The following is a 72,089-nucleotide window of genomic DNA, read 5'->3' as shown; positions in this document are numbered from 1 at the left end:
TGAGACGAATCTATTAATATTAATTAGGCCATGATTAGCTTATATGGTGCTACAGTAAACATAGGTTAATCTGAACCGACGACTAGCCTCTTCCTCGTGACTGCCTAGTGCCGTCGTCGTCGCCGCCGCCCTGCCTTCCACCATCACTGGTCCCCCTCGCTTCCTCCTTCGGTATCTCGCCGGAGACTGGAGGGAGTTAGGATCCATGGTTTTTAATAAGTTTTATAGTAGATCGAGTCATTAGGATTAGGGTCTCTCTATGCTAAGTTTTTTGGTATTGAGGATTTATCTCCTCCTCTCCGGCGACGGCGAGGGGGCAAGGTGCAATCATTTTTTTCCTTGGCGGCTCCGTTGAAGATGAGGGCAGCAACTACGGCGTCAGTAACTTCATCAGCATGTCGACATGAAGACTTTTCTTTCCGGATGGTGACAATAAGACGGAGATGATGTCGCCACCGTGGAATAATTTTCTCCGGTCTCTTCCCGCAAATTTACCAATTATGAGTTGGGCGCTTTAACCATTCAGCCATCTCCGTTTTGTTGTGGTTAGATCTAGCCACGATGAAGGAGAATAAGTTTTATATCAGTCTTCCTCATTCTTCGGTGGTAGAAAAAAGAAGAAGGAAGATACAAGAAAGAAGTTTCTCAATTTCGCCTGCAGGAATGTTGGTCGTCGTTTGTTGGGCATCTGTTCTCAAGCCTTTTGCTAAGTGTTTACCTGTGCGGTCATCCATACAAAACGTCATAAAAGTTTGGTTTTCAGATTTGGAGCTATTCACAACGTAAGTGCAATTTAGATGGCAACTTAGATGAATTCAGTTTTTGGATATATGTAATGTATTCCAGAGTACTTGTAACGTGTTGATGTATCTGGCTATTATCTAGTATAATTCTTCTTTCCTTGAAAAAAATATAGGCTAATCAAGGGCTAATTATGATTAATAGATTTGCCTCGTCAATTAGTCACCGTTTATGTAATTAATTTTAAAATTAATTCACATTTAGCCTTTCTAATTAACATTCAAACATAGTGCTAATTTTTAGCAGATAGAATCCAAACATGCCCTAAATTGATTTCTACCCCGGCGAGCCCCTGCAGTAGCGGGCGAGCAGCTCTGCCGGACGGGAAGAATAGCGGTCCTTTGTGCTCGTGTCAATCAAAACTGAATTTGAGGATTTGATGGTTGCTGCCGGAGTAGTTGAAAAAAATCAGATCTTAAAAAATGAGAGGAGCTCTGAAATTGTAAGTAGGAACCTGATTTGAGGGTTTTTGTTGGAGTTTCTCTAAAACATCTTCATATATAGACAACAATGTTATAACACAACTAGACAACTATTGGGAAATGTGATCCACAATGTCAATTAAAAAGAAAGAAAAATAGAGGTGAATCCTAATCTTCATCGGTGATAAAAAAATATATATATATCTCTGAGTTCGCATTGGTGATTTTGAGACGTCACAGACACGGAAATTCGTATATCTGAGGAAGCGAGAAGGAATGTCAGAATACTATATTTATTTATAATAGGTGTCGACCAATTACTTATATCGTATGTTTTGCTCCCAAAACGACCAAGAGAATTTTAGAATCAATATTTATAACAGTGTTAGACCTAGGGCAACTTGCATTATACTACATGTGGAGCTAAAGTTCTACGTACTTAGTTGTTTACCAAAATCATGCTTTCTAGGACATGTATCAATTATTCGACCGACGCCGGCCTAAGGATTTATAGCCATTCTAGTTAATATTATTTACATGTTGTTGGCCACTATCGTTTTCAGTAACAGAAGAAAATCAATGCGAACCCGTCACATCCTACATTAATATGCCCAAGCTACATTATGACCAAAAAACTTAGATAAAGATGGACAAGATACCAATGGTGATAATGTTTCTTAATCTCTGCCGCAAAGCCTTCTCAATTCATCCGTTTTCGAAATAAAAACGAACTGGCATGATGGAATGCTTCAAGTTGATTATAACTGTCCTACATAACAAGATGTAACATATGTATGTACAGGTGGATGGTGCTCACCGAGGAAGACCAAAAGGCACTAAAAAAACCATTGCTACATATATCAATAATCTCGTAGGTCGTCTCATACAAAATCATGTAGAATGTTATGATGTAGAGAGAAGAAAGCTGAGAAAGTCGTAGTCGTTGTGTGAAACAATCGCCTCACACTCTAAAATCTAGTTTACAATTGGTTGAGCGGTTCACGGAGATGAGAAAGGCTACCCGGATTAGAGTCACATCACAAAAGATAGAAATGTCACTCAGTAAGAATGTTCGTCAAAGATTTAGGACGAGCCTATTCCTCCAAAACGAGGACAGGAGATAGACTCGTCTTTAGGTGTCCACGAGCAGAGCTTCGGCACAGGGTGACAGACAGGAAGGCAGGACTAGACCCAGAGTGGGGGAGGGCCATAGCTCTTTTGAAAAGGGCGGGGCAAAGCTCTTCCTCTCCTACAACTAGCGAAGGTGTTATAGTGTGAGGAAGCGCGACGCTTGGCCAAGTTCATCGCAGCAAAGCCCCTCACTCCAGCCACACTCCTCACCTTGCAGTACCCGGCTAGCGAGGCGGCTCGGAGCAGATCAGCCATGCTCCTCATCGTAGGGTGAGATTTTTTTTAAATTTTAACACTTTTTAAAAACTAATTTTAAATCTAACACTGTCTGTTTTTTTAAAACTAGCACTTTTGGCCATGCCTATTGCCCTGGCGCGGCCAAATGTCTGTGCCGCTGAAAGTGTATTTGCCCCCTAAGTGGGTTTTGGTGTATTGATGACATCCAAATTAGAGACTAATGTGATCTAAATGAGATATGTTGCAGCTATTAGTCCCATGAAAGAATCAAAGAGTTGATAAAGATGAAATGGTATCCCTCAATTCTTGAAGTTGTAAAGGCGGACGAACTCAAAACGATCTCCAAAGATTTTAATTTGGTTTTTGAGTTTAGGATCCACCGCACTATAAAGAGGGATGCAAGTTTAGTTGGTCTGAGGAAGATAGAGTGCTCAAGCATTTAAATAAAATCAAAAGAGAGTCACTCTAGCACTTCACGAGCACATAGAATAATTTTCTGTGACTTTCGGTGTCAGAAGTCCCGACGTAAGTCATAACTCCCGACAGTCGGAAGTCCCGACCTAAGCCAGGAGTCCCAGCACCTGTGCTTCTGACTGCTCGCTGTCTGTGCACGTCGGAAGTCCCGACGTTCGCCGGGAGTTCCGACCATCGGAAGTCCCGACGTTCACCGGGAGTTCCAACACTGACCTGACCCAAGCCGGGAGTCCCAGCATCAGCGGTGCTAGCTGTTTGTTTAACTGTGCACATCGGAAGTCCCGACGAACGTCGGGAGTTCCGACCATCGGAAGTCCCAACGTTTGCTGGGAGTTCCGACACTGACTTTCACCCGTGGACTTCTGACCCATTGGGAACAGTATTTTCTGCTAACGTCGGAAGTCCCGGGATCTGCGTCGGGACTCCCGACGTAGATCTGAACGGTTGGATTTTCACTTGGAGTATAAATACTTCTCTCTTCACTTCTAACCGTTACGGACTCATTTCACAGTTGACTCACTTCGTGCTGAACAGCTCCTAAGCAACTAAAGCACCCCTCTCCTTCCTCCTTTGCTCCAATCTTTGATTCCCTTAGTTTTTGAGTGAAAGGAGAGTGGATTAAGTGAGAGCATCACTTTGAAAAAGCTTGAGCACTTGATTTCTTCGTCAAGCCGGTTGTCTTTGCGTCTATTACTGTTGGGGCTTTGCCCCTAGCCGGCTAGGCGTTGCCCAAGAGCTTCCATCTTGTGGAAGAGCCTTGGGAAGTTTGTATCACCCTTCGATTTCTTAGTGGAAAGCTCAAGTGACCTTTGTGGTCGCTTTAAGAGAGGCAAGGAGGTGGAAAAGACTCCGACCTTAGTGGTCCCTCAACAACGAGGACGTAGGAGCTCCTTTGTGGGGTTGCTGAACCTCGGGATAAATCCTTGTGTCCCGCGTGCCTGTTATTGTTGTGATTGCTTGAGATTACTTGTATGTGTTTGTCTCTTTGTCTCCAAAATCTCCATTTTAGGGTTTGGACTCGATCTATGGTTTGGAGACATTACGACGTCAAGGGAGTGACCCAACATTTTCACCAAACCACTAGGAAGGGAGGTTGTAAGATTATTTATCCGCAAAGTTAAATTTGGCACTGCTTTTGTAGTTCACTTAGGCGTCAGGACTGCTGACGTTTGCGTCAGAACTTCTGACAACATCGGGAGTTCTGACCCAAACGTCGGGACTTCCGACAGTGGCTGACAGATTTGAACTTAGCATTTGTAGTAAATTTTTAGATACGCCTATTCACCCCCTCTAGGCATTGTTAGACCCTTTCAATTGGTATCAGAGCAAGGTCTTCTCTTTGCGTTTCACCATGTGAGAAGAAACAATGTCGGAGACCGACAAGATGCAAGCCGTTGCCGTCGAAATGGCCAAGAAAATAGCTGAAGAGTTGATGAGTACTCAAGTCAAGCTCTTTCAAGATGAAATGAAAAAGATGCAAGATGAGATGAGCAAGTTGAAGGAAGAATCGAGCAAGAAGGTTGATGATGCAATAAGTGGCAAGAATGATATTAGTGACAAGAATAAAGCAAACAAAGATGCCGCTAGTGATATTGGAGCCGGTGAGCATGCTCATGGAAAAGGAATATATTCACACATGAGTTTTGACTATGGACAAATCATGAAAGGTTCAACACTACATACTCCGTCCGTCAATATTGGCAAGCCACCTCACTTTAATGGAACAAGATACACCGATTGGTCTTACAAGATGAAGATGCATCTAATAGCCGCAAGACTTTGGGAAGTTGTGGATGTTGGTGTGATGATTCCTACCGATAAAGATAGAGAGATAACTCCAGAAGAAGTGCACAACCTCCATCAAAATGCACAAGCCGTAGCATTACTTGTGTCAAGCCTAGCTCCGGATGAGTTTAGAAAAGTGAATGGAATGGAAAGTGCAAAGCAAATTTGGGATACTTTGAAAGTATCATTTGTAGGAGATAAAAGTGTGAGAAAAGGCAACATAGAGTTACTTCATGGTGAATTGGAAAGATTTGTATTCTTGCAAAATGAAACAACACAATCCATGTTTGATAGGCTCATGGCATTGGTCAACCGCATAAGAGCTCTTGGTAGCAACAAATGGGATGACAACAAAGTTGCTAGAAAGATGTTGAGAACCTATAGAGCCAAGAACAACATGCTAGCATCCATGATCATGGAAAGGCCCGGTTATGATGAGATGACACCTTAAGAAGTTCTTTCAAAGCTCAAGCATCATGAGTGCCTAGATGAAGATGCAATCAATGCTCACAATCAAAATCCTAATGCAATGGGATTCAACAAGAGTGCCACCCTTAAAGCAACTCAACAACATGAAGGTTCGAGTCAAGTGATAGCAACTCAAGTGATGATGAGAAGAAGAAGAAGGGAGCCGCAAACATCGCCATCCACCACTCTTCTTCACCGACCATGATCTTCCCCAACTCAACTTCACCACCAAAACTCTTCTCCAACCTATCTTCACCACCGAGGCTCTTCTCTAACCTCATCGACAACGACTACTACACCCCAACTTGTCTCATGGCAAAAGGGGAGAAGGTACATACTACACCCATTTCCTCTAGTGATGAGTATGATAGTTGTGATGATAATATAGAAGAAATTAAAGCAACCATAATAAAGAAATTTGGTAAAAAGGCCTTCACTAAAATAAAAATGCTAATGAAGAAATTAGAGAAGAGGGATAGATGTTTAGAGTTGCAAGGAGATATAATTACTCAAGAGAGAGAGAGAAAAACCTTGCACTTGAAGCATCTATCGCCAAGGAAAAGATAAAGGTTGAGAAGCTAACCGTTGAATTGTCTTTAGCCAATGACTCAATTGGGAAATTGACTAAGGAACATTCCTCGGTTAGTGATCAAATAGCTAGCCTTAAGAATGAAAAGAGTATAGCTAAAGAAAGCCTCACAAGCTTGGAAGAAAAATATCAAAGTCTTGAGCTAAATTATAGTACTCTTTGGGCTAGCACTTCAACTTCTCCTAAGGCAACCGAAGTCTCTAATGTCTCCACTAGTGATGGTTGTAAAAGATGCTATAAAATTGATGTAAATGCATATGCAACTAACCTTATTGAGTTAGAGAAGAAAAACAAGGAGATTCATAGGTTGGAGATGATATTGAAGAATGGGTGCAAGTGTCAAGAGTAATCTAACAAGACTATATACAAGTCATCAAGTCACCCATCAATCAAGGAAGGCATTGGCTACAATAGGTATGATGGAAAGGCCAATGGAAGGAATATGATAAATGGTGTGCCTTGTGTGAAGTTCAACAAGGGCGTTGCTCTTGATGAGCTTATATGCAAGGCCAACAACAAGGTCTACATTTCAAAGATCCAACCTACAAATACCAAGACAATTAAGACAAAGCAATCCGATGTCCTCAAGCCACAAGCACCACTTCCACGGTGCTATGCTAGTGACTATATGTGTTATTGGGGCAAGGATGGTAAGATTGTGGTTAAGTATGTTGGTGTCCAAAAGAGAAGGGAAATTATGAGGAGTGTTTGGGTGCCCAAGTTTTATGTGACTAACCCCCTAGGACCCAAATCTTTTTGGATACCTAAAACAAAAGCTTAATTTGTTTTTGTAGGAATATTCCTCCGGTGGAACAAGTTGGGTGTTGGATAGTGGATGCACCAATCATATGACCAGAGAGAAGGACATGTTTACATCATTCCAACCAAGTCATGATCAAAGTGGAAATATTGTGTTTGGTGACAACGGAAAAGGTGAAGTACTCGGTTTGGGTAAAATTGCAATATCAAATGATAATTCCATTTCCAATGTCTTACTTGTGAATTCATTGAGATACAATTTGTTGTCCGTTTCACAACTTTATGAGATGGGTTACAATTGTCTCTTTACGGATAAGGGTGTGGAAGTCTATAGAAGGGAGGATTCCTCTATTGCATTTACGGGTCATTTAAAGGGGAAACTCTATCTAGTTGATTTTACATCAAATAGAGTAAATCCCGAGACTTGTTTAATGGCAAAATCTAGCATGGGTTGGTTATGGCATCGCCGACTTGCCCATGTTGGGATGAGGAACTTGGCCAAACTTCAAAAAGGTGAACACATCCTTGGACTAACAAATGTTTCTTTTGAGAAAGATAGGATTTGTAGTGCATGCCAAGCGGAAAAACAAGTTGGAGCTAAACATCCCGTCAAGAATGTTGTGACAACCGAAAGACCATTGGAGTTGCTTCACATGGACATATTTGGACCCATCGCTTATATAAGCATTGGTGGTAACAAATATGGTTTTATAATTGTTGATGATTATTCTCGTTTCACTTGGGTATTCTTTTTGCGTGAAAAGAGTGAAGTCCAAGGAATCTTCAAGAAGTTTGCAAAAAGAGCCCAAAATGAGTTTGATGTCAAAATCAAGAGAGTTAAAAGTGACAACGGGACGAAGTTCAAGAACACCAACATTGAAGAGTTTCTTGATGAAGAAGGAATCAAGCATGAGTTTTCGGTTCCATACACTCCACAACAAAATGGTGTTGTGGAGAGGAAGAACTGAACGCTCATAGAAGCCGCAAGAGCGATGTTGGATGAGTACAAGACTCCAACCAACTATTGGGCGGAAGTGGTCAACACGGCATGTCATGCCATCAACCGCTTATATCTTCACAAGAAAAGAGAAAAGACCACCTACGAACTTCTAACCGGTAAAAAGCCTAAGGTGCACTACTTTAGAGTTTTTGGATCCAAGTGTTTCATACTTAACAAGAAATCCAAAAGTTCTAAGTTTGCACCAAAGGTTGATGAAGGTTTCATGCTTGGTTATGGTACTAACGAACATGGATATCGTGTTTTCAATAAAACCACCGGTTTGATTGAAATCGTGATAGACATGACTTTTGATGAAACCGATGGCTCTCAAAAAGAGCAAGTCAATGTTGAGAATGTAGGTAATGAGGAAGCCCCACATGAAGCAATCAAGAAGCTTGCTATTGGTGAAGTAAAGTCCGTTGAAGACGAAGATGAAGACCATGTTGTGCATGATGATCTTGATCCAACCATTCATCATGTTTCATCAAATGAACATGATGAAGCTTCCGCAACAAGAGATAGTCAAGATGGGAGATCAAAAGAAGCACAAGGTCATTCTCATGAAGATGGTGTCAACAATGAGCGAGCTCAACCACAAGTCAACAATGAAGAAAGTAGTGAGGTCAACCCTCCACAAGCTCATGATTGTGATCTTCCAATTGATCATGACCATGATGATGATGATGATGATGGCCCTATCCAAAGATCAACTCAAGTGCCGCATCCTAGAGTGTATCAATCCATTCAACGGGATCATCCCGTTGATAACATATTGGGGAGCATTCGACGAGGGGTAACTACACATTCCCGTTTAGCAAGTTTTTGTGAATATTACTCGTTTGTTTCTCCTTTGGAACCTTGTAGGGTGGAAGAGGCACTTGATGATCCGGATTGGATGATAGCCATGCAAGAGGAGTTGAATAACTTCACTCGGAATGAAGTCTGGTCCTTGGTGGAAAGACCCAAGCAAAATGTGATTAGAACCAAGTGGGTTTTCCGCAACAAGCAAGATGAGCATGGCATGGTAACAAGGAACAAGGCAAGGTTGGTGGCTCAAGGATTCACTCAAATTGAAGGCTTGGATTTTGGGGAGACCTATGCACTAGTGGCTAGGCTAGAATCAATTCACATTCTAATTGCCTATGCCACCCATCGTGATTTCAAGTTATATCAAATGGACATGAAGAGTGCATTTCTCAATGGCCCCCTATCCGAGTTGGTGTATGTAGAGCAACCACCGGGCTTTGAAGACCCCAAGTATCCAAACCACGTCTACAAGCTCGACAAGGCGCTCTATGGGATCAAACAAGCCCCTAGAGCTTGGTATGATTGTTTAAAGGATTTCCTACTCAAACAAGGTTTTAAGATAGGAAAGGCTGATGCTACTTTATTTACTCGCAAAGTCAATAATGATATCTTTGTTTGCCAAATATATGTCGATGACATAATATTTGGTAGTACTAATGTGGCTTTTTGTGAGGAATTTAGTAAGATTATGACAAATAGGTTCGAGATGTCCATGATGGGAGAGTTGAAGTTCTTTCTTGGATTTCAAATCAAGCAACTCAAGGATGGAACGTTCATAAGTCAAACCAAGTACACCAATGACATGTTGAACAAGTTTAACTTGGACAAGGCCAAGCCCATCAAGACACCCATGCCAACCAATGGACATCTTGATCTTGATCAAGGAGGAAAGGACGTTGATCAAAAGGTATATCACTCCATGATTGGATCACTCCTTTACCTTTGTACATCTAGGCCCGATATTATGCTTAGCGTGTGCATGTGTGCAAGATTTCAATCTAATCCGAAAGAATGTCATTTGATGGCCGTTAAGAGAATTTTTTGGTATTTAGTGCACACTCCTAATCTTGGCTTGTGGTATCCTAAGGGCTCCACTTTTGAGTTACTTGGCTATTCTGATTCGGATTATGCCGGTTGCAAAGTAACCCGAAAGAGTACTACCGGAACTTGCCAATTTATTGGTCGTTCCTTGGTGTCATGGAGCTCTAAAAAACAAAATTCCATTGCTTTGTCCACCGCTGAAGCCGAGTATGTGGCGGTCGGCGCTTGTTGTGCCCAACTACTTTGGATGAAGCAAACACTAAAGGATTTTGGATGTGAGTTAACCAAGATTCCACTTTTGTGTGACAACGAGAGTGCCATTAAGTTGGCAAACAACCCCGTAAATCACTCTCGAACAAAGCACATAGACATCCGGCATCATTTCTTGAGAGACCACAAAATCAAAGGAGATATCGCCATTCATCATGTGAGCATCGAAAAACAATTAGCCCATATCTTCACAAAGCCCCTAGATGAGTCAAGATTTTATGCTTTGAGGAGTGAACTAAATATCATTGATTCTCGTAACGTGGCTTGATCCCTTGCACACACATTTTGTTTGATCTAGTTAGGAGAAAAGAATTGTGAAAACATTGTGTGCCACTTTCAAAATCTATTTTGTAATTTTCATGAGTGACTATTGTTTTGTATTGGATGAATGAAATCTAGTCACCTGTGAAAATATTAGTGTCCATCATATTTTTGCCCCACATGGTAGAGCGAGTGTAGGTTAAGGTGTTTTTCTATTTCCCTGCATCGGAAGTCCCAACATTCGTTGGAAGTCCCGATGGCCGGGAGTCCCGGCTCACGCCGGAAGTCCCGGCGTACGTCGGGAGTTCCGACGCAGATCTGACTGCGCCGTGTCCCTTGCTCGGCTCATTTATAACCGGCCAGGTCTATTTTTTTACATCGGTTATTTCTTCCTCCCTCCTCCCCTCCTAACGCCGCCTTGGCTCCTCCTCGCGCTGCCCCATCGTGCCCTCCCCCCCACCGCCGCCCTACCTCGTGCTCCGGCCTCCATTCTCCTTTCTTGCGTCGCCGGAGGCCTTGCTGGTAGTGCCGACCGCCCTTCCTCCCTTCCACCGCCCGTGCCCTCATTCTTCTTCGGATCATGGTGACCTTGTGATTGGTGTGGTGGAGAATCAATTGGTGGTGGAGATTGTGCCCGTGGATTTGTTTGTCGACGACTGCGATTCATTTCTCTTCATCTCTTCCGTTCTCGTTTCAAGGTACTACCATGGTGTTCTAACCCTAAATCCAATGTACCTTCTGTTTTGCCTCTATTCTTTCTTCCTCTCTACTCCTCTATCTCCCTTGTTTGGATGTGTGTCATGATTTGAAGCCCCATGAATGGAATGGTCACCGTGTGCGCCGGAAGTCCCGGTGACGGTCGGAAGTCCTGACTTTGGCTGAGACTACGGACCCTATGGTGACCACTCCATTCCTATTTCTTCACTTCTCGATGTTCGTTCACCTCTCCTTATATTGTTTCTTAGTTCCACTTTGTGTTCCTCGCAATCATGGATGGTGGTAGCAGTCCCTCGCGCCATCGAGAAAAGCGTTCCAAGAAGACTCAAGATTGTGCTGCTGTTCCCAAGCCGCCTAGCCGCACCAAGGCATCTTACTCGCATGGTGGTGCTGGTGGTTCCCATGGCCGTGGTCGTGGCCGTGGTGACCAGGGGTCATTGGCTACCGCTCCTCCTCCTGCTCCTACCCCTCCTCCTGCTCATGCCCCTGTTGGGGCTGAGCCAATGATTGATGAAGACGAGGAAGCGCTGGACCATGCCAGACGCACCCTTGCTATTCCACTGCTTCACACCCTGACTCGAGGTCTGCCGGGGACATTTCAGCTTGTTCCATTCACCGGTGTGTCGCCGATCATGAGGGAGCCCTCCATGGCTCCGAATCCGGCTAGTGGATGGACTCCTCCCCTTCCAGTGGATTATCATCACCGAGTCAAGGACATCCGGTACAATAGAGGAAGGAACCTGTATGTAGAGGATGAGAAAGATCTTCGCCTTGAGTATCATTTCTGGCACCCCTTCCATTATGATTTCTATGATTCCATTCTTTATCGGAAGTTTTTGAAGAAGAAGGAGCCACCGATCCTTCAGATGAAGTGCATTGATGCATATTCTCTTGGCAAGTACAAGGAACTCGAGTTAGAGCAGATGGTTTAGGATATACAATCAATGGGGCTGTCCTACCTGCTACAGTTTCAGAAGAATTGGAACAACGAGCTAATTTGTTAGTTTTATGCTTCTTATCATCATGAGAGAGACCAGACCGGTGCTATGGACATTATTCACTGGACCACTGAAGGCAAGCACTATAAGGTGGACTTCATCAATTTCTCTCACCTTCAAGGTTTGGGTCACAGCGACTGGAATGCCAATGAGTTAACTGAGTATGAGGATCTTGCTTTGGAGGAATATCAACACATGTATCTTGAGGGCCATAGAGCTGATGGATAGACTGCATTTCTGAAGCCATACTATTATGTTCTGAACAACATCTTGAGACAGATCTTGTATCCCAAGGTTGGTGACTCCACCTTCCTTTGAGATGATTCACAGAAGGTGCTTCAGCGATTTGGAGATGAGTTCCAGAAATTTTCCATCAGCAGATACATTTGGAACAAGATCCATGATGCCACTGAGGATCCCGTAAAGCATCTTCCCTATGCACCGTACATCATGCATATCATAGAGCATGTATCCGGCATCCATTTTCCCTATGACTCTGAGCATAAGCTCCTCAAGATATCCAACAAGACCTCTATCATTGCTGCTAGAGAACTTAAAGAACAAGCTAGGGCAGCCCAAGCTAGAGGGAAAGGTCCTTCGGGTTCTCGCTCTCACTGTAGTGCTACCACCACTGCTGTTGCTGCTCGCTCATCTAGTGACGAGCCCCTTTCTTTGTCCTCCTCTGGAAAGAAGCCCAACAAGTTCAAGTTTCTAATGACTTACAAGTTTGGACAGTGTTGTGCTAGTGCTCAGTGTGAGCATGATATGCAAGAGAGGCTATATCGGTTGGAACAACAAGCAGACATTCTATCTTCTCCTCCACCGCCATTTGTGCCTCCTCGTGATCCGTTGGCTTTATATGATGAGGCTTGTGCGGCGTACGATGATGATGCTTCTTCTCGCCCGCATGGCAAAGGGAAAGCAACTGTAGAGGATGAGGAAGTTGGTTTCTCATACGACCTACCCCTTTTGGCACTTGTTGACAAAGGGAGAGTGTTAGGCTTTGATTTATTGTAATAAGTTAGTTGGTCTTTATGTTTTGAAACTTAAAAACCTTTAGCGTGTATGAACTATGCGTGTGGTGGCAACCATGTGATGGACAACTATCTATTTATATGTGTGTGATGGATGATTGTAGGATAAGTAATGTTTTAATCTATCTTATTTGCTTGTGCTTATCTCTACTTGTCATGATGAATGCTTTTTGTATGGCCATGTGTTCCTTCAAGTTTCTACTTTGGAATCTTGGCCATCATACTTCTTTTTACTCGTTGTGTGAAATAACATGTCATATTGCATCTCTTTTCACCATTACTTATTTGTTCACACACACTTGTTACACCCCACGGATTGCAAAATTTAGGGGGAGCTTTTGTCTTGAGGTATGCAAATCATGTATAAGTGATTCTAGTTTATATTCAAATTCATGCATACATCAAGGGGGAGCTCTTCATAAATTTTGGGGTTCAAAAGCTTTAAATTCTTTCATTCTTATAAAAGCCTAAGTTGGTTGTCATCAATTACCAAAAAAGGGGAGATTGAAAGTGCATTTGCCCCCTAAGTGGGTTTTGGTGTAATGATGACATCCAAATTAGGGACTAATGTGATCTAAATGAGATATGTTGCAGCTATTAGTCCCATGAAAGAATCAAAGAGTTGATAAAGATGAAATTGTATCCCTCAATTCTTGAAGTTGTAAAGGCGGATGAACTCAAAATGATCTCCAAAGATTTTAATTTTGTTTTTGAGTTTAGGATCCACCGCACTATAAAGAGGGATGCAAGTTTAGTTGGTCTGAGGAAGATAGAGTGCTCAAGCATTTAAATAAAATCAAAAGAGAGTCAATCTAGCACTTCATGAGCACATAGAATAATTTTCTGTGACTTTCGATGTCGGAAGTCCTAACGTAAGTCAGAACTCCCGACAGTCGGAAATCCCGACCTAAGCCAGGAGTCCCAGCACCTGTGCTTCTGACTGCTCGTTGTCTGTGCACGTCGGAAGTCCCAACATTCGCTAGGAGTTCCGACCGTCGGAAGTCCCGACGTTCGCCGAGAGTTCCGACACTGACCTGACCTAAGCTGGGAGTCCCGGCATCAGCAGTGCTGGCTGTTTGTTTAACTGTGCATGTCAGAAGTCCCAATGTTTGCCGGGAGTTTCAACACTGACTTTCACCCATGGACTTCTGACCCATTGGGAACAGTATTTTCTGCTAACATCGGAAGTCCCGAGATCTGCGTCGGGACTCCCGACGTAGATCTGAACGGTTGGATTTTCACTTGGAGTATAAATACTCCTCTCTTCACTTCTAACCGTTACGGACTCATTTCACAGTTGACTCACTTCGTGCTGAACAGCTCCCAAGCAACTAAAGCACCCCTCTCCTTCCTCTTTTGCTCAAATCTTCGATTCCCTTAGTTTTTGAGTGAAAGGAGAGTGGATTAGGTGAGAGCATCACTTTGAAAAGCTTGAGCACTTGATTTCTTCGTTAAGCCGATTGTCTTTGCTTCTATTACTCTTGGGGCTTTGCCCCTAGCCGGCTAGGCATTGCCCAAGAGCTTCCATCTTATGGAAGAGCCTTAGAAAGTTTGTATCACCCTTTGATTTCTTAGTGGAAAGCTCAAGTGACCTTTGTGGTCGCTTTGAGAGAGGCAAGGAGGTGGAAAAGACTTCGACCTTAGTGGTCACCTCAACAATGAGGACGTAGGAGCTCCTTTGTGGGGTTGCCGAACCTCGGGATAAATCCTTGTGTCCCGCATGCCTGTTGTTATTGTGATTGCTTGAGATTACTTGTATGTGTTTGTCTCTTTGTCTCCAAAATCTCCATTTTAGGGTTTGGACTCGATCTACGGTTTGGAGGCATTACGATGTCAAGGGAGTGACCCAACATCTTCACCAAACCACTAGGAAGGGAGGTTGTAAGATTATTTATCCACAAAGTTAAATTTGGCACTGCTTTTGTAGTTCACTTAGGCATTCGGACTGCTGATGTTTGCATCGGGACTTCTGACAACATCGGGAGTTCCGACCCAAACGTCGGGACTTCCGACAGTGGCTGACAGATTTGAACTTAGCATTTGTAGTAAATTTTTAGATACGCCTATTCACCCCCCCCTTAGGCATTGTTAGATCCTTTCAGCCGCGCCATGCATGGTGGCGCGGTAGAGGGCTGACGTGGCGGCGACCGGAATCTCTGACCGATGATGTGGTAGGGTCTACCGCGCCAAGGTCGATGGCGCAGCAGTGCCACGCCCTGATCCATGGCGCGGCAGAGCCGAATGAAAATCCACGGCCAGTCCCGCCTGTCCGAACAGCAAGCTCGCCTGGCCACTACGTCCGCCGCCCGCCCGGCGGTACCTGGACGGTTTAATCAGAACGTGCCATGCCGATAGTGGGAGTTATTCTAAGTATTGCTTGACGTAAAATCAATAGTGGATTTGTTTCTGTCTTTTGTTGAATTTTTTTCACAGTCGAATAGAGAATTTGATAAGCCAATGATATTTTTTTCGTCTTTCATAATACGGTTAACAACCGTGTTAACTAATCGATTACGAAAAATTGGATCGGAATGAAACGAATATTTTTTAAGGGGACTTATTTATTTGGCTTTTTGCCCCCATATTGTAGGATCGGCGGTGATGCGACCATGGACCCCGGCTTCCTCGACCCCTCGCGCAAGACGCCGACCACCGGCATTGAGACACCCTGGGACTATCGATTTTCGAACTAGTCGCTACTTAATCTCACATGCAGTGATGCCGCGACGCATTGAAACGAATATGAAGCAAATAAATGAAGTCCGTGAGTAAGTTGACAAGCTGCCACATAACATTTTCATTGGTTTGACATAAGTTCGACATAACATAACCAACTAAGCCTGTAAGTTTCGGACGCCAATAATAGTTCGACCTAACAAACTAAGATCCAGGAGTGTAAGGATCCCTCGGACGCCTATGTCTCTTCGGATTTGTTGGAAACACATTGGGAGTGTAGCAAACGTCGGTGTGGTCGCGTCGCTGGTGCGTATGGCTTGTACAATGCAAGTATATGATATGTACGATTACTTAGAATTCTTTATGATCGTTAATTCATGTAGCCTACGTATTTAAAGAAACTACCTTTGTTAGTACCTATGAGGCTTCTTGGGTACCAAGCGGGGCACCACCTAGCTAAGACATGCCAATCTCGTTCTGTGGCCAATCGTCCCACTGGTCGTGCTATCTGTGGAAGCCTGGGGGGTCGTCGTCGTCGTCATCGTCGTCGTCGTTGTCCTCGGTTGCAGGGTCCTTTCCAGCGCTATGATGTGGTGGTGTACGCACCGCGGAAGTGGCACCTGTCACCGGCTAAGAAGAGTCGGCTATTGTCCTCAAAGAGGTTGAAGATGTGTCACCCGACCACACCGAGAGTGGCAGTTCCTCATAAGGAGTGTCCATGTAGCTCAGCTTTTGAGCTAGCTTCCTACAGCTCTTCTTCACCTTCTACATAAATAGACGTTAAAGTTAATGCATTTCCCAAACGCATATACACTAAAGAAACAATTTTGGAATGGACTAGTTTATGTTTACCTCCACAAAAGCCTTGAGAACGCTTGGCCCCTGCCCTCTAGACTTGTGAAACCGGAACGCTGCTTCGTTGGACAACCTCGACAATTGTGTTGCCTGGGTATAGAAACTTGGTTGAACAATTTTAGTATACATACTTAAATACCAAATGGATAACAAATTGTACCATTCAAGTATCTCACCACGTATCTTTGTAGCGGGGCTCTCTGTAGCTGTGTGTCCTCTCTAGTGGCAACGTCGTATACATCTTCGATCACATCTTCCATCGAGTCCTCGTCAATCGCCTCCTCAGTGTACGGGGGCTTGATATGTGTCCTCGTAGACCTGTGAAGCCAGTGCAGGTACTCATCGAAGGTGTACTGGTCGTGTGGAGGACCCGCATGGACCGGTTGTCGTTCCCTGGTCTCCCACAAGTGGATATGCGCGTTGTGTGTCACGCGCCAATTCTTGGTCTTGTACCTCTTCCTGCGGTCATACCTGCAACAAAATGATGTTAGTTGTACCACACACACCTCTGAATTGTAGCTTTGTTATTAATTGATAACGCACCCGTGCAATCCTTGGTTGGTGGAGTAAAGTGGTGGTGGGCAGCCTGTCATTCTTCCAAACTATCTGCAAACCCTGACAGGCAAGTGAATCTCGACCACGTGGAAGAAAATAAGAGGGACATTGCAGTGATACTCCTCTGACTCATCCCTAATGACAGGACTGAGATAGTACTAGAGCTCCAAAGCATCCCAAGGACACCAATGCACCTGAACATTTCATAATTGAGTTAGGCTGTGATATAGTGTAGACCGAATAAGACATAGGTATGATAGTAAAGAGAGTGTAACCTAGTGCTATGTTAGGACATCGAGACTGTCCGTGTACTCCCTGTACTTGCGCCTCGCATTCCCTCTAACTAACTCTGATTCCGTCCAGATAAACAGAGCTATAGGGAGTGTATCCTACCCGTTCCATTGCTGCATTGAACACGATAATGAATTAGCCATTAATAAACTCATCATATATAACCATATCGAAGAATATAATGAACCGAAGTACTTACCAGTAAACCAGTACTAAGGGGCCTCTCAACGGGCCATCGTTCTCAACACCAAACCTAGAGTAGGTACGAGCAACCTCCAAGGTTCGCATACCCTGAGGTGCAACGACAGGCAATGCATAGCTGTCGATACGTCCATGCCAGGACTGCGCTGCCCTAGCTGTACGACGCTATGTTCTCCCATGGCTGGCGTAGTATGTCAAGAAAGATCTAGCTGATGGTGTTGCCCGAGGCGTCTGGGAAGAGGAAAGCATCAAGAAAGTGACAGAGCCATACTCGAGCGAACTTGTCGATCTAAGCCTCCTCAGCCTGTGAGTCCAAGTAATCAAAGTTCCACTGAAAGCTCTAGTTTGGTTTTGGTGAATGGATGAAACCCTAAGTGCTAACCTAGTTTATCAAGTGATCATGAGATATGTAGCACATTCCAAGTGGTGAAGCAAATGAAGATCATGACATGATGATGGTGATGCCATGGTGATCATCAAGTGATTGGACTTGAAAAGAAGAAAGAGAAAAATAAAAAGCTCAAGGCAAAGGTATAAATAGTAGAAGTTATTTTGTTTTGGTGATCAAGACACTTAAAGAGTGTGATCACATTTAGGTTCGATAGCCGTACTATTAAAAGATGTGAAACTCGTATTGGAATGCGGTTATCAAAGTGCCACTAGATGCTCTAACTCATTGCATATGCATTTAGGATCTAGTGGAGTGCTAACACCCTTAAAATGTTTTTTTGTGAAAATATGCTAACACATGTGCACAAGGTGATACACTTGGTGGTTGGCACATTTGAGCAAGGGTTAGAAACTTCACCGGCGGAGTGTCTACTCGTAGAGTGCAGACAGTCCAACGGTGCCACCGGTGCCCTAAACTTAGGTGAACGTGGTCACTGTAAGTGACTAGATGGTGGTCTCTAAAGGACCGGCGCGTCTGGTCAGTAGCAGCAGAAGAAGCGCAGCGTCGATCGTTGATAGGACGCTAGCGCTGAAACGACCGGACGCTGGCTGGCTGTGTCCGGTCACACTAACATAGTCATGCATAGGGGAAACGCCAAGTGACCGGACGCTGGGTGAGTCCGATCGAGCATGACCGGACGCGTCCGGTCGTGAAAAGTCGTCTCTGGATGCTTACTGGAAATGACCGGACGCTGGGGTTCAGCATCGGTCACTTTGAGCTGCTGCGTCCGATCGTCACTTGACCGTTGAGATCAGACGATCAACATTTGAAGAGAGGGGACACGTGGCACGCATCGCGTGACCGGACGCTGAGGTCCAATGTTCGATCAATATGACCGGAGCGTCCGGTCACCCCGTGTTATGCCCAGTGAAGGGGTATAATGGCTCTATTTTGTGGAGACTTCTATTTAAGCCCCATGGCTGGCTCAAGCTCACTCTCTTGGCCATTTGCATTGACATAGCAACCTTGTGAGCTTAGCCAAAGCCCTCGCACTCATCTCCACCATTGATTCATCATCTTTGTGAGATTGGGAGAGAATCCAAGTGCATTGCTTGAATGTTTGCATCTAGAGACACTTGGTGTTCGTGTTTCGCTGCGGGATTCGCTTGTTACTCTTGGTGGTTGCCACCACCTAGACGGCTTGGAGCAACAAGGATCGTCGAGCAGAGGGTGGTAATTGTCTCTGACTCCGATCGTGGTGATTGTGAGGGGTTCTTAACCTTTTCCCGGCGGAGAGCCAAAAGATACTCTAGTGAATTGCTCGTGGCTTGTGTGATCCTCATCTTGTATTGGTTGTGTGGCACCCTATTGAGGGTTTGGCGTGTGATGCCAATTAGCTCGTGAACCTACAAGTGAGTGAATCGCCACAACGAGGAGTAGCTTGCCGGCAAGCAAGTGAACCTCGGTAAAAATCATCGTGTTCATCATTTGATTCCGAGGTGATTGGTCTTTATTGGTATTCATTCTTGTGATTGATTGGTTCCTTCTTCGACACGGCGATATAAACAAATTTCTCACTCTCATTACATTACCGCAAACTAGTTGTCAAGCTCTTTAGTGTAGCTAGTTGTGAAAGCTTGTTAGTTTGGTTAGTGTGGCTCTTTAGTTAGCTTTTGAGAGCACACCAACTTAGTGTAGTGTCATAACTATTGTGTAGATAGAAACTATATAAACTAGAATTGTGGTAGGTGACTTGCTATTTTAGTAGGCTAGCGCAACACTTGCTTTGCCTCATAATTGTCTAACCAGTTTGTTAAGTGTTGTTGTAGAAATTTTTAATAGGCTATTCACCCCCCTCTAGCCATTAGGACCTTTCATCCGTGATCCAGGATGACGAAACACCGGAAGTTTTCCTGAAATTTACCAAAGAAAATGAGACCCCAGGAAAGCAATGCAAGTATTAAATAGGCTTTAATTTCTCACTTATTTTTCTTGGAAACCTCGTCGTCCAGTGGAAGAAAGTCAGTAAACTGAACCATCGGTTCCCTCCAGTGATCGTTGTCAACTATCTCTGTCACTGGAAGTCCCCCAAACCGAAGGCCAAAAATAGCCTTCACGTCCTGCATGGTCAAGGCCATCTCACCACAAGGTAGGTGGAACGTGTGGGTCTCAGACCTCCACCTGTTATATAAATAGAACGACTGTTAGTTGCCTCAAATTTGTTATAAGAAAGTTTACGTACAAAGAATGCACTCGCGTCTGTCTACAGCTGCAGTAAGTAGTGCTGGATCAAGGGGCGGAAGACCGTGGTTGACAACACGGACAAGCTCGAGAAAGCCGGCACGCCGTATGTATGACGCATAACGCTCGTCCCACTAGTACGCCCTGGTGTGCGTGCGGGGCCTCAAAGTAGGCAAGGCCACCTCTGCGTCGTTGTCACTCAAGATGTGTGCTCGGCGCTGGTCGTCGTACTCTACCTCAAGAATAGGGTACAACGGGTGCTGCATGGAAGGGGTCATACTGTTACAAATTGATAAACTAAGCGTTAGAGTATTTAAATTAACAAAATTTAAATTAACATTATGTAGCATTACAAAATTTGAACTACTTGTTATGCAATACGAACATAATATGAAAGCACATGTATATATTCAAAGTAACATTAACAGACATATCAGACACTAGTAACATAAACAACTTCAATAGGAATATAAGCATTTGACGAAACTTCATGAAGTCATCAAAATTGACATATCACGCACTAGTAAGTACCGACATTTGTAAACTAGTATCTATACCCAAAATCCCTAACTAAATAACTAACTATAAACTAAATAATAAATACCTAATCAATCCCTAAACCCAAAATCCTAACTATACTAGAACACACAACCTCAAACCTAAAAACTACATACGTAAATCACAAACAAATTCACTAACCTAACTATCCTAAATCACTAACTATCCTAAATTTGACAAACTATCATAAATCAATAACAATCATAAAACACTAACTATCCTAAATTACTATCCTAAATCACTAATTATCCTAAAACAATAATAATCAAAATAACATGAAATCGAGAGGGAGGTACCTTAGGAGCGGGCGGCCTTGACACGCCGGCGTTCGTGGCGCGGTCGGCGCAGGCGCTGCGCGGCGGGAGTGGCCGGGTGCGGCGTAAGCGGGCGCTACGCGGCGGCGAGGCGCGTGCGGCTAGCGACGAGCGATGCACAGCGACGAGCGGGTGGGCAGGGTGCGGGCGGGCAAGCGGGCTCGCTCGCGATATTTATTTGGCCCAGCCGCGCCATGCTCCATGACGCGGCACTGCTGTGCCAAAATTGATGGCGCGGCAGAGCCCTACCATGTCAACAATCGCGATTCCGATCGTCGCCACGTCAGCCCGCTGCCGCGCCACCATACATGATGCGACACAGGCATTTGGCCACGCCAGGGCAATAGACATGGCCAAAAGTGTTAGTTTTTTTTAAAAAAAACAGTGTTAGATTTAAAATTAGTTTTCAAAAAATGTTAAAATAAAAAAAATCTAGGGTGAGGGGTGATGCACGCGGGGCAGACCGTAGAGAGGACGCACATGCACTAGAGTGGCTCACGGTTTTGGTCCACTACTGATAGGTGAGTCCCATTTGAACCGATCACCCCAACCAAACAAAGAACAGAGGTAAATCTATCCCTCTCAACCAAGCACAAACAAACACATCTAAGACACCACCATTCCGATTTCCGAAGGTATAATAGGCGCAACAACCTGGCCTCTCAAAAAACAGTACTCGTAGCTCCCTACATCATGCCCCAACTATAATCCATTGTCGTCACTCGTCAGACAGCATGCAACTTGCTCAAGCAGCCTGGTAGGATAGATAAGCAACCAAAACCTTTCGCACTGTTACGCTGCAATCAAAACTGTGCTGTTGTACATAATGACATATTTTATAAATTTTGGACAAGAACTGCTACCCTTTTTTTCTCTGAAGGGGTGCATCTCAAGTGAACACAGAATCATTCAGGATCCAACAAAACAGTCAAAGCTCACTGTACTTTCTTGCTAGGGATTCTGCTTTGTGCTCGCTGCCAGCAGTCACAATATAACCAGCTCCAACCTGAAAAATGGGAGATTGAAGAAATAAATATGAATTTAAGCTTTGCATCCATTTCAGTTAACAAACTGGTAAGCAGCTGCACTCCACATGATAAGACCATCACTGCGCAACTAAGGAGCTCCACTCCTGATCAAGATAAAATCACTATATACCTTGACAGTCCAAAAAACAAACTTTTGGCCACTAATGATTATTTTTCTAATAAATAAACCTAGGAAGGCTATGACACAATGGAAGATATTGCTGGCCAATTCTGCTACAGGGAGTACAGAAGAGAGTACCTGGCAATCTTTCAGAACAGCCCGTTCTTGCAGTTGAACATTATTACATACAACAGAACCTTGGATGTGGCAACCATCTTCCATAACAACGTGATTCATCACAACAGAGTTGACAATCTGCAGGAAATGATTTCTTTCATGAGAAGGAAACAAAGAAGCTTTAAACCAGAATGGAACTTAAATCTGGCATGGATATCTAAGGCCAAACAGTAATTCAATTAAGCATCAAGATATAACTGCAAGACAATCACAAAGGATACCTTACAGAGAACAAACATCTATTACCACCTAAAAAGCGTGAGGAGGTTTCATCCACAGCTATTTCGTGCGCCCGCACCCCAGGCTATGGAACCGAGACCGAACCCGCGTCTGCGCTGTCTCCCCACGCCCGCCCCGCATGCCCCCAGGCCGTACGGTGCATGCCCTCATGCAATGCGATGAAGAGTCCAAACCCACGCCGTTGCATGCCGTGTAAACAGCTGGTGCAATACGGAGCCGAGACATCATGCTGATGCCATATACGTTCTTTTTCCTTGGAAAATAAAAAACGTGAATACACTACCAATACTAGAAAGCAATACGCAGGAGCCGCCTCTCAACAAACACGCAAGCCGTAAGTAGCTTGCCCTGCTAGCAGTGGGATCCACTCAAACAAGAAAGGAGCATTTGCAAATGCTTTTGTAAGCGTAATTAAATTAATTATTAAATGATTAAAACATTTAAATGCATACTGCAGGAGTAAACGATAAGAGAAATTATTATTGGTTTTTTAGGTTTTTGGAGAACTTATGTAATGCTTGGGTTTCCAGAGCACACCAAAGATGTCATGACAGATGAAGGTCTTTTGATTTAGTTTTTGACTTTTAAGAAAATTAAATGATAATAAAGATCAGGGAATGTGCTTTGTATTTTCTATGTCTAAGCCACAGGCCAAGTGCGTCGCTGTCGGGCAGACCCAGTGCCGGAGGCTCCCACATGAGTGGGGTCTGGGGAAGGAAAAAACGAGGCAAGCCGTCCCCACGCAAAATCCGCGGAGAGGCTGCTTCGAACCCGCGACCTGGTGACATGGACAAAAGTTTGTGACCCGGTGCAACGCACGGGCACATATCTAGTATATTATCAATTGCATCTTGCTAGTTAACAGAAAATCTTTGAAAGGTTTATGAACATTGACTCCTTTTGCAAGGAATACAGCATGATGGCGAAGAATAGTAGTATAGAAATATGGATACCCATGCCTCTGCAGGGAAGGATATATTAAGGAACGTTCTGAAGCCTAAGCAAGCTAGATCTAAAAGAACACTACTGGTTACAAATACAACCAGTTTCTGTGCCCTGTAATGCACACCCAACATGCCAATTCCTAGTTTTGCTACATAAGCCAGCAAGTACAGCTTTTTAGCATGATATCAAGGTAGTAATTTTTTTTACCGAGAGCAATGTTTTCAAGTCGTCCGATTAATCGCGATTAATCACGATTAATCGTCCTAATCGGTCCCTGCTGACTGATTAGGGGTACCGTCGACTTGTACAAGTCGTCCGATTAATCGCGATTAATCGTCCTAGTCGGTCCCATGGCGACTAGGTTCGACTGGATGACTTGAAAACATTGACCGAGAGCATACAAAAATCATTAAAATGGAATAGCAAGTCACACTGGAATTACCTTTACATTGGAACCAATTCGGCAATGACGACCAATTACGGATCGCTTCACACTACACTTGTCACCTAGCTGTGAACCCTCAGCAAGAATACAATGTGGTCCTATCTAAACAAACATAAAATACAACACAATAAGCCAAAACAGAAATTGTAACCATTTCAAACATCAAATATCATGCAGAATTGGATTAAAAAAATCTCATTATTAATGTACCAAAAGCACTTTTCCTCTGAAGTCAAATAGATAATCAAGACATGCAACCAAACATTGTAAAGTTTGATCATTGGCATGCATTAAAAAAGTCTTAGATTTGTCACATGAAAAACCATTATTAATCTCTCAATAAAAGTACTTTCATGTCATGATCCCTCTTTAAATGCTTGCCAACATGGCAAAGTAATCACAATTTTAACTGAAGCATACTGATATTGAAAACCCACAAATGAAAGATCAATATTATCTTAAAGCAAACAAATCAATATTTTCATATATATACACAACATGGTAGCAGCTAACATAATCACATCCTAAATTCATTTCACGATATGTTCTCTGTATTTTCAGGCGACCATCATATGATGCTAGATTGCTAGTACTTCAGCAGACTTACTGTAGTCTTTGATCCAAGAACAGAGGATGGGTGGATGATATTGTTTTGTGCGGAGAACGAATAACCAGACAGGTGGCTAGCTTCCCCTATAACCTTCAATACAAAATAATATTAACTTAATCATGATTCAATAGTGGTGCATGTGACAAAATAATTCCCTGTAGAATGAAATCCTTACATCTCGATTGATATCACAATATGATTGAATTGAGTTCAAACGGTGACAGTATTTGCTTTTAGTAGCAATATAAGCACAGCACCTATGTCCACCACTTGATCTTGATAGTACATTCTGTTTGAAAGCAGATGATGCAATGACACGATGCTGCGACAAACACTGCAAATTACCACTGGACTGAACAGCACTGCTCCCAGTTTCATCAACTGCTGTTCCACTGCCACCTGATGGAGCTGATCTCTGTTCATGTTTACAACAGTTAAATACTGCTTCAGACGAAAGTGTTACATGTTTACATGTTATTAAGCATGAGCATACCAATTGACTCCTAACTAAATACGGGAGGACTTCAAGTCTAATGCTACGGTATGCTTCCTTCTGTTCCAGTACGTCCTGTAATATTGTCCTGTGACCAGCAGTAAATTATGGCTTGAGTGTGAGCATATTTAAAAGAATAACCCAACAAGACATAACAAAAGGTTTAAAAAAATATAGACTAACCTCTTAAAAGCATAAAGATGTGCATCCATTAGGTCACTTCGAATTTCCATCTAACAAAAGAAGGATATCATATTTAGTTTAATTTATAGTTCATCAAACCAATCAAACTGAGTGCTTTTCTGAATTTAAATTAAACCAAATCATTACAGACCGATTAACATGACTGTTATTAATTCACATTAAAATTTTATATGACCATCCAACAAAAATGCAATTATTAAGTGTCTAAGTACCGTATATCGCAACTAAGCTATCAAGGGACTGAGACCGTCTTAAAAGTAAAAAAGAACTTGACCACAGGGAGAAGACTTCACCCTGGCTTCGCCTTTAAGGAGTGCCCAACCATGGCTGGCTAGAAAACTCGCAGAAACCAGTTCTCAGGAGAGCTGGCTGGCAAGTGGCGAGCCTCACTACTGGAGGTTCTACCAATTGAGCTATCATTCAGTTCCCAGAACAGATCGTCCATAAAGGGACGATAAGTTTCTTCACTTGCTTTCTTAGAAGAGTATGACTCCTATATTACCAGTTGTTGTGTTACTTGTAAACAAATAACGTGGTGTACACAGACAACAAAAATGAATAAGATTTTACAGACTTCTGACAGCTAAGTTGTGCTTTTGTGAAGTTTGAGGTTATATCAGATTGCCCCATCAATCAATAAAATTTCAAAGACTCAATACTTTTCATCAAGTAATGTGTCCATAGGCCCATAGCTAAGGTACTAAAGTTTTAGCCCAAAATGAGCATGTCTTGCGATACCAACCCACAACTTTGTTAAAAGGAGGTTTTAGAAAATCAAAAAACAAAGGGTGAATTAAGCTTTGAAATACATTTATATTTGGTAACATCCTATACCAGTGCCCATGATGAAGAGGGCATACAGGAGCAAAAAGAACCAAAATAAAATAAAATACCTCACTTCAAATGCCAAATCATTGGATTCTGTACATTATTGACTTCCAAGACCTGCTAACCATAACATAAGACAGAACGGCCGAAAACAAAGTAACAAGATTACTCCATGCACCCCTAAGATAATCATATTCCAAAAAATAAAGGAATACCCAAACTCCGAAGGACGACCATACCAGATACTGTTCAATGTCATAATCCAACAACCCAGCAATATTAACATGATTAAAAGGCCAGTATATATATAAAATAGAGAAGACAAATAGTAAGGAGATGTGTTTTATAATTTATATAGGAGAACATTGTTGAAAGCTGAAATAGACTTTGTGAAAGTTTCCATTTTTCCGATGCTTCCAACAGAAATGAAGAGGTGTGAGTTATTAATTATTACTTATCAGATTTGTGCAACTCATCATGATTTGTGCTTGACAGTCAGTATAAACAGCAGCTACTTTGAGTCTGTAAAGCTAGCTTATTACTGTGTGAACATCGAATTATTCTAGTGACAGGTATAGTACCAAATCAATAGCAATATAGCACAAGATTTTTCCCGTGTTACAAATACTCCACAGTTGCCATGCCTAAGGGGTGTTTAGATCTCAGGGCTAAAAATTAGTCATCGTACGATAATAGGCTAAATGTGAACTAATTTTTCTAATGGCCTCTAACGGTCTAACCATCAACTAATCGTCATTAATTTTTTCAGTCTATGTTTAGTCCTTCTATTTGGCATCTAAAACCCAGGATTAGTTTTTACTCCTGAGATCCAAACACCCCTCCGAGTGACTATGACAAGAACCCAATCTTCCAGCAATACTCCTATATCTTAAATTCTTAATATAGATGGCTGCCCATGGGCCACTGATTTGTCTATCTAAATCACTGCACAGACAATCCAGTTGCAAAAACTTGAGACTGACACAACCTAGCATTGGCCTGTTTGTTTTTCAAGAATCATGATGCGTAACAATGTCACCATAAGTATAGCATAGCACTGAAACTCGAAATTCCTCAAAAACAAATGTAGCTGAGGTGATACATAGAATAGGTGCCTTACCTGACCAACAGCCTGTATTTTTCTTTTATGAACTTGAACATCTTTTTCAACATCAGTTCCTACAGGTGACATTGAAAGATATGAGAATCATGCATGCATGACATTACTAGCCTTCTATTACACTTAATGAAATCACAGTAAGCAAACCTGACACGATATGCAACAAGAATTGTTTACTCCTATCCAGCCCTACTATGTTCAAACGATTTGGCTTTTTAGCTTTATCTTTCCCACTAGAAGAAGCAGTGTCTGAAGGACCACTAACAGGAACAGAACATAGTAAAGCAGTAACAGCTGCACCATTTCTTCTATGAGTAGCAGCAACAGCCCCAGGCAACACATCTGTTACCAGGTCACCGCTAACTACCTATTCAAACACAGCTCAATGTGTTAGAATCGTGCAACATTTTGTCAACATTGCCATAGTATGAAAGCACAAACATTACCAAAATATCATTTGCCGTCAGTCGCTTCGAAATAGCTCGTAATGCACCAGCACTTCCAAGGTCTTCAGAAACCACAACTACCTGAATACAAACAAGAGTTACTTCCACAAATAAAATGAAAATATGTTCCACTACAGTCACTCAAATGTTTGTCAATGAGATTGAGCTTATAGCATAACATAAATAAACAAATGCCAATCAAAGAAAACAAAGAATTAGGAGAGAACCTTATAAAAACAAGAATGAACTCAAGAAGTTGAAGTTACTTTACTAGAAATAGAATCATATATTATACTGACTTTATATATAATATAACATGAACAGAAACATCCATGGGCTTAATGATTAGCATTGATGAAAAAAGGAAATAAGTTAGAACAAAGACATGCTCACAAGATATTTAAATTTTAATGGAGTTATGTTTGGATTGACATATAGTCTCACGCCATCAAAGAAAGTGTTGAAAAATCAACAAAGATTACATTCAAGCATTGGTAGAAAAATATAAATCTTGTAAGCAGTGTTTTTCTAAACGCTAAACGGTAAACAGTCGGTCACCTACCGTTTAGCCATTATTCGGGCAAAACGTCCCATTAAACGGGCTAAACGGCCAATTAAACGGGGTAAACGGGTGATTAAATGGAAACGGTGCACCACCGTGTAGCGTTTACACGGTGTTTAAACGGGCTAAACAACCGTTTAGGCGAACAGTGCTTGTAAGATTCAAACTAGTAGCCAGCTTAATTCCAACTTTAAACGCAAGAAAGAGCAACAATGGGAGAGCACAGTGAGAGTACACTCTTGTTTGAATAACAATTAACAAATGAACAACATGAAATGGTACTGAGATATGGAGGGAACATACTTGAAATCAAATTTTCATTTAGAACTAAAGAATTCGCTTATGTTATGCTACATTCATAAATCATAAATAAATCAACATCCATGTTGTAGAAGGCATTTGATTCAAAACTTGGGGAGCGATTGGCTGCTGCCTAGTGCCTCATCTCCACTTAGGTGGCTAACTAGCATGGAAGGAAGTTGTAGCAAAAAAAAGGATAGGAGCTCGCTCAAAAAAGACAGTAGGGGAGGCCAAACAACACCTAAGTCGCAGCCTCTCCAACGCTGATTAGCCTTCAATAGTCGTAAATATCAGCACCTCAACAACACAGACAAACAGGTATCAGGTATGATAGCATATCCACGCTTCAAGACCAGTTTGTTTAAATGAAATTCCACTCACAACACATGAGAAAAATTTTCCACAAAAAAACATATAGAGTCCCAATGACAATGCAGGGATGAGGTAACCTGCCTCCATAGACAGCCTACCATAACAAATGCTAGTAGATGGGTGCCTAGTCAAACTAACTCAAAATCCACATGAAAAATAATCTAATCTATCTAAGAACTAAAACATTGACCTAATACCTAGTTCTAAAGGCTTGATTAGTTCTGCCATGAAAATGTATCCAACTAATTTATCTTCATGCATCCTTAGAACAAATTTATACGCTTGTTTCTAGGATCTTCTCCAATTACATACTCTTAGCACTAACACAAAGGCAATACCCCAAGTAACCAAGCATTGGGCATTGCAATCAAAGACACAGAATCAGAAGCAAACTCACCTCCACTCGAAGCCGATCCAGGTATGCACTGGATACCCAAGCGTCGACAAGCTGCGCAGCTTCCTGCCCCTCAACCACCTGCACCACACCACATCAGCCAAACAATATCCTGCTCGTGGCTTGGGAAGTTGGGACCACAGCCGTGACAGGAGGAAGAGAAGCAGAAGAGCGAGGAGCTCACCACGATGAGGTCCTTGAGGTCGCTGGCCTCAAGGAGGTCCAGCGCGTAAGAGAGCACGGGGCGGTTGGCGACCGGGAGCAACGCCTTGGGAACGTCCTGCTCAGTGAAGAGGAGGAAGCTTAGGTACAGGTTAAGACGCGAGACTAACAGGGATGAGGTGAGGTGAGATGGGAAAAAGGAGAAGGGGGGATACCACCTTGGAAACGAGGGGCGAGAGTTTCTCAGAGTCGGAGGTGCCGCCGGCGAGGACAACGACCTGGAAGTCCATCTCCGACGAAATTGCGGCGGTTGAGGGGGTCACCGGCTCGTTGGATAGCCCCTTGACGCCGCCTCTCGACTTACTACTAGTGCTAGCGTTAGGGGCGGGAACCGGGGAGGAGAGGATGAGGCGGCGAAGGAGGACAGCAAGACGGAGTCGTGCACGGTGGCGGCCTGGCAGGCGGCGGCGATCGTCTCAAGCGTCGGCCGTGGCCCGTGGCGGCGCCGATGCCCGATGGGGAGTGGGAGACTCTGGAGGCTTAGGGCTGCAATTGCCAAACTGGGCCTTTTCCTTATCGTCGGGCCGGGCTTTCGTACTGTGCAACGAACTGGGCCATTGGGCTACGTTGTACTCCGTAACAGAATAGATCGAGAGACATGCGCGAGAGTTTTACATACAGGAAGTAAAAAAATTGTAACGCTTTTTTTTTAGAAATAGTGTGATATCAGCAAGTTAGCACCAATCGTAAAAAATGTGGAATTATGCAAATTTTCATTAAGACCCGTTTAGATCCTTAGAATTAAATTTCTTCTAATAATTATAATTTAGACACATTAATATCAAATTCAAAACCAAATAACCTAATATAAAAAAATAAGTTTGAGTTGGAGAGGAAAGAGGAAGCCTGAGCGGTTCACGCCTCCCATCCAACCAATTTGATCTAATAAGCTCTTAAAGGCCTTTAGCAACGAAGGATTTGGTATTCTCGTTACCTACCTGAAAGCAGTGATGTCCGTACCAAAATAGTCTTAAAAAAGTTAAATGCACCGTAGGTCTATTAACTTTAGGTGGTGTGTCATCTAGGTCCATCAACTTTTAAACTGTATTTTGAGGTTCATTAATTTTTGGTGGTATGTTGTCTAGGTCCATTAACTTTTAAACTGTATTTTTTGGTCCATTAACTTTTGATGGTGCGTCATCTAGGTCCATTAACTTTTAAATTGTATTTTTGGGTCCCTAAACTTTTTAATTGGTTCACTTTAGGTCCATACCCCTTCGTTTAGCGAATAGATCTGACATGACACGCCAAAAAAGCAGCCACCGTGGAATACAGGACGAGATCATCATCCGGAGATAATCTTCAATACGAAAAACCTGATGGGATCACCATCTAGGGTTTCTCGAGCAACGGCTCGACGGGGAATAAACTCCACAATAAAATCCAGTCTAATCTACCCAGTACACGGCCGAAGGCCACAAGAATAGGCACGTAGGCCACCTGACACAAACAAAACTCGGACTCCACTAGCCCAACTAGGACCGATTAACCCTGAGTCCCTGATTCGGCTAACATGCATTGCACGTCAAACGTAGCCACCAATTTGATTCCCGTACACAGGTGCACGCAGGCACTAAAAGTTAGATGCTAGATAAAAGATCGTGTATCACAACTAGATAAAAAACTAATGCATGAAAATAATAAAATACTACGGCAAGGATGCTAATCACGTTGGGAAAATTTCATTAATGATCTCCACATCTTTAGAATTAGTACTGATGTATTTTGTTGGCTTTATTTTCTTCTTCTTTCCACGCAACAATAAGACACCTCTATAAAATATCTTTGATGATAGTCCAGCAGTTTGTAAATTTCTTCATGTCCACAATATATTTATCTTTAAAAATAATAGTCCTAAATTTAAGATCAGAGGATATTAACGAATTACCAGCTGCTATATTTGAATTATTACTAGACAAGTCTCCATGAACATCTTGAGAAGCTATGGGCTTAGCACCTACTCCACGATGGCTGCTTATTTGACGTGCTATGTCAGATTTATTCGTTAAATGAAGGGGTATGGACCTATGGTGAACCAGTTAAAAAGTTTAGAGACCCAAAAATACAATTTGAAAGTTGATGGACCTGGATGACACACCACCAAAAGTTAATGGACCCAAAAATACAATTTGAAAGTTGATAGACCTGGATGATACACCATCAAAAGTTAATGGATCCAAAAATACAGTTTAAAAATTGATGGATCTAGATAACACACCACCAAAAATTAATGGACCTACGGTGCATTTAACTCTCTAAAAAATTATGAGAAAGACTAGCGTTCGGATGCTAGGACATCTGGACGCGGCGTCTTATAAGTGCAATCAAGCCTTAATGTGAGTTTTGGTGTTGATGACCACCTAATTAGAGAACTAATGAGATTTATTAAGATAACAAGCAGGGAATTCATTATAGAGGATGCTACATGGAAAGAAGAAGCCCCAAAATACAAATAAGGATGGCACCGCGCTCAAAGGAGTTTTGAATTCTTTTGTCTTTTAAAATTGAGTATGAAAAAATCTATACTATAAAGGGGGACACTACAACTAGTTAAAAGTGTGCGACCAAATGCTCAATCTTTACACAAAACATCATCACACCTCAGCCAAGACAGCTAACTTAACAACTTCTTCACCCTTATTGTCTTGCTGGGTGCGACAGTGCCACACCTGGAGAGAGGCACTGTCGTACTTAGGGCAGCATTGCCATAGTTAAGAAACCGTTTGGAGGCAGGGGGTATTTATACTTTTCCCTATCCTCCATAACAACTCTCTCTTCTTCCCCAATGGTTCAGACCGACGAAAATCAGCAGGTGCTCATCTCCTCTCTCCTCCATTGGTGCCCTTCAAGCTCTCAAGCTTTCCCTTTGACTTCCCTATCAATCCTTGAGATAAAAAGGTGCCAAAAGTGATTAGAGAATAGCTCCACTGATTATCAAAGCCTAAAGAGCATTTGGTTCACATTTTGGCCGGTGGTTGTGTTTGTTACTCTTAGAGCTTGAATCCTAGTCGGCTAGAGCGTTGCTCGGTGAGCTTGCCAAGTTTGTGGCAGCATCGGGAGGTTTGTAACCACCTCTTGCGGTGAGTAAAATTACTCATAATCTTAAGAGTTCACTCTCTTAACTTGAGAACGAGGTAGGGTTGCAAAGCCCTAAGCCTTAGTGGTATAACTCAATAACGTGGACTTAGGCAAGCTTTGGTAGCGAGCTGAACCACAGGATAAATCCTTGTGTCATCTTGTGCTTGTGTTGCTACACTTGTATTCTTGTTGTTGTTGAGGTGATTTCTAGGCTTTGAGCTCGATCTACTTGTGTGTGGTGTTTCCACCACTTTCAGCTATCGATCTGTGATCTACTACTCTACAAGAAGCTAAGAAATTTACCCGATTTAAATTTCATTGGGTAGATTTTAAACTATGAACTAATCTCTTCTGCAGATGCGGCAGTGCCGTGCTCATAGAGCGGCAGTGCCATGGGTAAATTTAACTTCGGTTTGAGTTGATTTTTTATAGGCCTATTCACTCCCCTCTAGGCGTACTAGAGATCCTACAAGTAGTATCAAAGAGGGTTACCTCGCGTGCGCTACACCACGTGAGATATGGAGCCCGAGGGAGGATCCATTGTTGTGAAACCCATCAATGTTGATCTGGAGGATGCTGGCTGCATAACACCAACAGCAGTGAGCTTAGCGCCTCTACAGCGAGTAACTCGACGCTCCCGCAACTAGAGACAACCGATGCCAAAAAAAGCTCAAAATGAAGAAAGAAGAAGAAGAAGGACAACTAAAAAAGAGAGAAGAAGAAGAAGGAGCAGTAGTGGTTAGAAGAGAAGAAAGTAAGAAAAGAAGAAAGAAGACTCAAGTAAGAAGTTAGAAGAAAAAGAAGAGAAGCAAGAAAGAAGAAGGAACAAGAAGCAAAAGCCCCCAATGCATCTTCAAGTGAGCTATCTAGCAGCTCTGAAGATAGTGATGATGATGAGTCCTACCAAGTGCATAGCAAAAAGGACAAGAAAGGAAAGGGCAAGAAGAATAACTACAACAAATATGCCACCGTATCCTTTAACTATTCTTCTATGTCTATGACTAACCATGATCGCAAGTCTTTCACCAATGTGCCCACAGGCAAGTTACCTCATTTCGATGGGACTAACTTTGCCAAGTGGAAGCACTTGATGAGAGCCTATCTTATAGGTCTTGATCCCGGCATTTGGGAGGTTGTTTGCAATGGATTTGAGCCACCGGTTGATCCCAAAAATCCAACCATGGAAGAAATGAGAATCATCCACCTCAACGGTCAAGCTACTAGTGTGCTACTTAGTGCCTTGGATAGTGATGAGTACAATAGAGTGATTGGTGTGGATGTTGCCAAGCAAATTTGGGATACTTTACATCTTGCACATGAAGGGGTTGACAAAGTGAGAAAGGCAAGAATTGATTTGTTGATGTCCAAACTCAACCGATTTGTTATCTTGGATGAAGAAGGGCCACAAGAGATGTTTGATAGGTTGATGACCATGGTCGGCAAGATTAGAGGTTATGGTTGTGATGAGCTAGATGATCACAAAGTTGTCAAGATTATGCTGGAAGCTTATTCGCCAAGAAATGAGACCGTAGTAACTCTAATTAGAGACAAGAAGAAGTTTGAGTGCTTCACACCAAATGATGTACTTGAGAGGATCTTGACCTTTGACATGTAAAGAGTAGAAGCAAATGAGAGGAAGAAGCTTGGAGAATTGCAAGCAAAGCTATAAGGCATCAAGATCAACAAGGATGTAGCTCTCAAGGCCAACAAATCAAGCAAGCAAGGCTCTACTAGCAAGTCCAAGACCAACAAGCAAGCTTCAATTAGCAAGCCCAAAGCAATCAAGCAAGTTCAAGAAAGAGTAAAGACCACATCATCCTCTAGTGAGAGTGAACATGAGGATGACCAATATGAGAAAGTGGATGATGTTGCTCTCTTTATGAGGAGGTTTCACAAAGGGTTGAAGAAGCAAGGGTACAAGGTAGTAAAGAGGAAGTTTCTAAACAAAAAGAAGAGGACATACTACAATTGTGGAAGTACCAATCACTTCATTACCAAGTGCCCATATGAGATCAAGGAGAACAAGTATAAGAAAGAGAAGAAGTAGGACAAGGCCGACCGGAGAAAGAGCAAGAAAAACATGGGAGAAGCTCACATTGTGCATGAATGGGATTCATCTATTGAAAGCTCAAGTGAAGAAGATGAGAAAATTACAACTATTACTATCCATGAGCCATCTTCTTCACCAAGACTCTTCACCAATATGTCCGATGATGACTACTACTCCCCTCACATTTGTCTTATGGCAAAAGGGTGAGAAGGTAAAATCTAAATCCAAGGCCAAAGCTCCTCTACCTCCACCTCCTAATGATATCTCTAGTAGTGATATTAGTGATAGCTCTAGTGATGATAAATCTAGTGATAATGAAATTGATAAATTAACTAAGAACTTAGATAGAAAGACCAAACTATTTATCACTAAACTAATGGAGAACTTAGAGAGTGTCCAAGCCGAGCTAGAATCTAGAGAGAAAACTCTTATCCAACAAGAGGATCTCTATATTGCTAGCAAGAAAGCTCTTGCATCAGAGAGAAGTGAGGTGGAATCCTTACGCATGGCCTTGGCCAAAAAACAAGAGGATCATGCTATCACAAAGAAAGAAAATATTGCTCTTAAGAAAAAGCATTGTGACTTAGATAAAAAGCACAAAGAATTTGAGCTACAATATAACATTCTTTGGGATAGCAACTCACATCCCTCTAATGCAAAGGATGTCTTTACTACCTCCACTAGTCAAGGTTGTGGAAAATATTATAATATTGATTTGAATGCTTATTTCATTAACCTTGCAAACATGGAGGCAATGAGAAAAAAAATTACTAGACTCAATGAGATCATTGGCAAGGGATGCTTGAGTGGTAAGGCTCAAGTAAGTAACAAGAAGGTAAATGACTCAAAAGTGCCTCAATTCAAGTAAGGGAGACACCCCTCAACCACGCATGGGCTTGGGCACACTGCAGGAGCCAAGAAAAATGGAAGAAAAATCATAATGGCTATGAGTGTGTCAAATTTGAGAGGAAGAAAAGAGTTGGTATAGATCAGCCTGCACAGACAGCGGTAGTGCCATAGTGAAGGTCGGTTGTGCCACTCCTCATAAAAATGGGAAGGCTACCAATTCTGCTCCTAATCAAACTAAACCCAAGAAGGTGTTCCAGCAAAAACAGGTTCAGTAGAAGCCAAAGGAATCAGTATGGGGCACTATGAATAAGTATGCCTACCAACCAAAGTTTCAAACACCTCGACAAAGCTTGACTTTGTGTTTTGTTTTATGGAACAACAACAGTAGAAAAGTGGTTGCTAAATATGTTGGAAAGGAAGCCAACACATATAGGAATACTTCTATTTGAATTCCTAAATTTCTTGTGACTAACATGCAAGGCCCCAAGTCTAATTAGGGTTCCTAAAGTTCTTGTGACTAACAGTAGAAAAGTTGTAGCAGCAAACACATGTGTGCATGATTTGTCATATGCATCACGTATATATTTTCTTGGCACTGTGTGCAACACCCCACAAAGGCATGGATGTAGGGGGATCCCCAATTTTCACTTCACTAAAGTGTGAATCTTGGACTCTCATGCCAAGACTATTCACATATTTAGGGGAGGCTCTACACCCATGGCTCAAAAAAATCTCAGTTATTCATTTCATATCTTTTGTAAGTTCTAATTGGGTTGTCATCAATCACCAAAAAGGGGGAGATTGTAAGTGCAATCAAGCCCTAATGTGGGGTTTGGTGTTGATGACCACCTAATTAGAGAACTAATAAGATTTATTAAGATGACAAGCAGGGAATTCATTATAGAGGATGTTACATGGAAAGGAGGAGCCCCTAATTACAAATAAGGATGGCATCGCGCTCAAAAGAGTTTTGAATTCTTTTGTCTTTTGAAATTGAGTATGGAAAAAGCCGTACTATAAAGGGGGACACTACAACTGGTTTAAAGTGTGCAACCAAATATTCAATCTTTACACAAAACATCCTCATACCTCAGCCAAGACAGCCAACTTAACAACTCCTTCACCCTTGCTATCTTGCTGGGTGTGGCAGTGCCGCATCATGGCATTGCCGCACTTAGGGCGGTACTGTCGCACTTAAGTAACCGTTGGGAGGCAGGGGGGTATTTATACTTTTCCCTATCCTCCATAATAGCTATCTTTTCTTCCCTAATGGTTTAGACCGATGAAAATCAACATGTGCTCATCTCCTCTCTCCTCCATTGGTGCTCTTCAAGCTCTCAAGCTTTCCCTTTGACTTCCTCATCAATCATTGAGAGAAAAATGTGCCAAAAGTGATTAGAGAGCAGCTCCACTGATTTCTAAAGCCTAAAGAGCATTTGGCTCACATTTTGGCCGGCGGTTGTGTTTGTTACTCTTGGAGCTTGGCTCCTAGCCGGCTAGAGCGTTGCCCGTTGAGCTTGCCAAGTTTGTGGCAGTCATAGAAGGTTTGTAACCACCTCTTACAGATAGTAAAATCACCCCTCATCTCAATAGTTCACTCTCTTGACTTGAGAACAAGGTAGGGTTACAAAGCCCTAAGCCTTAGTGGTATACCTCAACAATGTGGACTTAGGCAAGCCTTGGTGGTGAGCTGAACCACGGGATAAATCCTTATGTCATCTTGTGCTGCTACACTTGTGTTCTTGTTGTTGTTGAGGTGATTTCTAGGGTTTGAGGCCGATCTACTTGTGTGTGGTGTTCCCACAACTTTTAACTGTCGATCTATGATCTACTACCCTATAGGAAGCTAAGAAATTTACCCGATCTAAATTTTGTTGGGTAGATTTTGAACTGTGAACTAATCTCTCCTATAGGTGCGACAGTACCGCTGTTTGGTGCGGCAGTACCGTGCTCACAGAGCGGCAGTGTCACAGGTGAATTTGACTTCGGTTTGAGTTGAATTTTTATAGGCCTATTCACCCCCTCTAGGCGTACCAGAGATCCTACACGTCTATCCAGATACCCGCGCCTGCTGCACACCCACACGTATGCATGCAGCTCCTACCCGCCCACACACACTGCTGTTGCGCCTGGCCCCATGCTACTGCTGTCGCACCTGCCCGTGCGCTACTACTGCTGCAGTACGCATGCGCTTGTGCATGCATGTGGGGGCTGTTGCGCCCGCTTCGCTTCCCACACGCATGTGGGGACCGCTGTGCTAGAGGGGACCACCTCTGTCCGTGCCCACTTCTCGTGCTTGGTCATGGAACACTTGGAACATAAAGCATTTGCTACAACATACGTCCCAAACAGATGAAACATTTACAACACACGCTTGCAACATATGTGTATGACCACTGCAACATATGCAACATCCCGATAAAACAGTTGCAACATATGTTTGAAACAACTAAAATATTTGAAACATGCACTTGCAACATATGTGTATAGCCAGTGCAACATATGCAACATCCAGATAAAAAAAACACTTGCAACATAAAAGGGACCGTGACGCCTAGGAGGGGGGGTGAATTAGGCAACTTAAAAGTCTAACTCTAAACTATGGCCTCTTTTTTTATTCTTAGCAAAACCTATGCAAAAGATAAACTATCTAAATGTGCAACTACGGTTTTGCTAGTGTGTTGCTATCTCTACCGCAAAAGAAGTTATGCAAACAATATAAATGCGAAAGCTAAAGAGTAAGATAGAGATATACAAACTTCCATCAACAACTCTGGTATTTTTACCGATGTATCGAGAAGCGCGTAAGCTTCCTCCTAGTTCTCGTTAGAGCTCCTCGCAAGGAATCCCTCGCAAGGGCCAAGCTCCTAGTCGAGTAACTCTGTGGATAGCCCCGGGCCTTCCCCACGCGCAAGTAGGTCTCCGGTGTGTCTTCTGACAAGCCTCTCCTGGACCGCTCCCCGCCGTCTTCACTATCAAGCTTCCCGTCGAACCGCCACGGGCCTTGTTCCCTTCGATACACGGTGGCGGCCACACCACAAACGTGGTTGGTGTGATCTCGCAAGACTATAAGCCCTTTCGATGTACAACAATGGTACGCGCAAGCACCGAGTGGTAAGAGATATGCAAACCTCACTAAACACTAGGCCTAACCCTAAAAGCAAACGCATAAACGATGGTCTAATCAACCTAAGCACTTCACAAAGTACCTACGCTAATCACCTAACGAATCACTAAGCATTATGCAAGTGGAGATCACTAAAATGGTGTATTAACACCCATGGTATGTTTTCTCAGCTCCACTAAACTCAAATGGCCGGTTGGAGGATCTATTTATAAGCTCCACTGAGAAAGTAGCCGTTGGGGACGAAACCCACCTTTCTACTACTGACCGGACGAGGCTGTTGTCCTGACTGGACGCGTCTGGTCGTCCCGACCGTTGAAGCTAGCGCGTTGATCGGACTTGGCGCTGAGTCTGGTCACTGTCGATCGGACATGTCCGGTCGCACTGGCGCCGCTCTGGAACCTCTCTGGACTCGATCGGACGCTGCAGTTCCTGCGTCCGGTCGATCACCCTCCAGCGTCCGGTCAGTGCTGAGCTATTGTCGCGACAGTGAACAATGTCATCGTCGCGTCCGGTCACTTGAATCCTCAGCGTCCGATCGCTGCTGCTGATTCCTGCCATTGCCGAGCATCTTGATCAGACGCGTCCGGTCGCTATAAGGACCGCATCAGGTCACCTTTGTGAAGCTCGTTTCTTCGCGATCTTGCGTCCGGCTTGGTTCCTATCTTCGTGCTTGGACTTTGCTTGATATCTTGGGTCTTCTATTGTGCTTCTAGGGTGTTGCTTATGGTGTTGATCGTGGGATCGTCATGTCGCCTTCGTCCAAGTCACGTCTTGCACCCTATTGAACTACAAAACAATTACTTGCAAATTCATTAGTCCAATTTGGTTGGTCATCAAACACTAAAATCCAAAGTAAATAGGCCTAGCGGTCGTGGCATGTGGCGCGAGGCGCGGGAGCGCAAGGTGCGGGCGGGGGCGCGAGGCACGAGGGAGGGTGCACAGCGTGAGGCACGAGGCGTGGGGGCAGACAAGTCGGTCCTGTCCGGAAAAAAAGACGGACGCCCTAAAGGTATCATTATCGAAAACTATACGCTATTTCATTTTCCACACATCTCAACATTACATAGGGAAATAGACCACGGAATGCAAAATGACAGTAATTTGATATAAGCACGAGCATACAGCTAGAACTGAGAAGAGTTAAAAAATATCTAATATGAAACATTGCTCAAATTCTGTTATGTTTGGTCTCACATCAGCGACGAAGCCAGCGGGGGGGGGGGGGGGGGGGGGGGGGGGCTACCCGTGCTCCAGCCCCCCCTATGGCCATGATTTACATGGAGCCCGGGCTACCGCTATGAGGAGGAAGAAGAAGGCAAGGAGGGGCTGGAGGTAGAAGAAGAGGAAGCCAGCCCTGGCTTCGTCGATTCCTGGCTTCGTCGCTGTCTCACATTAGAAGCTGATGTTTTTTTTAGAATAATAGAAACTGAGAGTTACGAGCACGACATATAAGATAGACAACCCTCGTATAAGATAGACAACCCTAACATATTATTTAGTCTTTTAATTTGAGTTAGCGGTGATGTTTTGGTTTGTGGCGGCTCCAGTGGACCTGCGCATGAGAGGTGCAGAGTCATGAATATGGCGAGCTAGGCCAAGTATCGCAATGTAACAAAATCAATCACATAATAATTCATTTTCTCTCAATTTTCAGCCCAACTGTAGCTCGTATCTTCTCACAAATTCCTACGTGTAGCCGAACTGCCGAAAATAGCTCATAACTACTGTTCGTATTAAAAACATGAGCAGCCGATGTTTTCTGATCAGCCTCAACACTTTAAGACCATTTCACTCGAATATATGCTATGTATAAGTCTAACGGATGTTATATAGTAAGAAACAAACTAAAACACTATGACTTTGCCTGCAAAAATACATCAATTATACGACCTGTACTTTCTTTGTATCCCTACCATGAAAAAAGGTCACATAAATATCCCATGGAGCTTCGCTGAAAACATCACCAATGACCAAACCTACTCCATTTACAAGCAATCCCATGCCAAAAAAAAGAAGTCATTGGCGACATGACAAAGTGAGGCCAGTAGTAGTAGTACTCCACATTTTGAGATTGCTACTACTCTCTAGTGAAGGCAAATCAAGAGCAAGAACAAAACTAAGCTGTGACCCCATTAACCCCCTGCGACTAGGATACTGAGCGCCTTGTGATCCGTGACTGCGTGGACTTCGCCTCCTCTGGGTTCACGGACCCAGGGCTCTCCGACGTGTCTGAGCTGCTTTTCTCACCGGCATTTGTTTTCCCAGACCAGAGCTTGCTCAGTATCTTCTTCGGCATCAGCATCCCCTTTGCTTTCCCTGCGGCGCTCTTGTCATCGCTGTTCTTGTTGATGTCACTGCTGCCACTGCTCCTCTCGCTTCCACCGCTGTTGTTGGCGAGCCTAATTGACCTCAAAGAGTTGATGTCACTCGATGTCGGGACCCCACATTCCTCCTCCGTTGTCGTTGTCGCAGCTGACCTGGAGCTGCCAATAGAGTTGCCATTCTCTCTGGGAAGAAGCGAGCGAACAGCAGATGGGAGCTCAGATGAAGGGTCGCTCCTTGCAGAAGCAATTGATGCCCGGACTTGCTCAAAGAAGAGAACTTGCACAACCACGCGTAAGGGGAGACGCTCATTCTGCACGGCGTGCATGCACGCATCCTGTGACAGCTGCTTGCAGTCCATCAGTCCACATAATTTCTTCTTTTCGCTCTTTGATAGGCTGGGGTGCTCCTGTAAGCATGGAAAGCAGCGTTAAGTATTCAAACTCCCTACAATGGGAGCACTTGGTGGAAACACAAAGTGATACCTTCAGATACATGTCAATGGCACGATAGAGCCCGTCATGTGATGGCCGGGGTAGAGAAGACACCATTTCAGCAAGTGCGATCAACTTTGGAAGAGGAAGGTTGGGATCTTTGGCAATCTCAGCAAGATATCCATCGATCAGCTTTGCAACTGCCAGTTTTGACGTGCTGGAAACAGATGTCACATTCTCAATCTCCACGATTTCTTCATCATCTTGAATCTTTTCCTTAACACTATCACTATTCTGTAACATGAATTCCTCCACTATTGCCATGATCAGGTCTATGCTGTATATATTGTTTTCATCAGTATTTGGTGGTATAAGAAGGTCTGAAACTGAAGCACCATCCAATTGTGTGCCTATTCTCTTGATCAAGTTAATGCGATGGGACTCCCCAGATTCCAGCAAACATGCAGCTCTTAGCAGCTTAAGAAGAAAACCACATGACACTGAGCCTTCCTCAGCGGGCAAGAGAAATATAATAGCATCAAGAGCTGCACGAAGTTTTGTGCAATCAACTCCATTGCTCACAGCATCTTCAAGGGAGCCAAGCAGGTGTCGGTATGCGTAGGCCCTCAATGCTTCTCCGATGACAACAGCTGGTGTGCTTCCCTTTGCCTTGATGGCCATGATCACCCGCTTGTACAAATCCACTTCAAGCTCACAAAGGTCCTCAACCCACCAGTCACTAGGGACCATAGGTAGCTTCCTGACACCATTCCAATGTGAATCAATACCATTCTCAGATGGGAGTTTCTTTCTGTTGTAAGTGTATGACCATTCAACCTCTGATGGATCAATTGACGCCTTCGACACGATAGAGTCAATGCAGTGGTTGATTACCTTCAAATTTTCACACCAAGGTAGCAGTGACTTTGTGCTCTGTAAAACTATGATCGAGTCCTTCCAGGTGCGAAATACGCTTGATGTCAGAAACACATCAATCTTGTATATGAGGTTTCCTTTGTCAATGGTCTCAAACATTTCTAGGTACTCAGCTGCACAGCGGGCAGCGAGGACATTATATGCATTGAGTGTTACAATCATGCCATAGCAGAACTTAGCACATATTTCAAATGCTGAAGGTCCACCAGGGATGTCAGAGATATCCACTTCATCATTTTTCTCCTCATTGCTTGAAGCAACTAACCTTTGTAGGCGTGAACTCTTTGATAGAAGAGGGAACTGAAAAAAAAAATTGCAGGGTATGTGATTATTTTCCCTTTGTACATAAAAAAGCATGTAAACTAGTTGTTTGACACAGAACTATGCTGCATTAGATATGAACCAGCTGCTAAGCAAATGCATCTAGTCAGAACGCAGACACAATTGGCGGAATATGCAGACAAAGGGAGTAGGATGTTTTTCTTTCTGAGCAAGTAAAAGGAGTAGGATGTAATGTGCCAATGGTACTCATAACCACACCTAAGATTTTCAGGTGGCACAAAATATAGCTCTACAACAATAAGGGGTACTCTTGTTCAATGCATGCTGAGGCTAATAATGTGTGGAATATAAAGAAGTCAACACCTTGTGAAGATAAAACTTGACATCCCCAATGGATATAACAATGTCTGTTGCCAGCTCTGTCGCAACAAACCTGAAAAGCATGATTGCAAAACATTAGCATTGAAGCTAAGTGATGCAAGTAGAGGAAAGGCAATGGGAGCAAATAAGTGAAGATATTGCATGATAAGCAGAATTACCCAATGTGAGGCAACATAGTAAGTACACATGTATCATTTATCTAAAATCATGGTAAGATATGTTAGGATAAAAAGGCTTGTTATGTGGATGCAATGATTGTTAGATAAATCCTTATACTGCAAATGTTGCAGTAATGCAGAGCTGAAATGACGCAACAAGACAAAATCATCGCTCAGCGAATCAGCTAAAGGTGAGATAACAGTGACAGGACATTAGCCTTTTGCCCAAGTACCATAAGCAAAACTAGAAAAAGGCAAAAGCAACTTCAGATATACCAGCAGCGTGTATGACAGGTATAACTAATTTTAATTGACATGTGGTCCAACATATAGATGATTAAAAATTTAGTTCTATCAAAGGTCAAGAGAAATTATTGAGCTCCAGGAATTAAATTTACTTGATGGACCACAATGCCACCAACCAATCCACTCATCCAAAAAGGTAAAAAACAAAGCAAACTAGAGAAAAGAACTCCTATGGTTAAATCGTCACAGGCCTCCAAAGTACATAAGAGCTTTAAGAACATATGCCACTAAAAAGAATCAAGGACAACTTAGCGTATAAACAAGATCAGTTATACAGTTAGCCATCTGCATGTCATCATCAGATGCGCCTCCTAGTATTCCAGACCATGAGTTTCATGTTGGTTGTTAAATGAGAGGGTAATCCACACCTTAATAACTAACACACAAGCCACATATAAAACACAGCTGTCAGTCATATAGCTCTGTGAAGATGGAACTAGTCTTAATTTTAATTTTAGTGTTGTTCTAATTCATAACACTAATTTTACACACTTCAAAATTATTGGATGTTCCATGCTAAATTCTAAACTCAAACAAATAGAAAGCAAAGCAAAAGCCCCTATGGATATCGTCACTTCCTTTCCTTCCCATTTAAGAAACAGAGCACAGAAAAACTAAAGAACTAAGCCTCTTTCCAGCTGATACAGTTTACCAGTATGATTGGCCCCTTGAGCAACTCCATTGATTTAAATTTTCTTTTAAACGAATAGTAAAAAAGCAGATCCACTAAATCTTGGCCAAAAAGCAGATAAGATGCATATTAAGACACAAATATGTTAAGAAAATTGAATTAGAACTGCTGAGACCTATTTCCTATCAAGTAAAATGGATCTTGAAATTTCTATCCCAGAATCTCTAGAACATTCATCAAGATAAATTCAGCACAACATGATCAGCAGAGTAAATCAATGAGAACAAAGTCTAGGATGACCAGTAAAAAAAGAAGATGTATGTATCTGTAATAATCTGAAAGAAATGTGATGCTAAGGCAGGAACAAATCAACTAACCTGATATTGCTGCCCTCTGTCTGAAAGACATCCGGCTTTGATCCAAGCTTCATATACTTCATTGTGCCACTCCGAGAAATGATCCAAAAACAAGAGAGAAGATCCTCCTAGCTCTTCCTCCTCCCCCCACCAATCACCACAAAATGAGATGAAAGGAGGAGCAGCACAACAACCCCACAGACAGCGCTTAACCAATCCGTCAAGAAAGTACCAAACCGGCAGCCACCGGCATGTGAATGCTTCCCAGCCCAACGGAAAGGACAGGACCAACAACTGGCGATAAAGATCCAGCACGCCGAACTGTCCCCCTATCCCAGTGGCAAAGCCCCCACCAAATCGGGTCAAGAACCCAACCCCTCCTCTAGATGAGTAAACTAGTTGGGCAGCTGCATCAAGATCTGGGTCACAACGTCTAGAAGCCAGGACCAGGAGCTCCTCCTCCTCTTCCTTCTCCTCCGAGCTGGATGGATCTCAGTCACAGGACGCAGGCGGCAGGGGGGGCAGCAGCACCTGCAGAGCACAAGGGCAGTATCTTGTGGTGAGGGGACAGCGGGAATAATTGGCGACTCGATGTTGGGAGACCATGGGAACAAGTACCAGTGAGGAGAGGAATCTTTAGTTCGTTAATTTTGCAAGCAATCACATGAATGAATGGATGGATGGCGAAACGCGCTGCAACAGGGAAATTGTTGTATTGTTTTAGGATCCAGCACATGTAGGCAGTCAAACGGTGACTAAAGAATTCCAATCCACAGACCACTGGTTCTGGACACTCTTTGAAAAAAAAAAGAGAAAGAAACCCGTAAACAACAACAACGGGTTTGGAATGCGCACAAGGAAATTGACAGAGAAAATTTTCCAGTGGGTTGATCACCACTACTCATCCCGACATACACACTTGATGTCCAGCCTAGCCTCCTCGCCGTTGAAGAAACGGAAAAAACACGTGTGGCTCCCAGAAATTTGCAATTTATTTTCAGTTAACCTGAGTGCGCAAGGTGCGTAAGGCCATCCAGCATGAGAGCGCAGCCGATCTTGTGAAATCACAACTCTCGGAAATCATTTCCGACCTGGAAGAATTCGTGGCAATTAAGTCCCAAAAAGATCGTCTTTCACGCACGAGAACGAAGTGATTCCCAAGAACCTGGATGGGGGATGGGGGTGACGGCAATGGCGCGACCTACCTGCGCCGGCGGCGCCAAGGAGATCCGGGAGGATTTGCGGAGCAAGAGGGAAACGGGGCTTTCTTGGAACGGAACGGAGCAGAGATGAAAACTGCGATTTTTTTCAGAGGGAACTGGACAAAAGGCAGAAGAAGAGGCAGCTTTTCAGGACGAGGAAATGACCAAACCAACATCATTCATAGACAAACATAGACATTCCAAACCGACTCCCAGAAGGGAAAAAAACAGTAGCCGATCCCAGGGATTTATACATTTTTTAAAAAAAAAAAGAGGAACATTGGGGGGAAAATGCGATGCAGATTTGAGCAAAAGCTTCCTCGACGCAGAAAACGAATTCCAAGTTCTGAAGTTGTTGTCTTTGCAAAACTGCGAGGGGAAAGAAAAAAAAAAGGACGGACAGAACACACGACCGGCAGCTCACCTTTCCTTCTCTGCCTCCGGCACGGCCGTGCGGCGCTGCACGAGCTGCTCCACAAGGCCGGAGCTCGCACGGCGGTCGGCAGCAGGCGGCAGGCTAGCTAGTGGTAGTGGAGGAGGAAGCGATCAAATCGCGCCTTCTGTTTTGGCCGCTGCTCATCAGCTGCGCCTGTGACTGTGAGCAAGTTGCGGCAGCTGCTGCGAACTGCGATGCAGGGCAAGGGCAGCGGATTTGGTTATCTTTAAAAGCTGCTGCGGTGGGGTGGGGGTGGGGTGGGGGTGGGAGTTGTGGTGGGCCGTACTGGGGTGGCGATGCATGGAGATGGAGAACTGATGGGCTCATGGCTGATGCCCATGGCCATGGGTGTGGTCCTGTGAATGGACTGTTTTGCCCTCACCATGTTTTGTGGCCATTCTCTTCTCTTGCTGGCCACTGATGAGTGATGACCCCTCCTCCTCCTCTCTCTCTCTCTCTCCTCACTAGACAGACTCCATAGATCATGTAGAGTAATTTATTTACAATCATGCCCACGCTTTTCATTTCGCTTTACCTTGTTTAACTAAAATTTTCTGGTGGTGTGGTTTGGAGAATTTTGTAGCAGAAGAAAGTAGGCACACTTTTGGTATTGTATACAATCAGCTCCCTTTTTCCCACCCTTTGTTAAAAAAAGTGCTTGCTTCAAGATAAGACCTGATGAGAGTGAATATGATTAATTTCTTGCATGCAATAATAAAGACTAAGTTCTTTAGGAATTATCGCAGCATTAGCTAAACAGTGGTCAGGCAATTTTTTATCTTTTGGGGGATGAAGAATATGGTTATTAGACTTGGAGTCAATAATCCGATTGGAGCCCTGCTTAGCTTAGCTAGGGGACCAGGATGAAATATCTACATGAGAAATGGTCACGATTCATTAGGCTGTCGCAAAGGTAATCAATTGCATGCAACCAAAGCGTCCATCGTCTATGTGATTTTCGGTTCGACAGTGTGTGAACTGCCCCAACAGATTTTTTTAAGTTTTCATAATCATGACTAGCATATAATTTATTCCTACAAATTTATGCATGCTGTGTGCAGAAGGTCTAGATATTTTCAAGGCAATCACAAAAAAAATGGTGCTAGTAAGTTTAAATGGATAGGTTGTGTAGTTGACATGTACCTAAATTTGTTTAGGAGCATCTCCAAGAAACATTCTAAATTCCACATTCTATATCTTCATTTAGCTAGCCACTATATAAAAAATTCTCTCTATATAATTCAGCACACTCCAACAGACTAGTCATATCTCACACTCCATATTCTATGAAAGGAGGAGAAAGAAATAGAATTTTGGAGCAACACAAACATGGTACTAGCTGTCAGTGTCACATACGCCAATATAGCAAGGCACACCGGCCAGCCAAATTTGGCTTCTGATTCTCACGGGATAGCACGTCAAATGGAATGGCAATGGCGTTAGCTAGTCTGTTGGAGGCCAGATTTCTTGCATGTTCGCTAAAAATAGAAATAGCAAGTTGGATCCCAACTTTCTTAGAGATGCTCTTAGGACACTATAATTATTTGCTATATATGACATGGAAAATAATACTTTTGTCTCCGTATTTACTTCCTGTTGTCCAAGGAGCTGATCATGTGTGTGTGTATGGCCTGGTTTGATTTGTGGGAGTTATGGAGATGAGTGTACACTCTACTGTTTAGATTTCTTACAAACTTCTCTTAGCCCAAAAAAACTAGTATCTTGTTTTTAGATAATTTTTTATCAACACGGGTTTAAAACGTCTATTTCCTTTTCCTTTTCTATATATATGCCAATCATAACCATGTAATCAACCACATCGAGTGGCTTGCGCCGGTTCCGTCTCCTACTTTGGTTCAACAATTAGTAACCAATAACAGATATGTCTATTTACACGTAACGTCGCGGTCATAAAATAAATAACCACATTAATGAGACATCCGAGATGCCAAACCCAGATTTTTTTTATCATAAATACTACAGACCAGATCACTCAACATATATAGAAAACTGAGAATCGACAACCCTTATTGGTAGATCAGCTTAAAGATGCCATACAATCGATTATCGATCTGGTGCAGAGAGGCAATTTGTGGTATAATTCTATATGATCAAGTGAAACTTTTGCTAATTTTAATGGTTTTAATTACATTTGGTACTACAACAGGTTTGAGCACATTTGATTTACTATATGATAGTTGCTCCTGATTTTGTTGTCTCGTACGTGCCATGCAAAAGACACGCAACATGAAGTTTATTGTGTTGTATGTACATAATAATATGACTTATGTGTCTTATATTTGCCTTATGGTTTGAGTTAGCAAGAGACTTGTTTTCCAACCACAAGTTTTGCTTCATACGATATTGCAATGTTTGGCATTGAGATGGACGAAATTCTGATTGAGCAAAATGATGTATTCATCTGAATGATTATGAATGAATGAAAGCTTATGAAGCGATAGACATATATGCTTGTCACTAAATGTTTTACAATTCACATACAATGGTCCTAATGATCAATTTTATGTGTTCACATTTCACTTGTTTTATAGGCAATCGAATTGGTTATGGGTCTAGCTTTTGCCAGTGCTTGGTGATTCAACATGAAAACATTTTTTCCTTAGCTAGTAGGATTTATGAAGGCAATTTTGTGACTTGAAGAAGAATTCTCTTTCCCATGAAGAAGTCATCTTTATTTCTAAAAGTTTGCCAATAATGTTGCATAGATAATGGAGATATAATTGACTTATTTTGGTCAAGGACAAGCTGAAAATATTTTACTTAAAGTCATATTTTTCTACTACTAACCAATTGGATGAATAAATATGTTACATAAATATAACACGCATAGTCCTATGCCTTTATAATGGAGCATTAAATTTCTTGCTAATTAAAGGAATTTAAATGACTTGTTTTATTGCTTTTAGTGGGTTATCATTTCATCATTTCAGAGTGTGAGAAATTAGTGATGGTTTTACAATTCCAATTGATGATAATAGACATGACACTCATATTAAATCGGTAAAGAGTAAATTACATTTACCATACAACAACTTGCCAGGTGGGTGCAGACTAGTCCAACGACTTGTAAACTGCTCAAATAGATATAATAACTTGGCAAAATGGTGTGTGTGTATTAGGCGCTAGGGTTAATAGCAGGTTTACGACGCATGCATTTGTGTGGTGGGATTGTTTAAGATGAAAATGTGCACCTAAATGTTTATTAAATTATCAATGTCATTTCATGAGGCAGGTGGAAGAAGAAAGTTAAACTGTTTTAATGTAAAAGCGGACCATATGAATTATATAAATAATTTTCGTTACAAAGGGTTGGTCGTATGTAATACAATCGACCTTGTATAGCTTTCAATAATTGTAATGGTTTTTGCTTAGAGCAAGGGCGGATGTATGCCTACTAGTCCATGCTAGCTCTAGCCATCCAGTCTGCCCACCTGCAGTTTTTGATGTCCCAACAATCCGACACGACGAGATGGCTCTCTTCAAGCCTACTACTAGTACTAGCTCGTCTCTCGTACCTCTCCATGACAGCCTGACGCCGTGACGTGGTGATGAGCTCCCTCTCCCCCTGCTTGTCACATCTCGCCTCCTGTCTCTTTGCCTCCCTCGCCCTCATCACGGGAGACCCTGCTCTTACGTAAACTCTGATAGTTGCAATGACAACGGCCAAACAAGACACGAGCAGCTGGGGCAACAATACCGGAATCTGGAAGTTTGCCGTATGTCCACGGCACACGGGAAGCCTAAGAACACTCGACAAAGGTTTTGCCGTGTGTTACACTCGACAAACGACACTCGACGACGTACACAGAGTCGGCAAACGTTTCTTTGCCGGGTGTTTTTGTTGAGTGCTAAAACCGACACTTGGAAAAAAAAAGGAACGTGACGGCGAGAAGACATTCACGGCGTGTTTGCTGAGTGTCTAACGACATAGGCACTCAGCAAACATGTCTTGTTTGCCGAGTGTCGACGAAAAAAAAACACCAGGCAAATAATGGTTTTTGTGAAAACAAAAAAAGCCCGCTCGTGCCGTGCCCGTCCCCGACCGGCGTGGTCCGCACCGATGGCTGCTCGGCGTCCAACAAGCGCGCGCCGGCGGCCGCGACGACGGCCACGGAACGCACCGGCGCCGTCGTGTCCTAGTGTTCCCATTGCCGCTCCCGCAGCTCGGCTGCTCCCCGCTCCAGCTGCCCGCCCGCGCGCCCGGCCGTGGCCGCCTCCTGCCGCGCCGCCCACCGCCGGCCGGTGTCCCGCTCTCGCCGCCGTCCTGCCCACGCCGCTACAGCCTCGGCCCCGGCCACCCGCTCCACGCACCTGGCCGTGGCCGCCTCCTGCCGCCGTGCCACGCCGCCCACCATCGGCTAGTGTCCCGCGCTCGCCACCGCTCTCCTGCCCCTTGGACGATGAGGTGAGAGGTATGGATAATGAGAAAGGCAGAGGGAAGGGATAAGAGGGGAGAGATCCATGGAGAGGAGGTCTAGGGCAATGGGAGAGCTCGATTTTGGAGACACAGATCGTTGACGTGGCGGAACGTGTTGAGTTTGCCGAGTGTCGGATCTAGGACACTCGACAAAGATGACTTTGCCGAGTGTCAGATCACAGCACTTGGCAAACTTATCTTTGCCAAGTGTCTAGGGTTTGGGGCACTCAATAAATATATTAGTTATTTTTCATTTCCTTGTTTTTCATAACATGTTTTTCCTTTTTTTTGTTCGATTTACTTTGAAAATACCTTGTCAAATTGACTCAACAGTATATATATGATTTTTCTACTAATATGATCCCATTATTTTATGCAGTTACAGCTCAAATTTAATTTATATAAATTAAAATTCTATAATTGTACTTAATAAATTAAAATTATCAAACGAATCCAAAAAATTACCAAAATTTCACATGAAACAATATATGTTCTCTATTGCCTATACAAAAAGTTTTGAAGTCAAACACTAATTCGACGGTCACTTTGACTCCAAGTCTTACCGAATTATTCTCAACGCTACGATTCTTCTTCGTAGATGCTTCGGTTTGTAAGCATTGTACATGTGAAATTATGCAAAACCTTCTCAATTTTTTTATCACAGCCTCCACGTATGATATCATCACATCATGACAAATCTCATGATTTTTAGACTTTGTTTGCTTTTTTAGAATTTAAAAAATATTCGCCACACGTTCGTGGTCGTGTTTCCTGAACAAGATGTTCAAAATTTCTTTTCATTTCCCGGTAAGGCCTTACACTGGACTCAATAACATGAATATCATTTTTCTACTCATTTTATTCTATTATTTGAATCACTTGCAGTTCAAATTTGACTTATACCAAAAAATTCCTAGAAATGCAATAAATTAATTAAATATAGCAAACAGATGCAGAAGTATACCAAATTTTAACATGGAGTACCACATATTGTATGTGGAGAGTAGAAAAAGTTTCAAGGTCAGAAGAGAAAAAAATGAAATTATTTGTCGAGTGCCAAATAATTACACTCGGCAAACATATTTCTTTGCCGAGTGCCAAATAATTATACTTGGCAAACATATTTCTTTACCGAGTGCCTGCCTTTGCTGAGTGTTTTTTGCTCTTTTGCCGAGTGTATTTGTTTGCCGAGTGTTTCCACTAACGGACACTCGGCAAATGTACTAACGGACGGCACATGGATTGACGAATGTCCACGTGACGGTTCTTTGCCGAGCGCCTAGCTTTTGCCGAGTATTTTTTTTTGTTTGTCGAGTGTCAAACTTAGCCGAGTGTTTTTTTTTGCCTTTTTTTGCGGAGTGCAATTACTTTGCCAATTGTTTTTTATGGCACTCGCAAAAGAGCTTCTTTGCCGAGTGCTCGATAGAATGCACTTGGTGTGGGGGATACGACCCCGGATACCCACAACAGACCACATAGGCTACGCCCCCAGGGGCAGCCCAGCCCACAAGATGAAGCCTTGCGGGGTACGACGTTGCTCGGCGTCTTCTGCAAGACACCGGAAAGATATCCTAAAGATACTACGAGATCTGTTAGGATACGTATGATCTCATTATTCCTCTAATCTATTATTGCTTTCCGGTTATCTCCTAGATCTTACCGATTTGTAACTATGCCCCCCGAACTATATAAGGCGGGCAGAGACCTCCTCCAAACTCACGCAATATCATACGATAGCCAATACAATCTAACAGACCACAGGAGTAGGGTATTACGTCATACTGATGGTCAGAACATGTCTAACTCGTGTGTCTCTGTTACCTTCTTGTTCTCGATTACACGTATATCTGCCGATCAATCTATCTTCATGGGATACCCCTTAGAGGACTGTCGATGACATTCTGTCGACAGTTGGCGCACCAGGTAGGGGTGTGTGCTAGTTCCATGTCGAATAAGATGGTACATTTTGCAGGCTCTTCGTCCCTCCCACAACCCGGCCAGATTTTTACAGTCGGATCGATCTCGTGGATCGTCAATGTTGATGGAGTCAGAGAGCTCATCGAGCCGGTGCAGATCAATACTACGTCGATCACCCCAACACCTGCGACTGCAGATCCGATCTCGAAACCACCTTCGAGGTCGTCTTCATCGACAATTCGCCGCCCGCTCCCCCGCTACCAGAGGAGGCAAATCAACAACGATGATCTGATCGCATCCATCAATCAGGTTGGTTAGAAGCTCGCCGATTGCCTCTTCATCGCAGAATCAGCTCTGGACACTCTGGTTCAGCACCGATTACCCTCCGATCTAGATCTATCAAAGGCTGCTCAGGAAACTCCAGGGGTTACGGCCCTACCCTTTGGACTCACCGGTATCGCCGCTACCTACCAACATGCCCTAAGGAGCAAGTTCGCCAACCAGGTTGGAGATGTCCATCCTCTCGCCGACCAGCTCCCACGCCGCTGTCAACATGCTACACGTCGGTCGACGCCCCGTATCATCCCTCCAAACCATCCTAGAAGAGAATCCAGACTCTGAGTCCTAGGGCTCTATGGAGACTGTCGCCGAAACCACCGCCAAACAACTTCCTTTCCCTCCCTTTCGTGGAGGTGCAATCTTCAACATCAGCGTCGACAGCCCCCTGCGGGAGGGGGAAACTGAGGAGGACCGTGCCACCCGCATCAATAGGAACGTCAATCGTGCGTAGCGCTGAGCAAACGAGGCTGCCCTTGTGATGGCCGAAGCTCAGCTCGACTCGCAAGGAAGGCCACGCCAACTCCAACACAACCTCGACGATGAGTTTGTCCATGTTGACGGCCACAACATCTACAAGACCCCAAGCGCCAACTTGGCCGTGGCCACCAACGAGCTCGCCCGGCTCCTGCAGACATCGGAGGTTGCCAAGGTCACCATCATGCTTAAAGTAGAGCATTGTCAGGTTAACGAGTTTCGCTAGGATCAGAGACCTTCATACTCCACAAGCTCGATTTGCCGATCAACCGCGCCAAGATCTGATCGTTGCCCAAGCCATTTCACTGACTAGCACCACGACGATAGGCAACCCCTCTAGGCAGAGCTAGGGGCAACCGTATCGAACACCCTCGCTAACACAACTAGGATGTCCGAGCGCACCTCCACAATCTTCGAGACATGCAATGGCTTATCGACGAGCGTTGCTTCAGTCACCATGAAGAAGAAGTACACCGCCGTCAAGAGTACGAGCAAGAGTTTGGTAACCCGGACTCAGCTCTCGAGCCGCTCAACGCCAGCAATGGTGCAGATCATGGTGCTAACAATCTCGAAGGGCCCCCAGCATTCACGAGGGCACTCCGAACACTCTAGTGGCCCCATGGTTTCAAAATCACTGGGGTCGAGCCCTACGAGGGACGGATGAACTCCACACAGTCTCTATAGGCCTATGCCACTACTGTGCGTGCCACTGGAGGAGATACTAATGTCATGGCAAACTATCTTCCCTTCATGCTCACGCCAACCATGATGAACTGGTTCACAAGCCTTGCCCCAGACTCCATCAGATCCTAGGAAGAGCTGAAGAAGGTCTTCACCGACAACTACATGGCTACGTGTACTCAGGCGGGCACCAAGCATGATCTGAACCGCATCTATCAGAAGCCATCCGAGCTCCTCCGTAGCTACATCAGACACTTTTCTGAGATGAGGAATTCTATTCCCAACATCATGGAAGCTGAGGTCATCACCGCCTTTGTCCGAAGACTCCATCACCGCGACCTCCGCTCCAAGTTCAACCGCAAGCCGCCCACAGGGATTGGCGAGATGATTACGACCACTAACCAGTATGCCGATGTCGAAGAAGCCAAAGTGCGCTTCAATGATGATGCGGTCACTCATCGCCCAACTCGCCGCAGCGACGATCACCCCGATGACCGGTGCCATAGCTACCGCCGCTACGACGACCGTAGTCACCATTGGGACAGTGGCCATGATCGGCTAGAAGGATCCAAGTCTAGTCAATATCGCCGCCGCCAACCAAACCATATCGTCGTTGCTATGGACAAACCTCGCGCCAAGCGCAACTATGATGAGCAATACAAGAAGATCCTCGATGGCTCATGCCCTCTCCACATGAATGCCAAGCATAAGATGAAGGACTGCCTCGGCTTGGCTAAGGAGTTCTAGGCTAAAAAGCTGGACGGTGACAACAACGATAGAGCTGGAGGCCGCCGACCACCTAGGGGCAACAACAATGCCTTCTAGGATCACGACAAGGTGGTTGCCACCATCTTCGGGGGCCTCACCTCTACCAATAGCATAAGAGAGCAGAAGCTCACCGCCCACCGGGTGCTCACCATCAACACAGAAGATGCCATCGCCAACCCTAGCTATTGCCCCTGGTCCAAGATCCCCATCACCTTCAGCAGGGCCGACCAGTGGATGGACATCCCTTACATAGGGTGTTTCCCCCTTGTCCTTGATGCAACCATCCAGAAAGTGCTTTTTAGAAAAGTGCTCATCGATGGTGGGAGCGCTCTGAACCTCCTCTTCGCCGGAGCCCTAAAGGAGCTGGACCTCGAGATAGGAGATCTCACACCCTCTGACTCCTACTTATAGGGTGTGGTACCTGGCAGGGTATCCAAACCGCTTGGAGACATCACCCTACTAGTAAAGTTCAGCACAGCTAGCAACTACCACGTTGAACACATCAACTTCTATGTCACCGACTTCAACACCGCCTATCATGCCATACTTGCTCGGCCAGCTCTGGCCAAGTTCATGGCCATACCGCACTACGCCTATCTGGTGCTGAAGATGCCTTCACCTGCAGGAGTCCTAGCCCTACGGGCCAACCTCTCCATTGCCTACGCCTGTGAGACAGAGAGTCTCGCCCTCACTAAAGCCACCGACCTCTCCATCTAGATGGCTAGCATGGTCATCGATGCCAAGATGGTGCCCGCCGACGACTTGGAGATCCCATCGCTGGAGCCTCCTCGCGCCTTCACCAAGTCCAAGGAAACTAAGGAGGTCAGTCTTGGTCTCGACGACCCCTCCAAGACCATGAAGATTGGGGCTCACCTCGACCCCAAATAGGAAAGCGCACTCGTCTCCTTCCTATGTGCCAACGCCGACGTGTTTGCTTGGAAACATGTAGACATGCCAGGGGTACCACGGGAGAAGATCGAGTACTTCTTGAATGTCTCGCCAACCGCCAAACTGATCAAGCAGAAACTTTGATAATTCACGCTAGACAAGGAGTCTATTAGGGTAGAAATAAAATGGCTCCTAGCTGCCAAATTCATAAAAGAAGTGTATCATCCTGAGCAGTTAGCAAACCCTGTTCTTTTTCAAAAAAAGAGTAAAGAATTGAGAATGTGCATTGATTACACTGATCTTAACAAACACTACCCTAAAGACCCCTTTGGTTTGCCTTGGATAGATGAGGTTGTAGACTCCACCATCGGTTGCGAACTGCTCTCCTTCCTTGACTATTATTTCGGCTATCATCAAATATCCCTGAAGGAAGATGACCAGATCAAGACGTCGTTCATCATGCCTTTCGGTGCGTACTGCTATACCACCATGTCCTTCGGACTCAAGAACGCCGGGGAAACCTACCAAAGGGCCATCCAGATGTGCCTCGATCAATAGATCGGTTGCAATGTCGAAGCTTACATCGATGATGTGGTTGTCAAGTCCAAGACTGCTGATAATCTCATCACTGACCTCGAAGAAACGTTCGCCAACCTAAAAAGGTACAGATAAAAGTTGAACCCTTCAAAGTGCATCTTTGGAGTTCCACTCGGCATACTCCTGGGCTACATCGTCAGCGCCTGTGGCATCGAACCCAACCCCGACAAGGTCTCCGCCATCACCAACATGAAACGTTCGACCTACGTAAAGGACATATAGAAGCTTACAGGCTGCATGGCCGCTCTAAGCCGCTTTATATTACGCCTTGGCAAAAAGGGACTACCGTTCTTTAAACTCCTCAAGGCCTCCAAGCACTTCTCTTGGTCAGAGGAGGAAGATACAGCTTTCGAGCAGCTCAGGTTGTTTTTAACGAAGCCTTCGATTATGACGGTGCCTCGACCAGATGAAACTCTACTGATCTACATCACCGCCACTTCTCATGTTGTTAGCATAGCTATCGTCGTCGAACACGAGGAGGCCGGGCATGCCAATAAGGTGCAACATCCGGTCTACTTCATCAGTAAGGTCCTTAATGAGCCCAAAACTCGTTATCCTTAAGTTCAGAAACTGCTATATGCTATTCTAATCACGTCACGCAAGCTCCACCATTACTTCAAGATTACAAGATTGCCGTGGTCATCGAGTTCCCTCTCAGGGACATTCTCCGCAATAAAGAGGCCAATAGCCGCATCATCAAGTGGGCTGTCGAGCTCGGCACTTACTCCATCAAATTCAGAAGCAGGCCTACCATCAAGTCATAGGTGCTCATAGATTTCATCACTAAGTGGACTGAGATCCAAGAGCCCATCGCCGCTACTTGCCCCTAGCATTGGGTGATGTACTTCGACGACGCCCTCAACATCAACAGTGCTGGTGCTGGCATTCTATTCATTACGCTGACCAAGGATAAGCTCTGATATGTTCTCCAAATATATTTTCTGGCCTCCAATAACGCCGCTGAATATGAAACGTGTCTCCATGGACTCCGTATAGCCACTAAGCTTGCTGTCAAACGTCTCATGGTATAAGGGGACTCCGCGCTGGTCATCAACTAGCTCAACAAAGACTGGTCCTGCTCCAGTAAGAAGATGGACGCATATTGCGCCGAAATCAGGAAACTTGAAGGGAAGTTCTACGGTATCGAGTACCACCACGTGGTACGAGATTAGAATTAGCTCGCCGACCACCTATCTAAGATAGGATCTTCTTGCGCCATGATTCCACCTAGGGTCTTCATTCAAGATCTCTTTACGCCATCCATTAAGGAAGAGAAGGAAGTTCAAGAAATTCCCCCCGCCAAGCAGCTAGTACTTACAATACCTTCATCGACCGCCGATTGGAGGGAACAGTTCGTTAAATAACTCACCAGCATCGAAGTACCCGCCGACAAGACTGAAACTGAATGCCTAATCCATCGAAGCAAGCATTACATACTGGTGGATGAAAGCTTGATGAGGAAAAGTGCCAAGGAAGGGATAATGCAGAAATGCATCACCCAACAAGAGGGAGTGAAACTACTTCTTGAAATTCACTCTGGTTCCTATGGCAACCATGTGGCCTCGAGAAACCTGGTTGGCAAAGCTTTCCAAGCTGGTTTTTACTAGCCCACGGCCATCTTTGATGCAGAAGACCTCGTCCGATGTTATGAATGATGCCAATTTTTTGCCAAGCAAATACACATGCTGGCATAAGAACTGTAGACCATCCCAGCTTCCTGACCTTTTGCATGCTGGGGACTGGACATGATCGGGCCCTTCAAGCCAGTGCCAGGTGGTTTTTGGTATGTTTATGTCGCCATCAACAAGTTCTCCAAGTGGATCGAATACAAACTGCTTGTTTCGGCCACTACTAAGAAGGTAGTCGAGCTCTTCAAAGATATCATCCATAGATTCGGTCTCCCGAACAGCATTATCATCAACCTCAGAACTACATTCACTGGTCATCATTTTTGGGAATTCTGTGAAGACTGATGCATCTTCATCAAATACGTCTCTATTGCCCATCCTAGAGCCGGCGGCTAGGTCGAACGACATGATTCTTGATGCCCTCAAAAAGAGGCTATAACAGAAAGAGGAAAAGCATCTGGGCAGATGGCTCAAAGAGCTACCAGCTATGGTCTGGGGACTACGCACTCAAGCTAGTCGTAGCACTGGTGTGTCTCCATATTTCTTGGTCCACGGCTCTGAAGCCATACTACCAGCAGACATTGTCTTCCAAGCACCTAGGGTGGAACATTATGATGAAGAGCAAGCCACAGCTGTTCGTACAGAGGACGTCGATAGGGCCGAGGAAGAACGCATGATCACCTACGCCCGCATAGCCAAATACCTAGAAGGCTTGCGGAGATACTATAACTGCAACATCAAAGGTCGTTCATTTGCTGTCGGCGACCTCGTTCTCCATAGAAAATAGAAAACCGAAGGGATGCACAAGCTCTCCTCCCCCTAGGAAGGGCCTTACGTGATCAAAGAGGTTACCCGACCAGGGTCTTATCGACTATGTGACTTGGATGGACTCGACGTCCCCAATTCATGGCACATCGAGCACCTGATACGTTTCTATCCTTGAAACGCTCCAGATATGTATTCTCCACTCCATAATGAAAGAAGTTTTGGTCACCATAATTTATCTCCATTATATCTCCATTACAATTTTATCTCCATTTGCAGTCGCTAGGTCTAAGCTACTACTTAACAAACTCCAATGCGTGATCTCCATAAACGCTCCACCACATTTCTCCATATCTCCAAAATATTTCACCGACCGCCGAGCAGCACATGTTTTGTTCTATGCTCTATAGAGAAGGCCCAATCTTTGATCTCTCCCTACATGTGCTATGGGCTCTGCACTCTGCATTATGGGTGGTTGGTTATGGTTCCTTGATCATGCCTATTCCTCCTACACGTGCATGAGCTCCACGCTTGATGTTATGGACTATGGGCTAGCCAAGGCCAAGAGCCTAGAAAAGAACTAACTGCTCGGACGTCACTTATACTACGTATCTCTCCAAGTTATTTCGCCAACCGCTAAGCAGCACACGTTCCGCTCTGTTCTCTATGGAGAAGACCCAATCTCTGATCTCTCCCTACATGTGCTATGGGCTCCACGCTCTGCGTTATGGGTGGTCAGCTATGGTTCCTTGGTCATGCCTGTTCCTCCTACATGTGCATGGGCTCCGCGCTCGACGTTATGGACTATGGGCTAGCCAAGGCCAAGAGTTCAGTAACGAACTAACTGCTCGGACGCTACTTATACTACATATAATTGCATTAGGGTTAACACTACAATGATTTTTTTCACCGCAATACTAGCAAACTGCATAAACATGCACATGTCACTTTACAACATTTATACATATATATAAATGTCTATCTACACCCTTGCGCGTTTTCACTACGCTCTCCAGTTATTATAGAATTTTCTCCAAGCAGATCATGGGGCTTCACCATCGCCGTCTATCTCACCGAACAGGTCAATGTCATCAGCTAGTTTCTTCACCGTGTCTTCCACCTTATCTTCCAACTACTGATGCTCCATTGCCTCCATCCCTCTGGAGAATCTAGCCCCTATCGTTTGAAGGTCAATGGCCAGATAGTGGGACCAGACCACCGCTAGGGCGTGTGTAATGGTAGTGATGGTGGCATCGCGGTTGAAGCTTTTGAAGTTCTCCCATGCCACCTTACACCTATCGATGATAGTGTCTGGACGGCCTACCATCGAGCTAAGGATCCACCTCTAGGTCAACGTAGTTGAGCACCGGCTTGATTCTGGCAACTACGGCATCGAGCTTGCTCCTCTGGGTCCTGTCCTCCTACTCCAGCACATTGAACTATGCCTTGGTCCTCCGATGATAGTCTGCAGGCATCACAAGGATTCGTCAAACAAAAGAAATCAATTCAACAGTAACTCCGACCATGAAGTACTCACCTTTCAGCTCCTCAGTCAGCTTCTCCGCTCGCCCAGCCACTTTCTCCTCCTCCTCCTAGAGTTGCCTGATGGTTTGGCATAGCTGGCCGAGCTTCGCATCTTGCTCTACAAGCACAACAGTCATCAGCAACAATATGACTGTTCAACAACGCAAAGCAAAATCACCGATACGCCATACCTTTTCTCTGCTCAAAGACATTTCAGAGCTGCTTGGACTTCTGCTCTAGCTGCTCGAACACACTCATTAGCTGCTCGGAGATGGTGGCCAGCTGCTCAGACTTGCCCCACAACTGCTCGGACATGGTCGCCAACTGCTCAGACAGAGCCCCCTTTTGGTATTCCAGATCCTGCGCTTGAGACTTGGCAAGGTCCCGCTCGCGCTGGGCCCTCTAGACATTTTTCTCCATGAGCTTCATCGCCTCCTTTAGCTTTGCATTTTCTTCGGCGAGGGGCTCCATCCTCTTGATCAGTTGGCGCCATTGTTCACCCGAGCTATCCCGTGCAAAAGCACCAAGACTATGACAAACTCCAATCTCCAATGTTAAAGATGAACATTGATGACATAATGCCAACCTTGATCTGCTTCATTGCCATTGACAGGGTGGACTCTAGCCTCCTGAGCTCCCTAGTGGTGTCCTCCTCCTCAACGACCACCACTTCGTCGCCTCACTTGCGGAGGATTCAGCTAGATTGAGGTCATGATTCCTCACGTTCGGTCTCTTCCACCTCATCCTCCTCCTCCATAGCTGGTGGCACCACCAGGGCGCTCGGTGGTCGGCAGCGTGTCCGACCATGCCCTTCGACGGCTGAGGGAGCGATGTCTACTCCTTGAGCACCACCAGCTTATCCACTACAGACTCCAGGGCGGCGTTGGCAACTCCAGCATCTGCCTATGAAGACCCGGCGGCCACCGTCATTGCCCCGGGCACCGCCGCCGACTTGTCCACCATCGGTGCCAACTGTTCGCCGCCCCAACTCCACCGACAGGGGCGCTTGACTCCTCCGGAGGCTACCGTGCACCTGAGGACTCTGGGATGGCATATGCCAGTGTCGCCTCCACGCCGGGACTAGCCCCTGGTTGCTCATCGGTTTGGGCGAATGGATTCAATTCTTCTATATGCCTCGCTCTGTATCAAATTAGCTCATCAATCACCGACAGAGATAAGGATACGATAGCAAAATACCAAAAAGGCAAGGATACTTACATGTCGGCCTACTGGTACACTTTTCTGAACTAGCGCTGCCTACCTAAGCCCCCAGGCACGGCCCTGGGGTCAACTCCCGTGCCCTAGGGTGGAGGTCTCGCGGTCTTTGCCATTGACCTCTCTTTTGCCCGCTGCTTGGAGACTCCCTTCGCCTGCTGCACAGGGACTCCCTCCCCTCCGTTCGATTGCGCCTCCGCGTGCATGTTGTGTGGAGATGTTTTAGTGCTAGGAGAAGGAGCTACTGGACCCCGTCATCATCTGACCACTCAGACATTGCCGCACTCTATGTTCGAGTGGTCTGGTCACCACCAAGCAAGATGTCGCTCAGCTTGCGGGGAACAACACCCGCCATCTTCCTCTTCTTTTGAGCTGGCTCATCTACCACTGCCCTCTTCCCCGTACTTTCTCCAATACCGGGGGAGAACTCTCCGTCCGACCAGCATTCATGCCTTCAAACTCTGACAAGGCACTGATGGCACCTTCCTTAGGCTAAGCTAGTGGCCGAGCATCTACCACCTGTGGCCAATCACCCCTCGACACGCCTGAGAAGTACACCGCTCGTTCCTACAAATGAATCTTTCCATAAGTGAATCAGTTCACTGCTCGGCAATGGTATAGGATAAAAAGCATAAGGAACGAACAATTGGGATGTTTACCTAAGGAGGCGGGTTCATACAGTTGTAGGCCCTAGTCTACTCGGATATGCTAAATGAGGCATTTGGAGCAAACAACTCTGTGGCCCGCTCGAGCACATCGTTCCTCGTCAGCCTCTCCATTCTCTCCCGAGTGCTGTTGGTGTCCCCATTCAAGTCAAAGCCTACATGGGCCCACTCCTTGTAGGGATAGAAGCGGCACACTATGAAGCTCGCCACCACCAGTCCGCCATTCATCTTCTCGCCTTTTATAAAATTAAGGAGCTCCCTCACCTGTTCCATATCTACACTGCTCGGCTTCTTCGACCAGCTCTTCTGGCTCTCTAGGATGTGGTCGATGTCGCGGCGGATGGCAGGGTGGCTCTGCTTCATATAGAACCACCTGGCGTCCCACCCCTTCAGTAAGGTGTTCAGCAATACAATGATGTACTCACCTGCCATTTTGTCACGGAGTTGAAGATACACGTCATCGACCACCTTCGACCCGCTGCCACCCTTCTTCTTCAGCCAGAATAGATGATGGAAGAGGTTGAAGTGGGGAAGACCTCTGAGATATGCCTCACAGAAATGGATAAAGATGGAGATGTGTAAGATGGTGTTTGGGTGGAGATTGCACAGACTAACTCTCTAAAACTCTAATAGATCCCTCAAGAAAGGATGAATAGGAAATCCTAACCCACGCTAGAAATAATCCTCAAACACTATGACTTCGTCGATATGAGGCATGGGGAAGGGCTCATCGCTGGCTAGCCGCCATCCAACGGTGACATGGTCTAAGAGAATGCCTACCTCCACCATCCTATTGAGCTTCGCCTCCCCCATGCGCAATGGCACCCACTCTTTGTCATGGCTGACTCTGGCGCTCGCCTTCTTTGGGTTACCAGCTCCCTTTTTCGGCGTCATCTCTCAGATCTGGTTTGGGGATTGGCGGTGGAAACGCGTGTGAATATGAATCTAGAAGCGCGAGGGCTGAGGAAGAAGATGAAATGACAAAGTGGAAAAGGTGGGAGCACGGGGTGCGGTGGTGCAATTATAAAGCACTCCCCCTACCTTTTCGCATTCAAGGGTTTTTGGGAAACCGCTCCACGATTTGCGCCTCTCTGAATTCAATGAAATGGCATGGTGGGCCGTTACCTAGGCTTTCACGCAACTGTAGCCCGTATCGCCCATTTATCACTACAAGTTGTTACTGCTCACCGAATATTCGCCAACATCTCTGCCATCTGTTATGGCTTAGTAATTACTACTGTACAACCGTTACTCCAGTTTTTTCTCCGCGATTTGTTTTCTCCAAGGTTTCCACTAGTGGCTCGGGGACTGCCTCCTCAACACGACGTGGCTCCTCACCGCACTAGGGACTTTCTTTTGTTGACTACTATTTCTGACCCTAGCACCACGTGACTACGTCACCTACTGTCAGGCTCGGGGACTAAGTGGGCACACTTCACCTTGCGGTGAATGTGCTTTTCTCATTTCGGGGCTACGCTCAGGGACTAGCTGCCTGCTTGGCTGGTCTTCTACTTTTCTTCTACTTTGGACCCTAGCACCACATGACTATGTCACCTACTATCAGGCTCAGGGACTAAGTGGGCACACTTCACCTTGCGGTGAGTGTGTTTGCTTTAATCTAGAAGACTACGTGCCTCTTGAAGCTGAAGAAGACTATCTCTCTTTCTCGTGGTTGGACTCTAAGTGGGCACACTTGGTCCACTACGAGGAAATTTTCGATTCTAAACTTGAGCTCCTTACACCCTTATGGCAAGCCGTACTTGGGTTACACTGCTCGGCGATGGTTCACACTACTTAGCGATGGTTCACGTTGCTCGACGACGGTTCACACTGCTCGGCGATGGCACACAACTGCTCGGCAACTCATCACGATGGTCGAACCATGAGTTTGACTGCTCGGCTTTGTTCGCAACTGCTTGGACAAGCTCAAAACGGCATTGCACAACGGATACAAGGCGCTTAGGGACTAGTTGTGGGGGGTAGACCCTAGATACCCATGGCAGACCATATGGGCTGCGCCCCTAGGGGTGGCCTGGCCTACAAGATGAAGCCTTGCGGGGCACAACATTGCTCAATGTCTTCCGCAAGACACCAAGAAGATATCCTGAAGATACTATGAGATTTGTTAGGATACGTATGATCCCATGATTCCTGTAATCTGTTATTACTTTCCGTTTATCTCCTAGATTTAACCGACTTGTAACCCTGCCCCTCAGACTATATAAAGTGGGCAGGGACCCCCCTCTAAACTCATGTAATATCATACGATAGCCAATACAATCCAACAGACCATAAAAGTAGGGTATTACATCATACTAATAGCCTGAACCTGTCTAACTCGTGTGTCTCTGTTGCCTTTTTGTTCTCAATTACATGCATCTCTGCCAATCAATCTACCTTCATGGGATACCCCTCGGAGGAATACCGACGATATTCTGTCGACACTCGGCAAACATTCTTGCACTCAGCAAACACCCAGTTTTCGGTAGTGCAAGCTAGCGAGAATGTGAAGCGCGGCTATCTCTCTGCCTCTAGCCCTGGCCGCACACGCATAGCAAGCAGCAGAGGCGTTAGGCGAACCCCACACATCAAATTTGTAATTGAATAAAGAGTCAATTGAAATAACATAGATAATTATCTTTATTGTTTAACACTCCACTATGCCAAAAATAGCACACAAAGACACCCAATTAACGCAGAAATGGAACACATCTCTGATATGTGATCATATACACATCTAGATGAAACGTGTCTATAATGTGTTGGCTCAGAAAATATAGGTCTTCCGAGAACACATATCACATATGTGGGTCAAGAAAACAGATATGCGATGATTGATTGAGATGTGTCTATGATACAGGGGCAAATCACGGACACATATGAACAATCCATGTCATGGGCACAGGTCAAGGACCCAAAAATATTATGAAGTGTAGCACACCACACTAGGTCACGCTAGGTCATCCGCTACCTCATATTTCTCTCATGCGTCTCTTTGTCTCTCATGTCACAAGAGCCCGCCACCCTTCCACCTTCTTGTGTCTACCCCTCCTTTTCTCCCCATGCCTCTCAGCCGCTAGTAGGGCATCATAGTCCGAGCCACCTTCTCCTTCCCACTACCTCTCCACTATTGCCCCCTCCACCTTCCCAACACCCAGGGGCCAAATCAGCTAGGGGCATGATGATTCGGATTGCAGTGTGATGATTCAGGTGTAGCGTCGGTTCTAACAAGCGTACGGTGGATCGGGTAGCGGCATGACCCCACCTCCTTCCTGGATTGTTGCTTGGAGAGATCTGGCGAGCACCCGTTCACACGGCACAACTCAAGTTCGGGTGCCGCTAGCCTTCGTGATCCTGACGCCGACTGACAGCTCTCCCTGAGTGGTGAGGTAGTCCATTGCTCGTCCTGATGTCGAGCGATACCCTTTGCCCAGCAACCTCAAGGTGTGTTGCCTCCTTTGCCTTTGCCTTTGCCTACCCACCCAACTCAGATTCATCATGCTCGCCCCGCACCTTGCTGTTGATTTCTCTATAGGGCTACACATTGATCTGCTTTCGCCTCAAAGATTTCTACACGGTTGCCTATATCTCCGCATCAAGGTGAGGTGACCAGCAACATTTCCAGAGCAAAATATTGTTACATGATGCATTCATTTATAATTATTAGGTCGGGCAAGCAACAGACAACTAGTCCATTTATTCCTTTGCCTTGATGATTAGATTATACCATAATGAAATTTAGTTTCAAATATTATTACCATAAAATCATTGCATCCGAAAACTCAGAGAGATCCTGTTGCACACGTGTCCCCATGTACATTCAATGGTGATGTATATGGGGGCATATGCCCCCTAGGCAAATTTTCTTCGTTCGTAGTTATTTGGCACATTTGTACTCCTAAATTCATTAGTTGAAAGATTCTGTGAGGAAACCTACTCTCAAATTATTAAAGCTGAAGAACTCTTAAATTGAGAAAATATGCATATAATTCTAGAATTACACCGAAAATTCCATTCACTTTGAGATTGATCACTTCAATTGAGGGGAGAAGTGACATAGAGTAATGTATAGACCAACAAGACTACAATATTCCATGCTAAAAACCTAAAGACGAGGAACAAATTTTCCAAGAGTTCTGCCTCGGCCCAGTCTTAACTTCCAATAGCTAAGTTCACTCAGTCAAGGTAGAACTCTCTCAAATTTGTGAGTTTTGACACTAGTGTCTTGAAACTAGGCTCTTCTAGGAGCAAAAAAATATAGCTATCAACAACATTATATATTGTGACTATTTTAGCACCATCAATGCTATGGATTGAAGAAACATCAAACGATGTGACACTCGGGAGTTTGCCAAACACAATTGGAATTCATCATAGAAACCTCTACATAAGAAAGGTTGAGGTGTGTGAGTACCAAAAGCCTCTCAAAGCTAACCACCGAAATACAGGATCCTTCAAAGTCACTCTTACTCAGATCAAGTCACTAGAGTGAGGTGAGGTTGAAGAGCTGAAAGGTCCTAATGGCTAGAGGGGGGGGTGAATAGCATATTAAAATTTCTACAACAATACTTAACAAACTGGTTAGACAAATATGAGGCGAAGCGAGTGTCGCGCTAGCCAACTAAAATTGCAAGCCACCTACCACAAGTCTAGTTTCTAGAGTCTCTATCCACACAATGGCTATGTCACTACACTAAGTTAGTGTGCTCTCAAAGGCTAACTAAAGAGCCACACTAACCAAACTAACAAGCTCTCACAACTAACTACACTAAAGAGCTTGATAACTAGTTTATGGTAATGTAAAGATAGAGAGCAAGATAGTTATACCGCCATATTGAGGAATGAACCAATCAATCACAAGAATGAATACCAATGAAGACCAATCACCTTGGAATCAAATAATTACACAATAATTTTTTACCGAGGTTCACTTACTTGCCGGCAAGCTAGTCCTCGTTGTGGCGATTCACTCACTTGGAGGTTCACGCGCTAATTGGCATCACACGCGAAACCCTCAATAGGGTGCCGTACAACCAATACAAAGATGAGGATCACACAAGCCACGAGCAATTTACTAGAGTACCTTTTGACTCTCTGCCGGGGAAAGGTCAAGAACCCCTCACAATCACTATGATTGGAGCCGGAGACAATCACCAACCTTCGCTCGACGATCCTCGCTGCTCCAAGCCATCTAGGTGGCGCCAACCACCAAGAGTAACAAGAGAATCCTACAGCGAAACACGAACACCAAGTGCCTCTAGATGCAAATACTCAAGCAATGCACTTGGATTCACTCCCAATCTCAGAAAGATGATGAATCAATGATGGAGATGAGTGAGAGGGCTTTAGCTAAGCTAACAAGGTTGCTATGTCAAAGCAAATGACCAAGAGAGTAAGCCTGAGCTGGCCATGGGGCTTAAATAGAAGCCCCTATGAAAAAGAGTCGTTGGCTCTCTGTTCACTGAAAAATCAGAGCAATTGGACGCGCTGGTCAGATCGACCGGACGTAGGACCCCAGCGTCCGGTCGTGCGATGCACGCCACGTGGCCCCTGTTTCAAATGCCGATTGCCCGATCTCAACGGTCATCAATGCACTTAAGTTGTGACCGGACGCACTACAGTGTTGGACCGGACACAGGACCCCAGCGTCCGGTCACTTCCAGTAAGATTCCACTCGCGACCGGACGTGTTCGGTCACGCCCGACCGAACGCAGGACCCTAGCGTCCGGTCACTTCTAGTAAGCTTCTAGAGGTGGAAATTCGCGATTGGACGTGTCCGGTCATGTCCGACCGGACTCGCCCAGCGTCCAGTCACTCACAGTCTTCTCTGTGCATCGCCACATCAGCAGGCCCGGACGCTGAACAGTGTTCAGCCAGAGTCCGGTCGCTTGCGTCTAGTCAAGAGACTGAGGGTGGCCTTCACTGCGCGCCATTGACCGGACGCAGGACCCCAGCGTTCGGTCACTGCGTGACCAGCGTCCGGTGCACTCTGTGAACCCCTGTCTTTCTGTACAGGACGCCGGTGGCACCGTTAGACACTCCGCCGCTGAAGTTTTGAACCCTTATTCCCAAGTGCTAAACACAATGTGTATCACCTTTATGCATGTGTGTTAGCATATTTTCACAAAAACATTTTCAAGGGTGTTAGCACTCCACTAGATTCTAAATGCATATGCAATGAGTTAGAGCATCTAGTGGCACTTTGATAACCGCATTTCGATACGAGTTTCACCCCTCTTAATAGTACGGCTATCGATCCTAAATGTGATCACACTCTCTAAGTGTCTCGATCACTAAACCAAAAAGCTCCTAACAATTTCACCTTTGCCTTGAGCTTTTTGTTTTTCTATTACTTCTTTTCCAAGTCCAAGCACTTGATCATCACCATGGTATCACCATCATCAAGTCATGATCTTCATTTGCTTCACCACTTGTAGTGCTACCTATCTCATAATCAGTTTGATAAACTAGATTATCATTTAGGGTTTCATCAATTTACTAAAACCAAGAGCTTTCAAGCGCGCTTTGTCAAAACTGTAGCTATATAAGCCATGACTACTGAGGTTAAAAACAGTGAAGTGGTCCTGCTTCCTATGAAGGAAATGTATTGGTGGAGTAGTTGAAGAGGAAGGGTCGCTTGAACTGGAGGAGTGTTACAGCGGAAAAGTTATTTTTTCCTTTAAAGGCATGTGCCCCCTTTGTGCATTCGATGTGTGTGCAGTACGATCATGATGCATTTTGTTCTGAAGTGCAAGGAGAACAATGGCTAACTGTAGTGCATTAGTAGCACATACGAGATTGACAAAATTATCATAAGCGTTTTGTTGTCAACAAACATGCACCTGTTGTCTTTCTACGTATAGAATAGGGTTGTTACTTCTTGAATTAAATTAGAAAAAAAAACAAGTATTCATGTCAAGTCAAAAACTTAAACCTAAATAGATAGGTCCCACTACTAGGAATTCAACCAACTTAGCTACGGTCACTTCATTAAACTATTATCCTTTCAAAGGTCATTGCTAGTGAATCATACACCTATAAACATCTTGAAACCGATAGCTTTAAAAATTCATAGCCACGCTACCGCTGGACTTCATTCCACTTGTAGGTAACTTGAGTGCCTCCCAAGAGGAGGAGAGGTAATTAGTTGAGTTGGTAGAAACTTAACCTTGGGTCCTACTTGAAGTCTCATTACATCTAACTAATTATAAGTTGTGCATTTAAGTTTATCTAGTGTTATCTATTTATCCAAACTTACGGAGATCATCAAACTAGAGCTAGTTATATTATTGACTAGCGTTAGCTACTGCGCGAAGAAGGTAAGCCACACTAGTAGAACACATTTGGAACATATAAATGTGGTAAGGAAAGAGTTCAAGTTAAGAGGTGCAAAACTCTCAAAACAGGACGATGTATCGATCCCATGATGTGAGTGAAAATTGACGCTGCTGGTCAAAATTTGTGCAGTACCACATTGTCCAACTGTGACTTTATTGAAGAGTAGTATGCTTGAACAAAAGCTATTACGAATAATGCGGCCTTCAGTTAATGGGATAATCTCCATATCGCGTATGTTGGTTGTTCCAGATCCGGGAGCCTACTGCTAGCTATTGGTTTCGAAAAAGGCACGTCGCTCGGTTGATTGGCGCGGATGCATGGTGTGGCTTGCACATGCTGTCCATCCATCCATGGATGGAGTCGCTTTCCCCGTCCCATCTCGTGCACGTCGGCGCAGCACTTGTAGGCCTACAGTTACATTTTTTGTGGCCTATAGGAGTACTCCTCATATGCTAAAACTTGGGATTTCCTGCTTGGATTTTCTCTCCACGTAGCCTGGAGCGGGCAGACAAAATCCTCCCCTGTCGCTGCCACCAGGGGACACAGGTACTCTTGACAATTGACGCTGCTGGTCAAAATTTGTCCCTAGTATTATGCTTGCTGCCATATAGGTAGCTTTGATTTCTTTTTTCTTTGCCCAAGAGAGACGCTACTAAAAAAAAGATTTGTAGCGACGCTTCTTTTTTAGACGGCTTTATATTGAGCCAGCCTTATAAATGGTGTACAAACGAGCCGCCTCTATAAATCTATTTGTAAAGGCTGTTTATGTAATTAGACGCCCCTATAAATGACTCTATTTGTAGGGACGACTCTAGATTTGTAGGGGCCGCTCTATATTGAGTCGTCCCTATAAATAGACGTCGAATAATAAAAATTAAGCACTAACATTTGAATTTTTTCAAACAACATTGGATGAAGAAATTATCAAAATAAAAGTTGTAGATCTCGAAAAGTAATGAAACTTTGTTGTTTACAACCTTTTCATTTGAAATCATTTAGTGTTTCAAAATGTTGTTTGAAATTTAATTTTGAAATTGTCGGAGAACTCTGATTTCTCTTTTTAATCTCTGGCTAAAACTTATAACTAGTCTTTCTCCCTCGTACTAACTCTAAATTTGATGATTTTTTTAAATTTTTTTTCTAAAATCATGCTCTATCAATTTACTTTGTTGTTACAGCTATTATTTTATCAATCTTTTCATGTGACAGTGTTTTATCTATTTAAATTTTGAATTTTAAAAAATAGCAACTTCAAATGTCATTTTAAAATATTAAATAATTTCAGCTGAAAAAGTTATGAACATAAAAGTTGTAGAACTTATCAAGATCTACAACTTTTATTTTGATCATTTCTTCATCCGATAAAATGGTAGTAACATTGGTCACAAAATTTACATCTCCCTTATAGTTTCATAAACTATAAGAGAGAGATGTGAAATTTATGAATAATGTTACTGCCACTATGTTGGATGAATAAATGATCAAAATAAAAGTTGTATATCTCGAAAAGTTATGAAACTTTGTAGTTGACAACTTTTTTATTTGAAATCATCTTGTTAAGCAAAACTACATTTGAATTTCTCAAATTTGAAATTTGGATTTTTCAAACGACCTCGAATGGAGAAACAACCAAAATAAAAGTTGTAGATCTTGAAAAGTTATAAAGCTTTGTAGTTGACAACTTTTTTATTGAAATCATCTTGTCAAGGAAAACTACGTTTAAATTTCCAAAAATTAAAATTTGAATTTTTTAAACGACCTTAGATGGACAAACAGTAAAAACAAAAGTTGTAGATCTCAAAAATTTATGAAACTTTGTAGTTGATAACTTTTGATTTGAAATCATCTTGTCAAGGAAAACTACATTTGAATTTTTCAAATTTAAAATTTAAATTTTGTAAACAGCCTCGGATGGAGAAACTACCAAAATAAAAGTTGTAGATCTCGAAAAGTTATGAAACTTTGTTGTTTACAACCTTTTCATTTAAAATCATTTAGTGTTTCAAAATGTTGTTTGAAATTTAATTTTGAAATTGTCGGAGAACTCTGATTTCTCTTTTTAATCTCTGGCTAAAACTTATAACTAGTCTTTCTTCCTCATGCTAACTCTAAATTTGATGATTTTTTTTAAATTTTTCTAAAATCATACTCTATCAATTTACTTTGTTGTTACAGCTATTATTTTGTCCATCTTTTCACGTGACGGTGTTTTATCTATTTGAATTTTGAATTTCAAAAAATGATAACTTCAAACGTTATTTTGAAATATTAAATGATTTCTATTGAAAAAGTCATGAGCATAAAAGTTGTAAAACTTATCAAGATCTACAACTTTTATTTTGATCATTTCTTCATCCGATGAAGTGGTAGTAACATTAGTCACAAAATTTACATCTCCCTTATAGTTTCATAAATTATAAGAGGGATATGTGAAATTTATGAACAATGTTACTGCCACTATGTCGGATGAATAAATGATCAAAATAAAAGTTGTATATCGTGAAAAGTTATGAAACTTTGTAGTTGACAACTTTTTTATTTAAAATCATCTTGTTAAGCAAAACTACATTTGAATTTCTCAAATTTGAAATTTGGATTTTTCAAATGACCTCGAATGGAGAAACAAAAAAAAAATAAAAGTTGTAGATCTCGAAAAGTTATAAAACTTTATAGTTGACAACTTTTTATTGAAATCATCTTGTCAAGGAAAACTAAGTTTGAATTTCTAAAAAATTGAAATTTGAATTTTTTAAACGACTTTGGATGGACAAACAGTAAAAACGAAAGTTGTAGATCTCAAAAAGTTATAAAACGAAATTTGAATTTTATAACTTTTTGATTTGAAATCATCTTGTCAAGGAAAACTACGTTTGAATTTTTCAAATTTGAAATTCAAATTTTATAAACAACCTCGGATGGAG

General features: G+C 43.9%; 2 protein-coding genes and 1 long non-coding RNA gene across 9 annotated transcripts; all 3 read right to left on the bottom strand.

Moving 5' to 3' along the window:
- Positions 1-15,977: 15,977 nt before the first annotated feature.
- LOC136538643 (uncharacterized) lies at positions 15,978-17,263 on the bottom strand. The gene is made up of 5 exons (XR_010779411.1): positions 17,156-17,263; positions 16,869-17,074; positions 16,502-16,796; positions 16,323-16,428; positions 15,978-16,235 (listed from the first exon to the last, which is right to left on the bottom strand). It is a non-coding gene; the product is annotated as an uncharacterized lncRNA (long non-coding RNA).
- A 4,121-nt stretch (positions 17,264-21,384) lies between these two features.
- LOC136538642 (uncharacterized) lies at positions 21,385-29,868 on the bottom strand. Of its 3 annotated transcripts, none has more exons than XR_010779410.1 (13): positions 29,542-29,868; positions 29,346-29,441; positions 29,165-29,242; positions 27,534-27,614; positions 27,235-27,454; positions 27,088-27,146; positions 25,119-25,168; positions 24,618-25,023; positions 24,440-24,532; positions 23,830-23,934; positions 22,164-22,280; positions 21,740-21,882; positions 21,385-21,630 (listed from the first exon to the last, which is right to left on the bottom strand). XR_010779410.1 is itself a non-coding variant. In XM_066530609.1 (13 exons), the coding sequence occupies exons 1-13, from the start codon at positions 29,611-29,613 to the stop codon at positions 21,805-21,807; spliced, it is 1,377 nt and encodes a 458-aa protein (XP_066386706.1). In that variant the 5' UTR covers positions 29,614-29,868; the 3' UTR covers positions 21,390-21,804. The 3 variants fall into 3 exon arrangements, 2 of the variants coding, with proteins under 2 accessions (XP_066386705.1, XP_066386706.1); XM_066530609.1 differs by having other exon boundaries at positions 21,390-21,882; positions 24,618-24,857; positions 24,936-25,023; XM_066530608.1 differs by having other exon boundaries at positions 21,385-21,882.
- Positions 29,869-40,312: 10,444 nt separating this feature from the next.
- On the bottom strand, positions 40,313-46,140 carry LOC136522839 (BTB/POZ domain-containing protein NPY4-like). 5 transcript variants are annotated; one of them, XM_066516649.1, is made up of 7 exons: positions 45,920-46,140; positions 45,499-45,611; positions 44,912-45,384; positions 44,315-44,824; positions 42,825-42,894; positions 41,295-42,479; positions 40,313-41,218 (listed from the first exon to the last, which is right to left on the bottom strand). In XM_066516649.1, the coding sequence occupies exons 4-7, from the start codon at positions 44,374-44,376 to the stop codon at positions 40,634-40,636; spliced, it is 1,902 nt and encodes a 633-aa protein (XP_066372746.1). In that variant the 5' UTR covers positions 44,377-44,824; positions 44,912-45,384; positions 45,499-45,611; positions 45,920-46,140; the 3' UTR covers positions 40,313-40,633. The 5 variants fall into 5 exon arrangements, with proteins under 5 accessions (XP_066372746.1, XP_066372742.1, XP_066372753.1 ...); XM_066516645.1 differs by having other exon boundaries at positions 44,912-45,611; XM_066516656.1 differs by lacking the exon at positions 44,912-45,384.
- Between the last annotated feature and the right edge of the window lie 25,949 nt (positions 46,141-72,089).

Source organism: Miscanthus floridulus, chromosome 2 (assembly GCF_019320115.1).
Source record: "Miscanthus floridulus cultivar M001 chromosome 2, ASM1932011v1, whole genome shotgun sequence".
Classification (NCBI taxonomy): domain Eukaryota; kingdom Viridiplantae; phylum Streptophyta; class Magnoliopsida; order Poales; family Poaceae; genus Miscanthus; species Miscanthus floridulus.
The sequence above is the reverse complement of the archived record's forward strand: the minus strand, read 5'-3'. Positions and strand labels throughout refer to the sequence as shown.

Excerpts from the sequence above, each read along its gene's own strand:
- LOC136538642 (XM_066530608.1), bottom strand. The coding sequence starts at position 29,613 with ATGGACTTCCAGGTCGTTGTCCTCGCCGGCGGCACCTCCGACTCTGAG. Across the intron at positions 27,615-29,164 it reads TGGATCGGCTTCGAGTGGAG|GTAGTTGTGGTTTCTGAAGA; the intron begins GTGAGTTTGCTT and ends GTTTGTATTCAG. Across the intron at positions 27,147-27,234 it reads CTTGTTGCATATCGTGTCAG|GAACTGATGTTGAAAAAGAT; the intron begins GTTTGCTTACTG and ends TGTCACCTGTAG.
- LOC136522839 (XM_066516645.1), bottom strand. The coding sequence starts at position 44,376 with ATGAAGTATATGAAGCTTGGATCAAAGCCGGATGTCTTTCAGACAGAG. Across the intron at positions 42,480-42,824 it reads TCAAGTTTTATCTTCACAAG|TTCCCTCTTCTATCAAAGAG; the intron begins GTGTTGACTTCT and ends TTTTTTTTTCAG. Across the intron at positions 41,219-41,294 it reads CCATTGACATGTATCTGAAG|GAGCACCCCAGCCTATCAAA; the intron begins GTATCACTTTGT and ends CCATGCTTACAG.